This window comes from Equus caballus, chromosome 13 (genome assembly GCF_041296265.1).
Source record: "Equus caballus isolate H_3958 breed thoroughbred chromosome 13, TB-T2T, whole genome shotgun sequence".
NCBI classification, from domain to species: domain Eukaryota; kingdom Metazoa; phylum Chordata; class Mammalia; order Perissodactyla; family Equidae; genus Equus; species Equus caballus.
The window spans coordinates 10,420,852-10,487,628 of NC_091696.1; the positions used below are offsets into that span (position 1 = coordinate 10,420,852).

At 52.6% G+C, this 66,777-nt stretch overlaps 5 protein-coding genes and 4 long non-coding RNA genes across 11 annotated transcripts; 3 read left to right on the forward strand and 6 right to left on the reverse strand.

Annotated features, from left to right (window-relative positions):
- Positions 1 to 2,951: 2,951 nt before the first annotated feature.
- On the reverse strand, positions 2,952 to 8,048 carry MOGAT3 (monoacylglycerol O-acyltransferase 3). Its single transcript, XM_070232574.1, is given in 15 exon segments — positions 2,952 to 3,115; positions 3,118 to 3,153; positions 3,156 to 3,221; positions 3,298 to 3,393; positions 3,396 to 3,517; positions 4,094 to 4,271; positions 4,573 to 4,780; positions 5,054 to 5,121; positions 5,211 to 5,309; positions 5,537 to 5,892; positions 6,220 to 6,370; positions 6,622 to 6,769; positions 7,072 to 7,130; positions 7,258 to 7,434; positions 7,967 to 8,048. Coding segments are annotated over 15 exon segments (2,010 nt in total).
- A 1,823-nt stretch (positions 8,049 to 9,871) lies between these two features.
- Positions 9,872 to 17,694, reverse strand: PLOD3 (procollagen-lysine,2-oxoglutarate 5-dioxygenase 3). Of its 3 annotated transcripts, none has more exons than XM_005598666.4 (19): positions 17,219 to 17,694; positions 16,726 to 16,817; positions 16,413 to 16,549; positions 16,147 to 16,310; positions 15,891 to 16,003; positions 15,689 to 15,752; positions 14,823 to 14,920; positions 14,493 to 14,594; positions 14,186 to 14,311; positions 13,885 to 14,006; positions 13,428 to 13,532; positions 13,201 to 13,326; positions 12,743 to 12,884; positions 12,533 to 12,646; positions 12,255 to 12,323; positions 11,680 to 11,784; positions 11,016 to 11,162; positions 10,641 to 10,766; positions 9,872 to 10,307 (listed from the first exon to the last, which is right to left on the reverse strand). In XM_005598666.4, the coding sequence occupies exons 1-19, from the start codon at positions 17,340 to 17,342 to the stop codon at positions 10,152 to 10,154; spliced, it is 2,232 nt and encodes a 743-aa protein (XP_005598723.1). In that variant the 5' UTR covers positions 17,343 to 17,694; the 3' UTR covers positions 9,872 to 10,151. The 3 variants fall into 3 exon arrangements, with proteins under 3 accessions (XP_005598723.1, XP_023511148.1, XP_005598722.1); XM_023655380.2 differs by having other exon boundaries at positions 13,428 to 13,562; XM_005598665.4 differs by having other exon boundaries at positions 12,533 to 12,884.
- On the forward strand, positions 17,679 to 22,882 carry ZNHIT1 (zinc finger HIT-type containing 1). The gene is made up of 5 exons (XM_001504461.6): positions 17,679 to 18,364; positions 21,526 to 21,696; positions 22,160 to 22,239; positions 22,368 to 22,537; positions 22,634 to 22,882. Exons 1-5 carry the CDS (start codon positions 18,343 to 18,345, stop codon positions 22,653 to 22,655), a joined length of 465 nt encoding a protein of 154 aa, XP_001504511.1. The 5' UTR covers positions 17,679 to 18,342; the 3' UTR covers positions 22,656 to 22,882.
- LOC138917098 (uncharacterized) lies at positions 18,823 to 21,395 on the forward strand. Its single transcript, XR_011424598.1, has 2 exons — positions 18,823 to 18,929; positions 21,231 to 21,395. It is a non-coding gene; the product is annotated as an uncharacterized lncRNA (long non-coding RNA).
- Positions 22,883 to 27,657: 4,775 nt separating the features above from the next.
- CLDN15 (claudin 15) lies at positions 27,658 to 33,125 on the reverse strand. The gene is made up of 5 exons (XM_001916030.5): positions 32,519 to 33,125; positions 29,562 to 29,726; positions 28,451 to 28,532; positions 28,243 to 28,359; positions 27,658 to 28,164 (listed from the first exon to the last, which is right to left on the reverse strand). The coding sequence occupies exons 1-5, from the start codon at positions 32,733 to 32,735 to the stop codon at positions 28,041 to 28,043; spliced, it is 705 nt and encodes a 234-aa protein (XP_001916065.2). The 5' UTR covers positions 32,736 to 33,125; the 3' UTR covers positions 27,658 to 28,040.
- Positions 27,700 to 29,175, forward strand: LOC111776197 (uncharacterized). The gene is made up of 3 exons (XR_002812167.2): positions 27,700 to 27,790; positions 28,075 to 28,431; positions 28,946 to 29,175. It is a non-coding gene; the product is annotated as an uncharacterized lncRNA (long non-coding RNA).
- A 1,684-nt stretch (positions 33,126 to 34,809) lies between the features above and the next one.
- Positions 34,810 to 38,533, reverse strand: FIS1 (fission, mitochondrial 1). Its single transcript, XM_001504462.6, has 5 exons — positions 38,277 to 38,533; positions 37,304 to 37,436; positions 35,949 to 36,025; positions 35,434 to 35,539; positions 34,810 to 35,104 (listed from the first exon to the last, which is right to left on the reverse strand). Exons 1-5 carry the CDS (start codon positions 38,319 to 38,321, stop codon positions 35,007 to 35,009), a joined length of 459 nt encoding a protein of 152 aa, XP_001504512.1. The 5' UTR covers positions 38,322 to 38,533; the 3' UTR covers positions 34,810 to 35,006.
- Positions 38,534 to 42,469: 3,936 nt separating this feature from the next.
- Positions 42,470 to 43,752, reverse strand: LOC138917097 (uncharacterized). Its single transcript, XR_011424597.1, has 2 exons — positions 43,255 to 43,752; positions 42,470 to 42,978 (listed from the first exon to the last, which is right to left on the reverse strand). It is a non-coding gene; the product is annotated as an uncharacterized lncRNA (long non-coding RNA).
- Positions 43,753 to 47,853: 4,101 nt separating this feature from the next.
- LOC138917099 (uncharacterized) lies at positions 47,854 to 54,049 on the reverse strand. Its single transcript, XR_011424599.1, has 2 exons — positions 53,511 to 54,049; positions 47,854 to 48,457 (listed from the first exon to the last, which is right to left on the reverse strand). It is a non-coding gene; the product is annotated as an uncharacterized lncRNA (long non-coding RNA).
- Between the last annotated feature and the right edge of the window lie 12,728 nt (positions 54,050 to 66,777).

Sequence of the window (66,777 nt, forward strand, 5' to 3'; positions counted from 1 at the left end):
TTACTATATGGGCTACTCAGAGAGATCACCAGAGACATTTAAACTGCAAACAAGGAAAATTTATCAGATTGCTACTGCCTGCCCACACTCCATCTGAAGATCCTTTGAGCTCAACATCTAGAAATCTTGACTGATTGCCTTCAGAACTCAGAAACGGGGATTATAATCTACTCCAATCATTAAACTTCATTTTTCTTTTGTTTCCATAGAAATGCCTCTTATTAAATAACCTGATGCCAATGTTTGCAGCATGTAGGCCTAACTTGGGGAACCCACCTGCATCACCACCTACTGAAAGGAGACAAAACCCTTTAACTGAACAGACTTATTGTCAGAACTAAAAATTGGTTCTATGAGATATAAAGCAATCTACCAACTCAGGACAAGTTCAAACCTACTTATATCAGATGGTCCAAGACGTTGAACTTTTTCACAATATCACCCAAATCCTTAAACAGATTCCCAGGGCCAGGCCCAAGACCTGTTTTCATGGTTGGGCCCTTTCAAGTTTGGGACAATGGCCATAGACTGGATTTCAAACTACTGCCTGTATAATTATTATAGGATATGCTACTATAATCCTATTTAGATGTGTACTTTCTCAATCACAACGTGCCCTATCTCTGACTTACAGCACATCAGCTATCTTCGCCATTGTCTCTGATGCCTCAGCATCACAGGGTGGATTGCAGGGTAAACTCTGGCAGCTTTTTTGTTTTCTTTTTGTAATGCAAGTGCCTAACTTAAGCTTTGAATGCCAAGCATCCATTTCAAAGATGGCAATCTCAAATAAACACATTGCCAGCCACACCGACTAGATACAAAGCCAGGCCATCTCCCCCTACTAAGGCTCCTTTGTTTTTAGAGATCTTGGCTGATTTCTATAACTGACCATTTGGGCCATTGGTTCTTTCTCTTCTTGTGCTTTGAATTTCCACTCCTACGTTTTAAATTCCCCAATAAAGAGTGAGCCCATGAAACCCTAAGCCCCCACCCTCAACCTGAATAAAGCAGAACCTCAGACCCATGTGCTCTCTCTCTCTCCCTGCCTGTGACCTCACTATGTGACTCTAGGTGTGCTGTGTAATTTTCAGTTCCTATAAGTAATAAACCTTTAGTTTTTTCAAAGTTTCCTAATGATTATGGCTGAAGGGCATCCTGCAGTCATGATAAGAACCACAAGGGCCCATCCAACCACAACATTGGGTATTGATAGGCTGAGACGAGCACAAAACAAGGGCTTTGGGGAGGACTTTTAGCATACTGCAAGCCCTGCTCCGGAAGGACAAGGCTTCCCTTGACAAGATCAGTGACAAAGTTCTTCAAGACTCAAAGAGATGGTGTGTGCCCAGCATTTGGGGGATGTGCCCTTGGAAGAAATCTAGCAGCCAGATTTTGGCTGCATTTGTAGCAAAGTAGCTACATTGAGGCCAGCCTGTACTCCAAGGGTATCTTGGCTGAGGGTGCTCAAACCTGGAGCTGTTTTTTTCCATCCCTCTTGTCAACAGCCCCCACTCCAGCCTCAAAGAGTGATGGGACTTCTATAGAGAAAACCTACGTCGAGCGCATGAGCAGAAAACCAGGGACAGGTGAAGAGGCAGAGACAGCACAGACTCTGCCAAAGGACCTTAAGGGAAAAAATTCAAAGAGCCCATGAGGGCATCCATGAGGAAGGGGCCTCAGCCTCAAAGGTCTGGCGGCCCAGAGAACACAAGGCTATCTTATGACAGTGCAGTGAAGCACTTTTTGGCCCCTTTCCCCTCCTCTGCCCCACTCCCCAACCCCAAGGGGGTTCAGCAACAGCAGCTAGGAGAGGAGGTGGGGAAGAGGGCCACCCCACCCCTTTCGACTCCACCTTCCCCAACTGCCACTTCTTTGCCAAGCAGGCAGGCCGCTTGCAATTAGCCCTTGCTGGAAAGGGGAAAACTCCCGTTCTTGGGTGAAGATCGAAGCGTTGATTACTGCACAAACTAAACATTTCTGTGTACCAACCTAAAATGAATGTAGAAGTTATTACCTGGGGACGACCCAGAGAAATCATGGGATTGCCCCGATCTTCAACCAGGGACAAGGGAAAATTCTTCCACTGAATACATTTTATAGGACAGTGGGAGACAAATATGGTTGCATTGCAATTACATGGTAACAAGTTATTCTTGTTGAAGTCCTGGATACAGACACAAAGACTGTCAGCAAATAGGACCGCCAAAGTCAGAGGATGCTATGACTACCTAAGGACCCCTGGATGTTTAGTCTCACTGCTTCATTTTACCCATGCCATGCCTGTCATGAGGATGACGCCAGCAAACTCTCATTGGCTCATATTTTGCCAATCTCCGTTCTAATCTTAATCCTTTAATTTTCACAACAACAATTTTCACAAATTTCCTCTGCTTGTTGAGCAAGTGCGTTAATGTTGAGTCTAACGCTGGGCTTGCAGTAGCAATTAATGCTGGTAAAATAAATCCTCACTTCATCCAAGCCCCAAGGAAACACAAAGGATGGAGAGGCGGTGCACAATTAAGCTGTGTACCTAACTCCATCATTTCTCCCCCTGGGGATCATTCCACTCTCCACGCGGTCAGGTACCCTTGACCAAGCTCAGCTTTGGCTCACGGTATTCCACCATCCACCCTATCTTCTCCACCCACTTAATTCTGCTCTCCCTGTAAAGCCTAGCCCTCTGTGCAGCCGCTCTCCCCAACTCGGTCCTGACACCTGACAGCTCTCAGCTAAGCAGATGCTCTTATCGACAGAAGGAGAAGGGGCCCAACAAAGGGAAGAGGCTTACACAGGGTCACGCAGCAGAATTAAGTCTGTCTTGGAGGAGAATTCAGGGTGCTGATACCCCATCTATGGCAGCAACTCTGCAGCACATCAGGATGGGAGCAAATTTCTCCTGGGGATGCTCACTCCCAGAGTGAGAGAATGAGCCTTGCGAGCATCCGATTCTAGGAAGTAGTACAAAGCAGTGGTGGGAGAGAACTGGCTTTTATTGGAGGAGCAGAGTGTGGCAGTAGGTGGAGGTCAAAGTGCACGGGATCAGGGGCTCCGGGGCTCCGTGGGGGAGGTGGCATAAGGCCAGGCTGGATGAAGGTGAGGTGAGTAGAGGTGCCACACCACAGCTTGCCCTGTGCTCCTCAAACAGCTGCACAGAGCCTTCATGTAGAGTGCGTGATAGTGGTCAACTTCCTCCTCACTGGGGTGGAGGCGCTGGGGAGGCCCACTGCAGGACAGGATGACACAGGTGAGGCGAGAGGCCTCTGCTGCCCACACAGGGGGCGGTAGCCTTCTTCCCTGGAGAGGGGCGCTCACCCACAGTGGTGATGGGCACGGCAAAGGGTAGCAGGCCCCAGGAGGTGGCCGAGAAGAGACCACGGCCCCAGAAGACGAGGGAGCAAAGCCCAGGAGCTTCTTGAAGGTGATCTGGCACAGATGCTGCCAGGAGCCTGTGGCAAAAGTCTTAAGACTGAAGATACCATTCTCCCCAAAGGAGTATACAGACACCAGGGCGGCCCTGGGAAGGGGAGGCAGAAGAGAAGAGGGTGGTCAGGCCAGCGGTCCCCGGAGTGCCCCAAGACAGGAGCCTCAGACGGCGGCCACTTCCTCCCCACACCCTGTGATGCCTTGCCCCAAGGCCTTTGGAAGCAAATGAAGATGGCAACAAAGAAAGATCTGGAAGGAGGGACTCACATTTCCGAGAAACACTTGTGAACTGGGCCTTCATCTATATATTTGTGCCTATGTCACAGGCAAACAAACAAGTCCAGGCTCTTGCCTTTGAGAGAGCAGCAGAAAGGGATTCGACCCCAGACCCCAGGGCTTCTGAGCCCAGGGGTCCTACTGTTTGAATTCCAGCCCTGCCTCTCTCTGGGGGAGGAAGCTGGTGAGATGGGCACACTGGGCACAGGTAAGCACTCAAGCGCTGACGTGAGTGCTGTCCAGGTGCAGGGCACAGTGCACGGGCTCCGGGGACACACAGTCCCACCTACAGGGACCTGATGTCTAGGGACTGAGAGGGTGGCCCCCAGACACACCGTGATGTTCTGACCATGAGGAGCGGCCCCAGGACAGGCACCCACACCCCACTCACCCGTGCCTCAGTGCCAGGTGCAAGAAGCCTTTCTGCTCCTGGAGAGTGAGGTGGTGCTCCCCAGGGACCATGGACAGGCACTCATGGGCACCCCCGACAATGATAACCACAGCCTGCCCCAGCTGGGGCTGGGACAGAATGAAGTCCAGGCCCTGGTGGTTCCCAGGACACATTCCTGCTGGCTCAAGGAGGTGGGGAGCAGTCACCACCTCCTCCGTGGCTCCCTGGCCCCTCACCCAACCCTTTAGCACAGGAAGAGTGAGCCCCACATCCCATTCCTTCCAACCCCCCTCGCCCTGTGCCCATGTCAGTGTGCCCTGCAGTGCTTCTCCCATTGAGGACACAGGGCACTTGCTCCAAGTTACTCGCTGATGCCCAGTGTGAGCCTGGCCAATGTTCAAGCCAGGTGCCTGCCCTGGGGGGTGAGTGGGTGGCACTCTGGCCAGGGATCCCCTCCTCGCACTCAGCTCAAGGCTCACCAAGGGACATGATGTAGCCATGATAGACTGGGAGGCGGAAGAGGCTGTCCAGGGTGGCTGTCCAGGGCCGATGCCCAGGAAGCCGCTGGGAGAAGCCATTGCTCTCGGTGAGGAAATTACAGAAGATCCCGGTGCACATGATCCCATGTGGGTGAGCGCCCAGCACGTAGTTCCGGTTAGGGGGCAGCTCCACTGTTTTCACCAGCTTCGGAGTGTTGGGTAGGATAAAGGGGAGGAGGCATAGAAGCTAAGACATCAGCCGAAAAGAACTGACCTCCCCCCCAACAGATTTCAGAGTTCAAGGTCCTAGGAGGAGGTCAAGGGCACAGGGGACCCCCTCTTGAACACCACTCTGCCCCTGCCCCATGGCCTGAGCTTAGGCAGCAGGGGCTCAGGCTCCATCACAGGGAGAGGCAAATAGGTGGGGGAAGTGGGGGACAGGGAGGAAGCAGAGTCCCTCTGGAGGGTGACCTGTCTCCTTGATAGGAGAATAGTCACTTAGGTGTTTCCAAAAGGTCTGCTTTCTCATCCACTCGGAAGGCCTTCCACCTTGGGGCAGAGAGACAAGCATGGAGGAACCCCCAGAGGCGCCAGATTGCCATCTCCCACTTCCGGCAGGGCCTCCTTCCATGGCTCACCTTGGCTGGGTGTGTCCCAGCCCAGGAAGAGCCCTACCAAATAGAGAACAGAGAGCCACCAGAGAGACGTGAAGAGGACAAGAAGGGAAAAGAGAGGGACTGGGCGAAAGAAGAGAAAGAAAAATGAATTCCCTTTGGAAACTCAGTCATTCTAGCCAACAGCTCTTGTCCTCCAGCCTCACTGGTGGGATCATCCCACCGCCTCCCAGCCTGACCTCTGGCCCTCTCCACCTCCCTTTGCCCTCAGACATCCAGGCAAGTAGGGTTCCAGCCCCCACTTCTTCCCTTGCGGCCCCCAGGCACCCATGCCTCTCCCCTCCTCTCACCCACAAAGAGCAAAACGAATACGTGTTGGTAGGTGCGCACTGCTTCCAGCCACTGCTTCTGCAGGGTATTCATGGTGGAGGAGGGCGGAGGGCGTGGAGATCCCGCTCCAGAGCTCCCCTCGTCAGGAAGGGCTCCAGGACTCGGAGGACGAACAATGGTGGTTTGGGGCCAAGCCCTTGGGGCATCCTGGGATTGGGTGTGTGCTGGGGTGTGGATGGCAAGATGCTTGGATCTGGAGCCCCAGACGCTTCCAGGCTTCCTCTCAGACTGATCTGTGAACTTCGTGCTCGGTGGGTCTGGACCCGCCCCTGGGCGGGGAAGGGGTGTGCAAGGGAGGTGTGGTAACCGAATTGACCTGGGGGAAGGGACTCAGAAGAATCGGGAGAGCGCACCAACTGGGTCCCAGCTGCTGGCGGGGGCCAGAAGCCCAACGGAGGCCGTCTAATCTCCAGTGCGGCCGCGTAGGCCCCTGCCCGCACGCTCCGCGTCTGTTGGCAGGTCTCCGGGAGTGTCAAGACCTTCCCGAGCCCCCGCCAGGCCCTGCAGCGCGCCCAGCCGTCCCCCGCCGCGCACAAACACGCAAACACACAAACACCGCGGGGCTGTTCCCACCTTTAATTTCACCCTTCCTCCCGAGGGCCTCGCGGGGCTCGGGGACGGCCAGGGCGGCGGGGGCGCCTACGTGAGGACCAGGTGCCCGTGGGCGGGAACGCCGTGGCGCGCCTTGCGCTCTGCGAACAACCATCGGAGCTGCTCCACGGAGAGCTCAGGCAGCGCGTCCGCCTGCGCCCGGTCAGGCTGTGGGCTTCGCGGCACCGGGATCGGGGTCCCCACTGTGGGCGGAACGGGAGGCGAGAGGGGGTCCTCGGGATCCCCCGCCGGACCCCTTCCCTCCCTCCGGCGGCGATCGTCCAGGCCAGAGCTCAGGGCTGGGGCAGCGGCCATAGGCCAGCCCGGGGGGCGAGGCTGGCGTCGCCGACGCGCGGCCGACAACCAGGATTTCAGACCGCAACCAGGGACCTCCACCGCCCGGCGCGCGGAGCCGGCGGGCCGGGGAGCAGATGGGGCAGAAGCCGGGGCTCACCGAAGGCGTGGATGGGCGCGCCGCAGGGGGAGGAGGCCCAGGGGCCGTGGAACAGCGGCAGGGCCACGCTCAGCAGCGGCTGCAGAGCTTTCTGCGCCCTCGGCACCCACGAGCCTAGCGGGCTCGCCAGCTGCTGGAAGAGCTCGTTCTCCCCGAAAGAGAAGACAGGTACCAGGGAGGCCCTGGGGAGCAGGGCTGCACCTGACTCTGGGCCCTGGGGCGCGCCGTGCTCCTGCCTCCACGGCTGCCCGGGAGTGCCCTGTCTGGCCACCGGCGCTTCTCATCGATGTTCCAGCGCTAATTGGACAAAACCCTTCAGATTCTGGATCCGCAAGCTCAGCGCTCCGGGTTTTGCCTCCAGGGGCCCTCTCATGGCCAGGACAACGGCCTGGCCTGGCCATCACTCCCCTCCCCATCCGCTGGCCGTGACAACAGATGGGAGGCTCTGGCCTTGTCCAGGGCACCAAACGTGGGGGGAGGGTAGAGGCTGGGAGGCCTGATGCCCAGATCTTGAAGAGAAGAGGGAGGAGGGCATGGGGAAAGTCGAGCTGGGACCAGGTGACCCCAGACTGGAGGAGGGCAGGTGGGAGGTGACAGCGGAGAGTGGGAGTCCTGAGCCGGGCCACCCCTCCTCACCACCACACATGGTATAGTCCTGGAAGGGAGGGAAGTGGAAGCAACAGGGCAGCATGAGCAGGTGCTGCCGGGGGCGGGAGAAGCCCGTGGGCCCAGTGCAGAAGTTGCCCAAGGCCCTGACATCCAGAAGCCAGTGAGGGTGGAAGCCGAAGAGGTTGCTGCTGGAGGGGTCCGACTCTGTGGTTTAACCAGCCGGGGGACAGAGGGTGCACCCCCCACACGGCGGGTGAGATTGGATTTTGGGGGATGACAGTCCCAAGAGTCTCTTCGGAAGCCCTGCTCCCACCCCACACACCGTTCCTGGATGCCCTGGGTGCCCTCACGGAGATGGGGAGGGAGTCACAGAAACGTCTCCAGATTGCCCAGTTGCGGACCCAGGCAGAGCAGCGGCCTCCTGGCCACGGCGCATCCCTGTCTCCATAGAGCCAGACCACATAGAGGACTGCTGGGACACAGGCCTGGCCTAGGAGTGCAAGGAGCAAAGTGGCCATGCACACCTGGGCCGAAGCAGGGTGGAACTCAGGACTCAGACATTTAAGTGCCAGGTTCTCACTTTGCCACTCCGGCTTCCATGGCTCCAGGCCCTTCTGACCCACCTACTTCCTGCTCACTCCTTCAAGGACCCCACCCGGAGATCCCAGCCCTGCCTCCCTCTCTCATGGGGAAGCTGAGCGCCAGGGGCAGGGGTCCGGCGGGCTCAGGGACTCACCGAGCCCCAAGAAGGAGAAGACCCATTGCAGGACACCAAACCCTTGGAGGCCCCGGTAGAGGAGGCTGGAGGAGGTTGGCATTCCATAGCAGGAGTCACACAGGAGCTGCTAGGATGCTTAAGGACACCTGTTTTGGCCCAGTCCACAGGCCCTGACCCCTGGCCCCACCCCCTTTTCTGCCCCCTTTGCTGACCTGCACCCTGGGCCCTCGAGCACCCCGGCCAGGAAGGATTAACCACTACCTGAGCTGCAGGGCTATGACCAGTAAAACCAAACGGGAGTGACCAGGGGTGTGGCCAACAAGCTGGGCTAGCAGAGGTCTGGGAAAGTGGGTGCTTGCCGGCGTGGTGTGTACCATTAACGGCAGGGCTCCCCCTGGGTCATCCAGGTTTGGCCCTTGAGGAGGAGACGACCTGCAGGATTTATTCCCTAAGGAGCAGCTTCGGCCTCTGTGGGGAGATGCTCCACCGGGGAGTCCTTTGCGGGAAAGGCTAAGGAGTGGGGAACCCCTTAAGAGAGAGCCCAGGGGGCTGTGGGCAGTCCTCACCACCCCCACGGCCCTCCCCAACACTGACCAGAGGCCTGTGGAGCTGGCACCTTTTCTGGGTCAGGGGACATCACTTCTTTTAGGGAAATCTGTAACACACTCATCAGGAGCCTCTGTCACATGCTCTCCCAGCTTAAAATACTTTCCCTCCGTCACAGTGATTCTCTGATTAAGGTCCCCCCCCCCCCCGTCCCAGCTGGAGGCAACAAGAAGAGTGGTACTGTGCTCATCGCTGCAACCCTTGTGATGGGAGATGCTCTGGAAATGAATGCTGGACCCACAGGAGACAGGATAAGCCAGCTTCCAAGGCCCAGCCCCTACTGCTCAGGCTGGCACACCCTTTCTGTCCCCGTCCCCTGCCTCACTCTCCTGCAGCTTCCCTATCTGGGGAGCTTGCCAAGAGGCGTTTTCTCCCGTCCCTGCTCAGCCCGCTTCCATCCACAGGCTGTGCAGATGAGGGTGGTGGAGGCTGGGGTGAGATCCTCAGAGAGATGCTCAGTCCACATGGAAAGGTGATGCAACCAGCCCCACCCCCCAGGAAGGAAGGCTTCACAGAGTTTGGGCAGGAGGATGGAAGAAGGGGATTCTAGCTGTGGATGGCAAGTGAGCTGTCAGAGGCAGGAAACGTCCCAGGACAGATGAATGGCTTCTACAAGGGAACAGTTGGGAGATAAATTCAGGAAGGAAGGCTGGTGCAAGGATGGGAGAGACCAAGCTAAAGGAGCATGGCCTGCTGTCCCCAGGGCGCCCTGAGGGATATGGGGAAGGGCTTGATGGTCCCCTGGAGGCTGGAGGCAAGACCAGCTCCCAGGAGGTCTCTTCTTTTTCAAGGCTGTTGCACATTCCCCTCTTCCAGGAAGCCTTCTTAGGATGACCCTCCAGGCCTTCCCCTTTCCTGATCCTGCCTAACTGAAAGCTCAGGTCTAAGAAGCTGCAGGAAGGCTCCAGCCTGGCTTCCCTCATTGGAGCACAAGCTCCAGGGGGCCGTCCTGGCCCAGCACTGTCCCTGGAGCCCGCTCAGGGCCACGCCCCTGCCCCCTTTCATGCCACCAAGTGATGGGAGAGTCAGGGAGAAGCGTGTGGCATGGGGCGGGGGTGGGCTTCCCTCCGAGCCCGACCGGGGAAGTCCTCCTTTTGGTCTGGCCCTTCTTAGGCACTTCCCCCAGCTCAGGCAATAAACGGGAGTGAGAAATGGGACCCCGGCGGCTTCCAGGTCCCCACCCTGCTCAAACAGTCTGCTGCTACCCTTCCGTCTTCTCCTTTTCTTTGGCGTAACCCCAGGTCTCCCCTCTACCCCGGGGGGCATGGGGGATACAGGGTCCGTAAGTGGATGAAACGCAATAAATGGACTCAAGAGTTACAAATCCTCCTTTATTGAGAGGGAGGCTGAGACACAATAATTTATCCCGTGGGGAACCCCCAGAAGCCCTCTCCCCATGGACCCTTGGGGGCTGAGGGGAGGGCCAAGGGGGCTCCAGGAGCTTCCTGAGAGGGCCGTGTGGTGGGGGGTGAGGAGACACATTCAGTCCCAGGCACAGCGAACAGACACTCAGGAAGCGAGGAGCCGGACTGACACCCTCCCGGGAGGGGGTGCAAGAAGGCACATTGGCAGGGGCGTTTGGCAGAGTGGTTGAGTGTCAGGGGTCAACAAAGGACACCATGATGTAGCGAGTGCCCCGAGTAGTGGGCAGCCCCTCATGGTAGTGGGTGAGCCGGCCAGGGTGCAGGAGCCCCCAGCCCTTCCGCGGTGACGAGACCACGCAGTCATAGCGCAGGAAGCGGCAGCCACCTCCCTGGGGAGTGGGGAAGGGAACAGGAGTGGAGTGTGAGCAGACATGGGGCAGGTCGGCCGGAGGGATAAGGGAGAGGTGGATTCAGGGTTGGGGGTGCTTAGGGGATCGGCAGATGGGGAGATGCATGGGGAAGGGGAGGCAGCCAGCCAGAAGGGTCCAGGAGACAATACCCACCAAGTAACAGGGACGGTGAAGAGGGCAGGCAAGGGGCAGAGGGCAACTGAGCGGGGTGAGTAGGGGGGTAGGGGGCAGGACACACGGTCACGGGTGAAGTGTGAGAGTGTGTGCGCATGTGTGTAGGGGCCCCCTGAAGTGGAGGGCGGGAGGGCTCACCTCATAATCCAGGCCCTTGTGGTTGAGGGCAACATTGAGGGTGAAGGTGGATGAGTCGTGATGCGGCCGCAGAGAGGGCTGCTCATCCGGCCGGTAGCGGACTACAAAGTTCATCACTGCCCGCGTCTGTGGGGACACAAGAGAAGAGGCTGGAGGGATGGCCGTGAGGTCCAGAGGGCCTTCTAAGGAGGTGACAGCCCCTGTCCAGGGACGGGGAGGGGCTGCAGGGGCCAAGCAGGCTCCCCCCAAGGCTGCTGTCCTGCAGCATCTCTTTCCGTGGGGCCCCAAATGCTACAGGGGCCAAAAAGTGCCGTGTGGAGCCTTCCAGCCGTGACCGGGGTGTGTGGAGGGGGAGGAGGCGGGGGGCAGGCTCACCTTCGTATGATAGCCTGGGAACAGGCTCTCGGTCATGGGCCCCACGTATGTCCTCAGCAGCTGCAGCCACTGGTCCTCAAAGCCCACCTGCTTCATGTGGATGTCCACGGTGGGCACGTTCTCGTAGCCTCCAGCCAGCCTTGAGTCCTGTGGGCAGTGGGCGCTGAGCCCCTGACACGGCAGTGCCAGCCTCCCCCCTCCCCTTGCTCCAGGCCTTAAAGCTGCGTTCCCTCAGTCTAGAAGTGTCGACCACTTCGTAGCTTGACCCACTCGTACTAGCTTAAGTCTCGCCTCTTCTGTGAAGCCCCTCGGTCCCTCTCGGCTGGGCCAAGGGCCCCTCCTGTGGCCCCTGCAGCACCTGGCTGCCCATCACAGGCCCTAGAAGCTGGGCTGCTGCTACTGACAGCAGCAGGTGAGCAGAGCTCAGCTGCACATGTCCTCAGTACGCCTGCACCCCCTAGGTCAGTGGGTGGCATCTGGGAACTGCCCAGTAAGTACTTCTTGAATGAATGAATGAATGAATGAATACAGTTGTGCCCCCTGTGGGCCCCTCCCCCTTGGGGATGCCTGTCTGCTTCCAGTCTCCTGACTGTATTTCCTTCCATCAGACCCAGCCCCACCCTCCTCTGGGGGCCCTCCCTCCTCCCCGCGCCCACCCTCTCACCTCATGCCGGCCTCCTGACCACTGGCCATAATGCTCCATCTCCTCCACCAGCTCATCGCACATCTGGTCTGACAGCAGAGGGAACCAGTACACGTCCGGGCACGGCTGAGGACAGGGCGGGGGAAGATCAATAGGGCTGGGTGGCGCTTGAGGAAGAGCGCAGCAGGGGGAAAGCAGGGAGCAGAAAGGGAAGCCAGGAGATGAGAGAAGCTGGGGGCATGGGGATCTGAGCGGGGACTGGGCCAGGGGAGGCGGGGCCACACAAGCTGGGAGTGGCGCTGAGGGCACAAATGACAGGAGGGTCCTGGAGCCCCAGGTTCTGGGACAGTGGTGCTCAAACTTCTTTACAAAAATGTCATTTTGCCTGTAACATGGATATACCCAACAGCTGAGAAAGGATCACTGATCAACGCCGGGGTGAGGCCGGAAGGCCTGGCTGCTCAGCCTTTGCCTCACCTCGCCTGAGCAGAAAACCCTAAGGCACCCAGGGGAAGTCGGTTTGAAATCCACTGATCTGGGCAGTGGACTCAAGGGCAATGGCCATCGGGTGGGCAGGGGTCCGGCGCGGGGCTCACCTGTTCCACGAGTCCCTTCCCTTCCAGGGCCCGGCTGTAGTTCTCGTGAATGTACTGCTCCTTCCAGTCCTGGGGAGGGTAAGGGGAGCGCAGGGTGATGACGCCCTCCTCGCTCCTTCTGGTCCCACCCAGGAAGCCCCATCCCCGGACATCCCCCTCCTCAGGCAGGAGCAGATCCGCACACGGGGAAGCGAGTGTGCGTGTGAGTGTGAGCGCATGTCCTCCTTTAGTGAAGGGCGGGGCACATGCATCCTCTGAGCGAGGGTGCCCCTACTCACCAGGGGGTTGTCAAAGATCTGCCAGAGGTCGGGGTGCAGGTGGTCTGTGTCGTACCGGGAAGTGGCCAGGAGGCGGCCAAATTCGTGCCGATTGCTGAGGTGGAGGAAGATGCCCTGGAGTGGGGGGAGGGTGTGAGACGGAGACACGAAGTGGCTGCCTCCCAGCATCAGGCCCCCAGGCCCCACACCCCGGACAACTGCCCCGCTCACCTGGTCCCGCAGGCTCTTACAGAAGGCCATGTCCGGGTCAGTGTCGCTGCTAGAGAACACCTCCTTCTGGGGCAGCTCTGTCCTCAGGGTCTCCCCACGGATCACATATGCCTGGGATATGTAGGGCACGTTCCACACGCCCCTGGAGGCACCCACACTAGGGTCAGCTAGGTGGGGAGCCCCCCCACAATTCTGCCCAGTTCATCCTGGGAGCCTCTTCCCTCAGGGCACCCCACTCTCTGACCCGGAAGGTCCTCTTCCCTTCTCTTGTCAAGCACCTCTGGCCACAACCCTCTCATGTCCTGCTCCACCGTCAGTCCCCACCCCATAGCTGTGGCAAGTCTGACTGGTGGCCACACTAGACCCCTGAGACTGGGGCCTGGGGATAGGGGGCAGGCATGTGCGTGGGCCCAGGTCAGAAGCGGGGGGAGGGGGGCTGCCGCCCCAGCAGGGCTTACACTCGCTTCCGCTGCACCAGCTCCACGTAGTCCTCGGAGCGCGCGTAGTACTCGTCGGGGCTCAGGGCTCCCCAGAAGTTGGACCACAGCTTCCCGTGGCGGGAGAGCATGGGCGCGATCACCTTCCTGTGGACAGGCGGAGGTGAGCGCCGGGCAGAGGCGAGCCCACGCCCAGGGAAGGAGGTGGGGACTCTTTGGGGGCCCTCCGGTCGAGCCAAGCAAGCAACCTGTTCTCCTCAATGAGGATGCGCAGGGTCTGAGGGTTGGTGATGACGGCGTCGGCGTCCAGGCTGAAGTAGAATTCACACTTGGGGTCTTGCCGACAACTGTCCCTGGAGGTGACAGACCAACGGACGGATGAGCTGAAATGGGAGCAGGTTGGGGGGAAGAGAGGACTGTAGGGTGGGGGAACTCCTCCACCCGCCGAGGAGAAAAGTGGGCAGATGCACCAGAAAGAGGAAAGGAGGGCAACTCGAAGGAGTGCAGGGTGGGGAGCTTCCGCCTTGGGACCCCTAGGTCCTCCCTGTGTGAGCGGGACAACGGAGGGCCAGCACGTGTGCTGGCTGGGAGGGCACTCGTGTGGAGGCCAAGGAAAGGCTGGACGCCGAGTGGAGAGGGAAGGCGGGCACAGTGGGAGGCGGGCACCCCCCTTCACTCCCACCTGTCCTCCCCATCCTCACTCACATGGCCATGTCCCTGGCCTCGCCTGGGGTCAGGGCCTCCTCTGGCCCCACCAACTTCACAGCTGAGAAGTGGTCCTGGAGCTGGGGCCAAGAGTCCGCAATGTGGGGCTCATGGTACACCTCCTGGAGATGGGGGGAGGTACAGGGGGACTGAGAGGGCAGAAGAGATGGCGCCTGAGGGGCAGGAGCAGGGCAGGTGGTGAGTGGAAAGGTAGGAAGGAGTCGGGTCGGGGGCGGGAGTTCTGACCAGGGCAGTGGCCCTGGGGAGGGCCCACAAGGGACGGGCTGCCAGGGTGTCTCACATTGTTATGCAGGAAAAGGGCGACCCTGTCCGGGGGGTAGTCCAGGAGCAGCAGCCGCTGCAGGAAGCGGGGCAGGAACGGGGTAGGTTGCTCTACAAACACAGCCAGAAGCACCCGGGGGGGAGGCTGGAAGAGAAGACACGACAGGGCTCAGAGGAAAGCCTGGGCGCCCCACCTGGTCTGCCCTCCACACTCTGCCAGGTTTGGGGCCCCCAGGAGCTTTGTCCCCTCACTGTTCCCCAGCTTGGTCTCCCCATCCCCGTTGCTTCAGTGCGCTCTCCTGCCCCACCCTGGAACCCCTCCTCACCTGCCCCCCCGGGAGTGTCCTCCGGTCCAGGTCGCAGTACCCACAACCTCCCTCGGGAGTCCAGCCTTTGGGAACGTAGTTTCCCAGGTAATTCAGCTGGAGCTGTTGGGAGAGATGGTGAGAAGCCGTGGGGGGCAGAGGAGGTGAGGAGGGCCGGGGGTGAGGGAGGTCAGGAAGACAGGCAAGGGACACTGAACCTCTCCCAGCACCTCCACTGCTGGGGCCGGGAGGATCAACTGCTTAGAAGGGCTGGAGGGGCTGGGCCAGGGGCCGTGGGGCTAGGACTGACTGGGGCAGAGGCTGGGGCCAAGGGTGTGGGCCATTGGGCACCTTAGTGGGACCGTTCCCATGGACCACAACAGGAAGCGTGTCGTAGGCCACATTCCGGATACGCACACGATTCCGATCAAACTTTAAAACCACCTCATCTGGGGAAGAAAAGCCAGGCTTTAGACTCCCTTTCTTTTGAAGCTGCCAAGCAACACGTGCTTCTAGATATCAGGGGAAGCCAGTTTCTCTAGAGGACGAGGGACCGTGGCTCTGTGGGGGGAAGGGATGGGCTACCCTCTCTCTGAGGGGACAGACCAGGCAGCTGTCCCCTGGGGGGAGCTCCACCCCACCACCTATATGACCCGGGCAAGTCACTAGCCCCTCAGAGAGGCAGTTTCCTCATTTGTAACAGGTGGAAAAACAGAGACCCTCCTTTTGTAGGGCTGTTGTGTTAAAAGAAATCACAGAAGCACAGCCCTGGTCCAGCTTCGACGCTGTATAGTCATGCGTTCCTTAACGAGGATGCGTTCTGAGAAGTGCACGGTTACGTGATTTCATCGTTGTGCAAACATCACAGCGTGTCCTTACACAAACCTAGATGGGATAGCCTACCACACACCTAGGCTACATGGTACTGATCTTATGGGACCTCCGTCGTATATGCAGTCCGTCGTAGACTAAAACATCGTTATGCGGCACGTGACTGTACGTGTTCAATAAATGTTAGATATGAAGACTGCTGAGTTTATTACTACTAGCACAGTGCAACTTACTCTATCAGCCATGCAGATGTGTAATGAATTCAACGCAAAGGTGAGTTAAAGCCCACCTCAGTTCCCCCAGGAGCCCCTCCTAAATTCAGGACCCCCAGCAGCAGAGGCCTCTCTCACCGCCCCGCCCCCGCACCCCCATTGCCCTCTCCTCACCTAAAGCCCCATTGAGGTTCTGAAAGATCCGGGATTTATGATCCAGATTAAGGCTGAGTTTCTCCTGGATGGGATGAGATGGAGCAGTTAATTAAAGAAGGGGTAGGACATCACCTCGCACTCTTCCATCGTCCCCAAAGCCCTTTATGCCTTCTCTCCCATGCAGCCTGAGGCCCGCCCTCCCTCCTCCGCCCCTCTCCACCCTCAGTCCTGGGTCCAGGTAGAGTCGAGTATAGAACAGCTGATCATCATCATCATCCTTGTACTTCCACTGGCGGACGATTTGGTGGATAGTGGGGGCGAAGCCAATGAATCCTGTGGGGGGAGGAGAGGTGCGCAGTCCAAGACTCCCAGGGTCCCACCCACCGGTTCCCACTTCCTCTCCAGCCCTCAGGCACCTGGAACGCTCCCTGCCCCACCACTCTTGGCCCCTCTGCCTTGGGCACTCTGCCACTCACCACCAGAGTTGAGGAAGCGCTTCCCTGTGCCCACCTCAGGGTACTGCTCTGCCAGCCCCCACTCGGGCCAGCAGAAGCTCTCCGCAGAGAAGAGCAGGCGGCTGCCACTCTGGACGAACTTCTTCAGCAGCTCCGACGGGCTGCCAGCCAGAATCACATCGTAGCTGGGCGAGGAAGGGGAGGATGAACAGGACAGCCATGAGGGACCTCAGTATCCTCACCCCCGCCTTCTGCACGCCCCTCCCCTCTCCCCCCAGCCCCTTTACCTGTCCACAAACATGATGACCATATCCTCCCGGTCTGCATATTTCTCCATTTCTTTCTTTAGCCACCTGACCTTCTGTCCTCCACCAACCGTTCGGGCCACATCACCCCCTCGCCAATCCTCTCCCAGGCCTAGGGTCTACGGGGGAGACCCGCCATGCCAGGGAGGGGCTTAGCCGGTCAGGCCCTCCTGACCAGGCTCACCGTGGGGCCCCAGGCATCCAGCCCTTAGCCCACTCTTCCTGCTGTAACCCCCGCCGCAGCCCCTCCCCCCCCACCCCCGCCCAGGGCCCAAGAGGACGTCCTGCTCCTCACCCGCACAGTGTAGTTGAAGAACTCTGCTGACCGCAGGAAACGCCGGTATCCCTCCGTCTCGGCTGTGGCCACAGTGATCACCAGCAGCTTCTCTGTCACCAGCAGAGAATTGGCATTCGGGACCCGCTCGCCCAGCTCTCTGCCCCACGCACTCAGCTCACTGCAGGCCCCTTCCCCTCCCTGACTCTGCTCCTGTCCCTTTCCTCTTTTTTCCCATTCCCTCCTAAACTCTTCTCACCCAGAGAAACTTCGACCCCGTTGAGAACCGGATGGGAGTGACACCCAGGAATTCGGTGTCAGCAAGCACGAGGAGGCTGGAAACTTCGTTCAGGGTGGGGAGTGGGCGAGGGGCCACGTGATTCGGCCCCTAGGAGCGCGCCGGCCGTGGGAGAGGAGGGCCGCCCCTTCGAGGCCCCGACCCCCTGCGGGCCGGACCGGCGGACACGTCAGCCCGGCGCCCACTCGGCCCTCCCGCGCCCTCCTGGGGTCTCACCTGGGTTGACGGGGTCGCTGCCCCGGGGACGGTCGGAGGCCGAGGCCGCAGGAGGCGGCGGCAGCAGCAGCAGCAGCAGCAGGAGCAGCAACAGGAGCCGGGGTCCCGCGCCCGAGGAGGCCATGGCGCGAGGCGGGCCAAGACGGCACCCGGCCGGCACTGCTCCGGCTGCGTGCCTGGATCCCAACTCCGGAGCGGGGCTCTGGGAAAGGGGGCCGGGGCTGCCGTGCGGCCGGCTGCGAGGAGGAGCAGGGCAGGGGCTCCGCCCTGGAAAAAAGGCGTAGCCAGAGGCTACAGAAAACTCTAGATGCCGGCGCCCCAGACAAGGCGAGGATTGTCCCGGGGCGCGGGCGCGCGGAGCGAGCGGAGGGGACGCCCGGCCGGACGCGGGGGCGGGGCGGGGCGGGGGCTCGGGCTGGCGATCAGGCGCCGAGGACTTTGGTCAGAGCCAGCCGGGCCCACTGGCCGCCTGACACATGAGGAAACTGCAACCCGGGGAGGGGAAGTGGCCCCTAGTGGGTCCGGCAGGACTCGGAGGCGGGTCTTTGCCGCAGCCCGGCCCAGAGCGGCTGGGCGGAAGACAGGAGAACGAGGCGGCGGCAGCGGAGCCGGGATGAGTGGAGGAGCGGGCGGCGGGAGGGGGAGGGCCGAGGGGTCTGCGGCCCCAGGGGCAGCCTGGGGTTGAGGTTTCGGCAGGGGCTCGCCGGGGACGCCTCGGATTGCCCGCTCAAGCCTGCCCACTTTCTTTGGTAGTCCGGCCCATCATTTCTGCTGCCCCGGGGAGAAGCTCCAGGGGCTGCCTTTGTGAAGATGGCTTTTTCAGAATGCCCAAAGGAAAATGACATTTCTCGAAAGACCACTGGCATCACCTCTTTAAAATAACCCATTTCGGGAGTCCTGCAAAGTACACCACCACACTGAGGCCGGAAGTAGTTTTGCCCCTATTAAATATGGCGGAAAGCTTTCTCGTCTCCAAGGGAACATCACAGAAGGAATCAAAGCCGTAGGACTATTCTGCGCACGCGCAAAAAGTACACGCTGCCGGAAGTGATGGTGCCCCTACCAAAGCGGGAGGTTTAGCACGCGTGCGCAAAAAGGCTCTTCCGTCAGCTGTATTGTGGATAATGGTGGAGAAGAAAACCTCGGGTACGTGAGCCCCTGACGCTTGGCCCCCTTCCTGCTCCCAAATCCGAACCTGGCCTAGGATTTCCTCACCCTGTTATTAGTCTCAAATCTCTTTCCCGGCCCTCGGGTTCTGGCGTCGAGGCAGCCCCCTGAGACCATGCATCCGTTCACCCTTTATTGGAGCCTGCTCCAAGCCGGGCGCTGGGGATAGAGAAAGGAAAAAGATCATTATTATCTAATAACTGGCTTTCTGGGAGGGGGACAGACACGCATACCCAGACATTGCATTTCAGAGTGATGCGTGCTGTGGCAGAGGGATGCAAAGCGCCAGGGCGCAGGAAGGAGTGGCGTCAGGGAAGCTTCTGGCTTTGGGGAACCCAGCTTCTGGGAAGGAAGGGCCCGGGAAGGCTTGGCGGGGAAGAAAACTCTTGGATTGAGTCTTGAAAGTTGAGTTATGGTTTCGCTCTGTGCAGGTGCGCGGGAACTCCTTCCCGGCAGCGGGAGCCGCACGTGCAAAGGCAGGAAAGCAAGAAAAAGCAAGTCGCTTAGGAAGCCAAGTTCACAGTTCGGGGTTTGCAGAGCAATAGTAAGAGAGGCTGGAGGGCTGGGGAACAGTACACTTGAAAGGCGTTGTATACACTGCCGGAGAGTTTGAACTTGATGGAGAGGGCAGTGGAGAGCCACCATGGGCTTTTAAGGCAGAGGAGTGACGGAAACAAATTTATCTTTTAGAAAGGCAGTTCTGGCTGTGCCGAGGATGGATTGGACGGACTAGAGCCGCGCTGTCCAATAGAACTTTCTGGGATAATAGGAATGTTCTTAATTAGCACTGTTCAGTATGGCACCCATTACCCACAAGTGGCTACTGAGCACTTGAAATGTAGCTAGTGTGACCCAGGAACAGAATTTAAAATTTTATTTAATCTGAACTGATTACATGTAAAGTTAAACTTAAATAACCACATGCGACTGGTGGCTGCTTTGTTGTGTAGCACAGGTCTAGAGGTTGGAAGGCCAGTTAGGAAGCTGTTGAACAGTCCACGTAAAAACAGATGCGGGTCGGAACACTCTGCCTGAGTGGTTTGTAATCCATCCAGTCTGTCACTCCTTAAAACCCCGCAGTGGGGCTCCCCCCTCACCGTGAAATCCCCCGATCCAAATTCCGTTAGATACTTAAAGGTAAGACTCCTAATGGTCTGCCTGACTTCATATCCCCCACCCCCACCCCACTCACACACACTCACACATGCCTTATCTCCCAGCCATAGAGGACTTCTTTCAACGTATTGGAGGCACCACAGTCTCCCATCCAGGCCATCTCTCAGGCTGGTCCCAAGGCCTGAGACACCCTCCCCTCTCCCCCACCAGGCTAACCTGTATTCCTCAGTCAGGCCCTAACCTAGACCAACTTTCCTCTGGGAAATCTTCCTGACTGCCCAGATTAGGTGTCTGTGTCATGTGCTCTGTAGCATTTTGCGCTTCCCTGTGCTTGCTGGCTTGATCAGGTGTGTTGCCCACCAGGCTGTCGGCTCTGGTTGTGTTCCCAGCACTGAGGGCACTGCCAGGCACCAGAAAGGGAGGCAGTGTGGTGCAGTGAGCACGAGCATGGATTTTGATGCTCAGCAGTTCTGGGTTTGAATTCTGACCCAGCTACTTACCAGCTATGTGAACTTTAGACACATTCTTACCCTCTGAACTTCAGTAGGCGGGATGATAATGATACTTATCTCGTGGGGTTGTTGTGGAGGTTAAAAGACTCTACTTATGCAAAGAGCTTGGTATAGTGCCTGGCTCAGAGTACACACCCAGTATTAGCTACTGGCGCTAATGCTATTATTATGGTTATAAGCACTCAATAAATATTTGTCTAATGAATAAAGAGATATCTTCTGTAGAATTATCAGAACCCCGTGAACAGCTGATATGGTAATGAAGAGAGGTTTGATATAACTCATAGGTTTCTGGTTTGGATGTCTGCATAGAAGGTTCCATTCACTTAAAGAGAGTCTACAGGAGGAGAAGCAGAATTGGACGGGAAGAGTTTTAATTTTGAGTTGATGGGGTCAGTAGGTGATTTCCTGCAGTTGAACAGCCAGTTCTGGAGCTCAGGAGAAGGCTCTGGATTGAGAGCATCACTTTCAGAGTCATTGGCTTGTGGGTCATAGTTAGAGCGTTTGTGTTTGGATTAGAAATCCTGGGAAGAGCGTATAGACTGGGAAAGACAACAGGGACAGCCATCTCCTTAGAGCAGAGAGAGTAGCCAAGATGGGAGGCTGAGAAGCGTAGCGAGAGAAGGAAAACTTGGAGTCATGTCAAGGAAGTAAGTGAATGTCCTCTTTCCATCCAAGGGAGATAGTCAACACAGGCTCAGGATGTAGAGAACTCAAGTCAAAGGAGGATTCTAGAAATGCACACTGGGTTTGGGCTTAGGAGGCATTGGTATCCTGAGCGTAAGTGGTTCCTATTGAATAGGAGTTGGTTCACTGGGGTTGAGGAGCAGACAGGAGGTGAGGAAATGAAACATCTCATGGACCACCCTCTCAAGGAGTAGCTGTAAAGTTGGGTAGACATGTGAGAGTTTAGCAGGTTTTTGCATTGAAGGGAAAGTACCAGTTGAGGAGAAGGGGTTGAAGATGCAAGAGGGAGGAGAAGACTCGAGCTAGAGGTGAAGGGTTGGGTTTAGCAGTGGGACTTGGTGGGGAGGTGGCTGCCCGTGCAATTATGTTTGCGGGTGGGCTGAAGGATGAGCATCTGCATGTGGGTGGCCTGTTTCCTTTGAGGCGAGAAATGAGATTGCTGAGCCTGAAGACCAAGTATATTACGGTCCCAGTGGAGCCTGGAAGCAGTGAGTGTACAGTGGTTGGTATGGTTGTGTGATTTCTGCCAGCAGTGGGAGGTCTCCAGGATGCATTTCATTGGCTGGGTCTGGGGTTGCGAGGAAAGGCTGGGGCCAAAGGACTTGAGAACAGGCGTGAATGACTGAAATGGCAGTCTTAACTGAGAAGGACGCAAACCAGAGGAGCTGATACAGATATAGGAGCCAAGGACTTGGTGAGTAGGATGGGATGAGAGAGCTGAGGCTCCCCACCCTCTGGACATCTTGCACACCCTGCCCGCAGTCCAGGCCGCCCCAGCTCCTCTCCTCTGTGCCCGCCATAACTTTGCTGGCCCCGCCCATCTAGTTCGCTCCCAGGACCCTGGACAGCGGCGGGTGCTGGACCGCGCGGCCCGGCAGCGCCGCATCAACAGGCAGCTTGAGGCCTTGGAGAATGACAACTTCCAGGACGACCCCCACGCAGGACTCCCCCAGCTCGGCAAGAGGCTGCCTCAGTTTGATGATGATGCAGACACCGGTGAGGCAGTGGAGGAGGAAAGAGGGGCCAGGGAGACAGGCTGAAGGAAGGGGGAAGGGTCTGCCCAGGTCAGGGTTGTAGAAGGACATCGAGCTGGGGGCAAATGACCCAGGAACTCCTCGGGCTCTGCCAGGGACTGGCTCCTGTGACTGCGAGCCAGCCGCTTGCCCCTTGCTATGCCTCAGTTTCCTCTCATGTATGTAGAATAAAGAAGATGGAGCAGATGAGCTCTAAGATCCTTTCCAGCTCTGACATCAAAGCTCTGGTTTAAGGAGTTTGGAGATATAGGAAGGCTGGGATTGGAGAAGGGGGGGAGGGGAAAGGATGGTAGAGAGAGGCCGACTCAGAAGCCAGATGAGTATGTGGGCAGGGAATGGACACGTGGGGATTGGGAAGGACAGGACAGAGAAAGATGGTGTCTTTCTTGGCACATGCCAAGTGACCGATTGCTGTTGACCTCTAGGAAAGAAAAAGAAGAAAACTCGAGGTGATCATTTTAAACTTCGTTTCCGAAAAAACTTTCAGGCCTTGCTGGAGGAGCAGGTGAGAGACGAGCTGGCTGGGGAGGACCCCAAAGGGAAGGGATGAGCCCGCAGAGGTCCTGTCTTCAGCGGGTGTCTGCTACCTGGGTGAGCGGAGGCATCATGGGGCCTGCCCTGTTGTCTCTGCAGAACCTGAGCGTGGCCGAGGGCCCCAACTACCTGACAGCCTGTGCAGGGCCCCCATCCCGTCCCCAGCGTCCCTTCTGTGCTGTCTGCGGCTTCCCCTCCCCTTACACCTGTGTCAGCTGTGGCGCCCGGTACTGCACTGTGCGCTGTCTGGGCACCCACCAGGAGACCAGGTGAGCTTGGAACCTCCCCTGGGTCCACACCCTCTCGCTCCTAGCCCCACAGCCTCCCAAACCCCTCTCCTCCTCCTGGGCTTCCTCTGCCTGCAGGTGCCTGAAGTGGACTGTGTGAGCCTGAGCATCCTCAGAGGAAGGCCCTGCGTGCGTGACCCCGGCTTTGGAGAGGGCCTCAGCAAAAGGAGAGGTGCTCCTCCTGGACCAAGAGAGGAGCCGTTCACTTGCCCAACCAAGCAAGTCTTATCCTTTAGGGAAGACTAGTCTCACTCCAGGGGACTGTGGCAGGGAAGTGGGCCGAGCCCTCACAGTGCTGTTGTAATAAAAGGTCTCATGCAAGGAGGAGCCACCTGTCTGGTCACAGGATGTTTTGGGGGCAATGGGCCGCTTGTCTCTCCTACTCACTGCTCTGTGTCTTGTCCTCCTACCTGTCAATCACCACTCCCACCGTCTGCCTCTCTTGGGCCCTGACCGTGACAGAGTTTGTCCCATTATCCTGCCATCCCCACGTCTCTTGGCTGCTGCTTTATGTCACCTTTTTGGTTATTGATTTAGTCATTAGTTTTTGCTTTTTGTTTCTCTAGTTCCTCTGAGCATCTTTAGGGTACAGCCAGGTCCCAGGACTGGTGACAGGGAAGTGGAGTGAGGGTTGGGGACAGGGATGCAGAATGATCCTTCGTCCTCTGGTACTTAACCAGACAGGAGAGCTCAGCCTTGTCCTTGGTGCCGCCTGGCTGAAGGATGACTTGTCCGTAGGAAGCTCTCGTTATCAGGGGCCGTGGTACCTGAGCAGCAGAGAAGCCCCGGAAATTTCTGGGCAGCATGGGGGAAGTGGTGGTATGGAGGCTCCTGATCTTGGTGGCCCTGGATGCTGCAGCTCTTGTGTGGTGCTGGAGCCCCTTCCATCCACGCCTTCTCTAAGGGGATTGCAAGCTGTAAGCTCGGAAGCTCCTTGGAGCTGCTGTCATTGGGCCAGTACCGTGTTGAGCAGATGACCTCAAGAAGATATTAATGAGATGCAGCCAAGTCAGGGTTAGGAACCTCTTCGGCTCTCTCCCCACCTTTGGGGACTTTCCTGGGGCTGGCCCAAATGTTTCCCCCGTCTTCCTAAGGAACTGCTTGCCCTTTCTCTGGAGACTTGCGGTTGGGCAAGTGGTGTTGGTGACAGCTTTGTGTTGAGTGGTGGTGAGGACAGGGTTAAGAGACAGTCCTAAGTGTGATGGTTTTAAAGATGGCTGTAAATTTTTTGACCATCCTTCCATCAAAAGTTCCCCTTCCCCTGGGATCTGGGCAGCCTTATGACTGCTTCGACCAGTAGGCAGTGGCAGAAGTGAGAGCATGTGACATTTAAGGCTAGGTCGTAAAAGGCAGCGCAGCTTCTGCCTGGTCCTGAGAACACTTGCTTTTGGTGCCCTCAGCCATCATGTGAGAAACCCACCATCCGGAAGCCGCTACACTGTGAGGCAGCCCCGGCTGCAGGGGGAGGCCACGTGCAGGTGCCCCTGTCCGCAGGCCCAGCTGAGCCAGGCCTTCAAGCCATCCCGGCCCAGGCTCCCATCATGGGAGTGGAGATGCTGCCTAACGATTCCAGCCCCAGGCATCAAGTCACCCTCAGCCATCTGCGGCTCCCTCGCTGTGTCCTCAACATGCCAGAGCAGACACAAGCCGTCTCTGCCGGGCCCTGCCTAGATTCCTGACCTGCAGGGCCGTGCGCTTAGTAAGATGCTCCTGCCCTGAGTCTTGGGATGCTTCATTACGCAGCAGTAGGCCCTGTGACATCAGGAAGCCAGTTTGCTGGCTGCTAAGCCAGGGCCTAGGTTTATGATGTCTCTGTCTCAGAAAGGAAACTTCCTTGGCCCCTGACCTTTCTACCTTCCTCTCCACCAAGAAGTACACTCAAGAAGGAAACTAGAAGACAAGACTACTTCTTGGCTGAGAAACACCGTTTGTGCTTCGCTGATCACCTGCATCGAATTCCTGTCAGATTTCCACTGAGTCAGCACAGCCTCTGTGGTTTGTTTCCTAAGTTCACTGACTTTGTTTCATATTTTGTTGTTATCAAAAGAATCACGTAGGGGCCGGCCCTGTGGCTAAGTTCACACGCTCCGCTTTGATGGCCCAGGGTTTCGCCGGTTCGGATCCTGGGCGCGAACAGGGCACCGCTCGTCAGGCCATGTTGAGGTGGCGTCCCAAATGCCACAACTATAGGACCCACAACTAAAATATACAACTATGTACCAGAGGGCTTTGGGGAGAAAAAGGAAAAATAAAATCTTAAAAAAAAAAAAAAGCATCACATAGGTTCTGCTCGGTGTAAGATTTGTCTCCTGGGTGACACGCTCGGCCTTCCCCAACTGACCTCGATAGGACAGAGCCAGACTCCAAGGGCCTCCCGTTGCCCCGAGACTGACAGGCTTCATAAGCCACCCGTTGACGTTTTCCAGGAAGGATCTCCAGACCCCCATTTAAAACCATAACTCCTCAAGGAAAGCCTTGACCGATTTCTGCCAGCTTCCTGTGTAATCATGGAGACTTGGTCCCCACCCCACTTGGACACCCAGGTCTCTGGGAAATCTACACTGTGCCCAAAGCTTCCAGAGGCTAGACCTGGTGTGATGGGGCAGCACAGCCCCGTCCTGGGTCCATAGCAGGCAGGAGAGGTTCATGCTAGGACCTGGAAGCCTGGCGGAGTGGGGCTCCCGCCTGAAGACCTCAATGGGCATTAAATTGAATAGCCGTGAATTAGTTTGGAGAGCCAGGAATTCTGGAACACAGGCCGGTGATGTCTTCAGTCTTGGACAAATCGTGGTCCCAGTCCTTACAAACTGTGCAGCTCACTTCCCCTCCCTGACTCTCTCAGGGCCCCCTCCCAGCATCGTGAGGACCACATGAAGCTGCGCCTGGCCCAGTGCCTGCGTCTGGTAAGTCCTCAGTGAGCGACAGCTGTTGACCTCATTGCCCAGGACCTAGAGCAGTTTGTTGTCGAGCTTTTTCACGCCAGTTCCCTCAGAGACCGGAGTCCTCCTCCCAGCACCTTGCCCCTGTGTGGTAACCAGCTGTTTGCATTCCTGTTTGCCCCCAGCTTGTGAGTGCCTCAAGGGCAGGCACCATGTCTTGGTGTTCTAGCTTCTAGCAAAGAAGAAAATAAAAAGGGTGAGTGTGTCAATAGCCCTTTATGGCCACGTGACCACACATGACAGACAAAGAAATGGGAACATAACCAAGTGACCATATGAAGGCACGTACTTCAATGCTCGAAGTGAATCCTGGCTCAGGTTAGTTTTCCAGAAAGGGGGAGAGGTGAGCAGAGGCAGGCTGGCAAGGAGGCAGCGCTGCAGGTGGGCAGAGGGACAAGTTGGGTTGGAGATGCCTGGAGGGGGGGCGTCAGGAGTTGTAGTTGACTTTTGTCCCTCACCGTGGGGGACACAGGCATCCCTGCAGAGCTTTCCCGCCTTTCAGAATTGTGCGACACTTTTTAAGGAGTGTGTCTCATTTTGGAGAGAGAAACCACCATCGGTGTGCTAACGAAGTGGGTTACACCAAGGGCCCGCCATGAAACACGCTTCCCGCACTCTCCTGCAGTCCCTTCCACGTGGGCTTTGGACTTGGCCATGGGACATCCATAAACCGTACGAAGGCAGAGTGTCAGGCAGGGTAGGATATACAGATTTTTGCAGACCTGGCCATGGACCCTTTATGTAGAGAACAGCTCAAAAAACACAGTGTTTCTTGGTGGAGCCCAGTAGGTGGGCCCTGATGGGAGGGTGTGTCCAGGGCCGGTGAGCAGTGCAGTGTGCTGGGAGAGGACCACTGTATGGCGGAGGGGTAAGAAATGGGGGTAGAAAGGTGGGGTGGGGCCAGGCAGTGTGTCAGAGTCTCAATTGTCTTGGGCTTTTTTTCTCCTCCAGTAGAGGAATGTGGAAGGGACTAGAAAGATGGAATGAGATGCCCAATTAGGGGAATCCTGTGACAAATCAGGGCAGGAAAGGATGAGGGCCTGACCCAGGACCAGGCAGTGGAGAAGGCAGAGAAGGAGGTGGATGTGAAAAACACTGTGGAGGGAAGAGTGGTCAGATTTGGCAGCTGAGGGGAAGTGGAAATGAAGGGTGGAGAAATGAAAGGAGAAGCCACAGATGATTGAGATTGTCAGCCTGCGACTGAGAGGTTGGCAATGCTGGTAACAGGAATGACAGGAACTGTGGCTTTGGGGGAAAGTGAGGAATTTGATGAATTTATCCAGCCTGGTGAGAAGACACCAGGGGGTACATGTACTTCTGAAGCTTGGGAGAGAGAGCTCAGTTAGAAAGCCGAGTTAGGGGTCTCTACATCCCAGGGGAGATGGCCTGATGGTGGGACGCTGGTGGACGGATGGCCTGAAAGAGAAAGGCGAGGGCACTGAGGTCAGAAGCCAGGCCGCCCCCAAGTGACAGGTCAGCATGGGCAACGCTGCAACAGACAGGAACCAGGATAGGGCCCGAGTCGCCTCCTTCCATTGGACATCTGGCTTCTTTGCTTGTGGCCTCATTTTCCTGTCTCATGTGGGTACCAGCTCTGCTCAGTGCCCACTGGGCATGTGTCAAGCCTGCCCATGATCCAGTGCCATGTCTGAGCTGGGCAACATCCAGTCACACACACCTCAGCGATATGCAAGCCTCTGTGAACAGAACTTCAGAGCCTTTTCTGGAAGCTACTGAACCTTCCCCAGAAAAAATCTACATGCATCAGACCCGGCTGATTTGACACAGTTTCAAAGGACTTGCCAATTTCTAATGCCGGCTCTCAGGTAAAGAAACCGCTCTAGACCAACTGTCTCCTTGTACAGCGGTGAGAAAGGTCAGGAATAAAGGAGTGACTTGTTATGATCTCAGGCTGGCCAGGGACTATCTGCTATTTTCAGTTTCCTAGAGCTGAGTCTTGCCGGATCTGCTCCTGGATGACTCTTACCAGTAACTAAAACAGAGCCATACTCTTGAAGTCACTCGCCTCCTCTCTTGCTGGATAAGACAGTTCAAAGGCAGCGGAGACATGTGACAGTCTGGGGTCCAAGACCTGAGATGGCCCTGGGCGCCGCCCCAGCCACCCTTGCTTGGCCAGCCCCTTTATGACGCCCTCAACCCCTGGACAGTTCACAATACAAATTTATTTATGTATGTATTTATATAGAATACAAACACTCGGGGACAGCTCGGCCCCCTTAACCACCCAGAGCCTAGACTCAGAAGAAAAAGAGGGGTCCGACCTTAGGAGTCCGAGGTGAGTTCTCAGGAGACGGGTTCTTGGCCAAACGCAGGACGCGTGTCCGGGGCTGAGCTCCCATAGGAGAGACGGGACCCGCGGTGCGGCCACAGCTGGGCGTGGCTTCCGAGCACGGGGCGGGGCCTGGGGCGCTGTCTGCCCCTGAGGTTGTTACAAGGAGCGTGGGCCGGTGCCTGCGGCCCGGGTTCCGGGGACCCCTCTCCGCTGGGGGCAGTGGGAAGGGAATGGGGTCCACAGGCCAGGCCTCCTACACGTAAGCGTTTTTTCCGTATTTGCCAAAGCTGCTGTCTTCTTCATCCGCGGCCGCGGGGGACAGGCGGGCAGCGAGGCTGGCGGAGCGCAGCGCGGAGGCCTTGTAGGGAGGCCGGGCCCTGGAGGGGAGGGGGCCTAGTCAGAGGGAGGGGCGGCCCTCGCGTGTCCCCCGCCCCCGCCGCTCCGCCCTCCCTTACCTGGCGGCGGGGTCCTCGTCGGGGGCGCAGCAGCAGTGAGCGCAGAGGCAGGAGCCGCCCAGGATGGAGAGCAGCGAGGCGCTCCAGCCCAGGTAGAGGGCGGGGCCCAGCTCGTACCTGGGGACACGGACGGCCATGGGGCAGCGCTAGCTCGGGGACCGGGCCGAGTCCCACCCACCGCCCCCAAGGGTGAGGCTCCCACACTCACTTGGTTCCTTGATACGAGGGGTTGAAGAAGTCCCGGGTGATGTTGAAGGCGTACCAGGAGATGGCCACCATGCCGCAGACACCTGGGGGAGGGAGAGGAGGCCCGAACCAGCGCCCTCGGCCCGGCGGAGGGAGGGGCAGCCCAGAAGCAGGACGCAGGGCAGCAAGTCCCAGGGCGAGTTTCCTTCGATCCCTTTCTTTGCCCCTCCCCGGTTCATGACCCTCTGTTTCCTAGGGTCCACTGTAAGCTTCTTGACCCAGCACCCAGGACCCAACCGCAGCCCACCCTTCTCGTCTAGTCTCCCACACTCTGCTCCTCAGTTCCCCTCCCCTATCTTTATCCCTGACCTGCCTTGTTCATTCCTACCTCTAGCGCCTTGATAACTTAAAATCCACCCCATGGGAGTCCCACCCATCTTCCAAAGCCCAAGCAGTCTTCCCGGCCCCCCACCCCCACCCTGCCTGCCCTGATGCCTCTTCCTTTGGCCGCCCAAAGCCCTCAGAGCCTGCGACAGGCCTTTGCCACTCAGTGCATGAAGGCCTGAAGCCAGCCAGACCCCTGGACTGCAGGACCAGCCTCGCTACTCGCTGGGGACTTGTCCTCCAGTAAGCCACCTGACCTTTCTGAGCCCGTTTCCACATCTGAAGAATGGGACAAGACCCACCCCACCTCGATATGAGGTGACGTGTGCAGAAACGTTTTAGCAAATTGAAAAGGGATGGCAAGCCACGTGGTACTGTTATTGCGCGCAGTGTGCATGTGTGTGTGTGCATCCTGACTCCTGTCTTCCCAGCCAGGCTGTGAGCTCTGGAGACACTCACGCTCACCTTTGGAGTCCCTCCCACACCTCGCTTACGCCTGGCTCCTAGTGGGCGCTCAAGAAACATTGCTGATGGGCTGATTTGTAGCCAAAGGATTTGGTGAATGTGGGTGAGGCTGATGTAAGCAGGGAGAGAGGGAGAGCTGAGCCTGGGAGGCAAGTGTCAATGCAAAGGGGAAAGTGAGACAAGTGCCAGGAGTGGGGAGCTGGAGATGACAGAGAACCCCGGGGTCTGTTGCCCCCCAACCCCCCACCACAACACAGGGCCCACCATCACCTTCCCCCAATTACCAGCCAGTATGTGTAGGGCCCCTGCGGTGGCCGCCAGCTTGGCTTTCCTGGAGAGCTCGATGCTGCCAATGTTTGTGCAGCGCAGCCCCAGCATGCCCAGGAAGAGGCCCAGGAAGCCCAGGAGGATGCCGGTGATCATGAGCGCCCGGCAGGCCTGGATGTACCCTGAGGAGGTGGGGTGCAGCCATTGGTCCCTGATCCAGCCCCTCCCCCTCCATCTCCCCTCTCCCTCCACAGCAGAGTGAGCCCCTTCCAGCCCCTGCTCAGGCCTCAGCCCCTAAAAGCCCTCCAGTCCTCTCCTTCCGCTTGGGGCTCCATCCAGCCTACAGGCTGAGGGGTCACACCCCTCTCCTTCCCAGAAGCTAGTCAGTCCCAAGGAGGCTCAGCCCCTCCCGCCCCACCCCTGTGAGCCCAGCGCACTTCACCTCTACCTCCACCTGTTACAGGGCTTCTCCGTGGCACTACTGACCCGCCGGCTGGATGACGCTTTGTTCTGGGGGCCGTCCCGTGCATTGTAGGATGTTTAGCAGCATCCTTGGCCTCTACCCACTAGAAGTCAGTAGCGATCCCCCCAGGCGGGACAATCTAAATGTCTAGACATCGTCAACCCCCTGGGGGCAAAATCGCCCGTGTGAGAACCACTGCTCTGTTAGATGATGACCACACTCTGCCGTGTATCACAGAGACGGCCCCTGAGCTCCTCCTGCCCCTTCCCCACACCCTGCCTCCTCTCCAGGTGCCACTGAGTGCCTAGCAGAGTGCCAAGCATCCTGAATTAAGCTTCCTCCTTGGAATGACCAATAGGGGGCAGCAGTGGCCTATGGGTCACTGGGTTGAGGGCAGTTTCTGATCCAGGAGGTGGGATACCTGGGCCCAGGACCAATCCAAGTCAGTCTAGCTCATGTGCTTTCAGTGCCTCAGTTTCCCCTTTCTCAAAGCTGGAGGCTGGCTCCCTTCCCCCTCCTCTTTGATAGTTGCCAAGTGCTCCCAAGGACCTTGCACCCCTTTCCCGGGTGGGGCAGTGCCGTTGGTGCTGAAGGGGAAAGGCTGGGTCCCTGCCAGGAGGATGTGAAGTGGCCCGGAGTTGGGGGGTAGATAGGAGGGGGGACAAAGTTCTCTGGGAGCCCTTTTTCACTGCCAGCCACTCCCTCCAGATTTCCCGCCTCTCCCCCCTGCTGCATATCCTTCCCCACCCATCCATCCGCCCACCTGCACCTGGGCAGACCCCCTCCGAAACCCCAGGTGGTTCCGGCAGACAAAGGGCAATTATTAACAGCAGGGGCTGAGCGGTGGGGGTGATTCAGTGCCTGTCAGGACCCCTGTCAGGCCCACATCAGCCTTGGGAGAATCCCTGGCCCTGGACTCAGACACACGAGTCCGGACTCCAGCCCCTCCACCAGCTGTGCGGCTCTGGGCAGGTCAAGCTGACCCTGCAGTTTTGCAGCTTCGCTAAGATGAGGTTGCTAACACCCCTGACAGCAGGGCCCTTGTAAACAACATGGAAACGGGGTGTGGGGAGTGCCTGGCATAATGCCGGGACCCCGGATGACTCTCAGCGCTGGGTGGCTGCCCTCTCTGCCCTTCCCCCTCAAGCACGTTCCTGCACCCCCATCTTCCATGCACACCCATGTCCTCTCTCAGGCTAAGGGCAGCAGTTCCAAAAGGGGCCTTCTCAAGTGGGCAGGCTCACAGCAAAGGCCCGTCCTCATCCCACGGTGTGGCTGAGGAATAAGTGAAGTGGAGATGGCCAGGGCTGCTGAGCTGGCTGCCTCCAATGTCCCTGCTGGCCACCCAGACTTCCGGGCTTCTGGCCCAGATCGTACTCAGCTTCTGTAGGGCTTTTGGGGGAGCTGCCTTGCTAACAGTCGTCCTGGAGAGACGGATGAAAGCATGAAGCCCCGGCACTGGGAATAGTGGGAATAGATCCTGGGAATAGTGGAGGCACGGGACCCGCCCGGAACCCCTAACTGCTCAGAGCATCTTTGACATTCATGGGGGCAGTTTTCTGGAGTGTTGGCCTCCGGTCCTTCCCGCACCAGCTGGCACCTGCAGGCGGGACCTGGCAGAGCATGATGGCTCCGGGAGCACCCAGTGAGGGCGTGGGAGCTGCACCTCATGGGGTTCCTGGTCATCCCCTCTTGGCCCAGCCTGGGGCAGACTGAAGGCACACTGACCTGGGGGATGAGGGGGTGACACTCACAGGGTGAGCAGGAAGCAGGAAGATGCGACAGCCACCAGGCAGAGCCTTCCTAGTAGGCTCCAGCCTGCTAGGAACCTCAAAACAATGCACAGCCCCGAGAACCCTGAGCACGGCCCGTACCTGAGTACGGAGACCTGCAGGAAGACGTCCTTTAAAACAGGCCTTCAGAACTCGCCGTGACAGCGAGACCGGTGCCGCAGTGGCAGCCTGGGGAGGCTACCGAGAGTTCTGTCTCAACCCGCAAGAATCCCAGATGGGGGCTCCTCTTCAGCCCACTCCCACCCCAAACTAAAATGCCAACACTGATTGAGTGCATCTAGATGCTAACATCATGCTAACAGTTTGCAGGTTTTCTCTCGTCTCCTCTTCACAACCACCCCGTGAACCAGGGCTGTTGTGACCGTATTTTACAAATGGGCCAAAAGAAGCTCTTTTATCACCCGCCCAAGGCAGAGAGCTAGTAAATGGCAGGCGCTGAATCCGGCAGTCTGACCCCCACGGCGCCTGCGCTTGGAACCACGAACACGGACTGTCACGTTAAGGCAGGGGGCCATGTGTGACGATGCCTCCACTGCAGTTCCAGGCATGGGGGTTATCCCCAGCACTCCTGGCTGGAGGAGCCCGAGTCCCTGAGCTTGAGCAGGCCTCCCTTATCCACATGGCGCCCCAGGCCGGGCCCCAGGCGGCACCCGCCCCACTCAGGGCTCTCTCCAACCTCCACCTCCCTCTGCCCCATGCACCTCTCCCCAGCCCCTACCAGAGAGGGCCAGCATGGACGGGAACTCCCAGCAGTTGTAGACTCCGAGGGAGTCGGTAGCACAGCTATACCAGAGGTTCTCGAAGATGGTGTTGGTGGTGATGACGTTCCCGTGCACGGTGGACACTCGCCAGTAGCTGTTTGGCAGGGTCACCCCCAGCATCAGCAGCCCCAGGGCTGCCATGAAGAAGCCGAAGGTCTCCACAGCCACCGACATGGTGGGACGCAGGCCCCGAGGGGCGCCTGGGGCCCCAGAGAGGGGAAGGGGCTGAGCCCCGGAGGAAGGTGAAGCGGCTTTGGCTAAGGAGGGCTGTTAAGGCAGGCGGGAGAGAGAGGGAGGGGGAGGGCAGAAGGCCACCTGCAGCCTGGGCTTCGGCCTCGCTCTGGTCTGTTTCCTGGTTTCTGTCTCCTTCCCTCTCTGGCTCTCTCTGCTTCCCCGCAGGTCTGTCTCCCGGTTTCTGTCTCCTCTCTCTGGGTCTCTCTGCTTCCCCGCAGGTTGGTCGGAGGAATGAGCTAAGAGCGTGCGGCAGCTGTTGACGAGGCGATGGAGGGAATAAACGGAATGGGCCAAAAGTCCACCCCCTCCCCCCGGCCTCCGGGCTGCCCTGGGCTCCCGCCCCACGAGGGTGGGGGGAGTGACTAACGGATGCAGCCAAGGAGGGGCCCCCATGGGAGGCACTGGGAGTCAAGGGGAAGCGTCTGTCTCTGACTCGGCTTTCATTGGGAGCCAGAGAATGGAATAAGAGGGACAAGGAGAGAGAAGGCGACTGAGAGACAAGCGACAGGGACAGACAGAGAATGACCACAGACAGGCCCACTGTAGCTTTCAGTAGCGGACGGATCCAGGGAGCAGAGCCACCTCCTCTGGATGTCGGTGAGGACAAGTCTAGAGACTCACAGCCCTAGGGGTTGGCCATTGGAGTCTCCAAGGAGAACCGAAGTTGAGTAAGGGAACGGGGTCTCCGGGAGGAACCCAGGGCTCTGGGGTCGTCCGCCTGGATTCAGACCAGACCCCGTCATTTAGCAGAGTGCCACGGGCATGTGGGTGGTGCTCATTTCTGCTTCCGTGGATTTCCTCACCTCCTAGGTTGTAATAACTGTGGCCACAGATCAAAGCACCTGCACATATGAACTGCTCGTCCTCAGTGAGTGACCTGGGTCTGGGTGCTCCAGGCCCGGGGTGAAGCCACCAGCAGCTGCTTACCTCTAAGCTTCAATTTCCTGAACTTGAATGTCCCCCCTTGGTGGGTTGATCTTTGACTCTTTGATCAAGCAATTGATCTTTGATCAGCAATGAGCTTGAACCTGCTGCCAAGGGGCCCTCAGGGGCTGTCACCAGCCCAGAACGTGATCCTGGGGCTAATTCAAGCTTAGAATTATCAGAACTGTCACCAGCTTTATTAATTACGACAGATTAGAAACCTCTGGGTTCCTACCCCAAGCCAAGGCTGAGCACCTGTCCTGATGGGGACAGTCTCATTTCCTGCCCCAAGGCCCCAGCCAGGATTGCTCCGGTTCTCTTCTGGCAACGTGGCCTCTGAGGGGCTGATCCTACCCCCGGGCAGTCACACAGGACATCACTGAGCTGGTGAACTGTAACCCCCACGCCCCCCTTCCCCGTGTGAGACTCCTCCCCGCCCCCTGGCTGGGCTGGCTTGGCTGTGGAACGAGAGGTATGCAGTGAAGCAAGACAGGCCCACGCTGAGCCTGGCACAGGCGGGTGTGGGGTAAAGCAGTCTGGGTGCCGACTGGGCCCTGACCTTCCACCTACAGCCGAGGTGTCCTGGCTTCCTCACCTCTCCCAAGACCCCTGCTACTCCATGCCAAATGCCCGTTTCCTTCCCTTTACCAGCCGCCGCTGCCCCTAAGGAGAAAGATGGGGGGGGCGGGGAGGGGAGGATGCAGGAAGAGAGGGAAGGGCGGGGGTTTTGGAGGAAACTGAGTGGGGGCCCCCCTGGTATGGAAAACTCCACGTGCAGAGAGGCAGCTGAGTGGGTCAGAGGAGACCGGAGCCATAACTCCCAGCCTTCCCCTCAGCTGTGTCCTACCCGCCTCCAGCCGCTGCTTCCTCCCAGGATTCTGGGGTCACGTCCCCATGCTGTCCGCCACTGCTCAAGGACGTGGCTTTGGGGGAGGGGGAGGAAGGAAGGGTGTGGGGTCTGGGCAGCTCGGTGGACAAAGGAGAGCCCCACACCAGCCTAGAGGGCAGGGGCAGGAGAGCAGGAAAGGACCACATGTGACCCCCACCTCTGGGCCCAACAGAATCCACCCCTTCCTCAACGCGGACACAGTTCCCAAGACAAAGCCCAATTTTATTTACACTCATCCCAAAGCACAGGATTTGGGGCTAAAGGACAGGTCTCAGGGGAGAGGAGGCTGAGGACAGTGACGGACGGAGGAGAAGACAGGGAAAATGGACAGGCCCCTCTTCGAGTGTCCTCCACGGGCTCCCACATGTCCCCGGGCAGAGGCGGAGATGCAGTCTCGTTCAGGATTTGGACTTGGACACAGCAAATCCGATGAGTCCGGCCAGTCCCGCTACGCCCAGGGCCATGCCTCCAACGATGGCCATGCCCACTAGTCCGTCTGGGGAAAGGAAAAGGGAGACTGTCAGGAGCCCAGCCACACCCCCATAAGGACCCCAGCCCCCCATATCCTCCCTGCCCGCTGCTCATCAAGAGAAAGGGTGCTCTCTGCCTAGAGGCGTGCAGCGAGGGACTTTAAATGTGGACAGAGAGGGCCTCTGGGGCTTGAGGAGGAAATGCTTGGAGGGGGGTCATTTAAAGAGAGACCGGAGGGACCAGGCATGGGGGAAGGAAGAGGACTCAACAGAGTTGAGGGGACCTGGGGACAACGGGGGCCGGGAAGACAGGAGGGCGGGGAGTGGCGGGAGATAGGCGGGACGAGGCGCTCACCCTTCTTCATGGCCTTGTCAATGAGCCGCTCCAGTTCCTTGGCCTGGTTGTTCTGGGGCTCAGTCTGCAGCAGCCCTCGCACGTACTTCAGGGCCTTTTCATATTCCTGCACTCAGGGAAGACACAATCCCCCTCAGCATCCCATCCCCTGCCCAGGGAGGGGCCTCCCTCCCCCTCCCCCTCCCTCATCCAGCCCCACCCAACGGACTAGAGTCCACAAACAACGCCAACTGTGTGGGGGTGATAAGCTGGGGCAGATAACAACCCGAGGCTTGGGGCTGCACCCCAATCTTGACGTCACCTCGCTCCCCACACCCTCGGCGCCCTGATCCGAGGTCACTCACCTTCCCTCAGCGTCCTGACCTGCTCTCACCCCTCACCTCTGTACCCAGCACCGCCCCCTGCTCCTGCCCCCTTCAGCCTTCCTGGTGGCCAGGGCTCCACCCTGCGGGGAGGAGAGGGTCCTGTGGCCCAGCCAAGCAGGGGGAGAGGGAAGGAGGGAGCTCCCTGCCTACCTTGAGCCGGTAGTTGCCCACAGCCAGATAGAAGACATAGTCACGCTGCTCCTCTTTGCTCCCTTTGGGCAGCAGCTCTGGGGAGGGGAGGGCAGAGGGTGAAACGCTTCCCTACTCTCTAGTACTTGTGTCCCAGAGACCCCTGAATCCCTATGGGATCCTGGGAGAAAGTCCCTGGTTCAGCTCTGGGGCAGTGGGAACCCAGGGTGATGAACACCCCGGTATCAACACCACAGTCAACTCCGGTTCATGGCAGCGAACTGGAAGGAAATCAAGGGCTGGAGAAGCCAAAGGCATCTCTCCTCACTTGGGGCATCTGCCGCGTGTTTTCACTGCAGTTGCTTGCTGCCCAGAGAAGTGCTGAAAATGAGTTTGCTCTCCCTCCCTGTGCAAAAATCAGCTCAAAACTCACTTTCAGTTAGACTTCCCTGAATGGCCCCCTGACTCTTTCTTAACTCAGTGACTTCCCAGAGGCTTATGGGCTCAGTTGTAGCTTGTGCACTAAAAATTGATGCGAAGTGGTGTGGCAGGTGTTTACAAGTCTTCCTAAGTGTCCGTACGTCTCCTCAACTAGACTGGCCGCTTCGAGACCACTTCTACAGCTGTGCCGTGCTGCACAGGAAACTGGAAAAATCCAAATTGGCAAGATCGACTAATAGGGTGAGATTACTTGCATCAAGAAAGACTGTAATTCTTGGAGATTCACAATAGCCATCCTTTGCTAGGACACATTGTTGGCTCACACACGATTACCTGACCAAGAGAATGGAAGCACAGAGAATTTAAAGGTCAAGTATTGTGGCCTCTGACAAACGGTGACCCATCCAAAACCAAGTGGAAACAGGATTTCAGTCAAAAAGGCAGCAGCAGCTCACAGTTTTGGGGACTGTCTTCTGCGCATCTTCCATGACGCCCCCACAAAAAGTTCTCAAAAACAGCTGCTGAATAAGCAACGTGGTGGGGGGCAAAGACCACGGGACCAAGACACCCAAGACAGGAGCTTCCAGTCCCAATCCACCCATTAATTAGCTAACTGTGTGGCCTGAGAAGTCACTTTCCTTATGGTTAGGCCTACCAGATCACCAAAGTCCTGGGGGACTGACATGTGTGACTCTGGCAAAACAATGATGAGCTGGAAATGAGTGAAAAGCACCCCGGGAGAAGTCAGGCTGAGGACAGCCCCTCAGTGCAGCGAGTTTACTGGAAAATAACCGTGAGGTGACCGTACTATAGCGGCCCATGTTGACAAAGGGTCCCAGCACTGGAGTTGGAGGGAGTGAACGAGGCCCAATGGCAGTAGAAGACAGACCCCGATGGCAGTTGGGAAGGGGAGTGGGGGCAGCCTGGCACCTCACCCTCCAGCAGTGCAATGCCTTTACGGATGTCATCGTTGTACTTGCTTCGCACCAGGCACCAGGCATACTCAAACTGCGTGCTCTTGGACACCGGGCCTGCTGCCTTCTCGGACTGAAATTTCTTTTCAAACTTCTGCCATAGGAGAGGAGAGGAGTCATTTAGCAACGAAGGGGATGAACCTTTCGCTATCAGGACCCGGGTGTCCATTTCCCGGTTACACTCCATCTTCCCCAGCCTCCGCCACACTCCCCTCGCGGGTTTTGGTACCTGGCATCCCAGGTTCTGCTCTCTCCATCCCTCGGACCCAGCACTCTGCTTCTTATTGGCGGGCTGTCTCATAGGACGGTCCCCCCTCCACTCCCCTCCCCCCCGGTGGTACCGAGCGGAGATGCCATCTGGTGGCGGTTCCAGGCACCGCTCCTGGAGCAGCTGGCCCCGAGCGGCCGAGTAAACACGCTGTCAGAACTGCTCAACAACAGCCTACGCGGTCCCTCGACGGAGCCTGCTTCCCCTATCCCGCCCCACCCTACCGGGTCTGGACCTTTTCTTATCTGCAAAATAATAGTACCTACCTCCTAAAGCTGCAAAGATTGAGATACCGCCTGCAATGCACTTAGCACCGTGCCGGAATCAGTGAATAACATATGAAATTTTACCATGATCCCACTCAAAAATGGGTGTCCGCACCCTGACCTCCTAACTCCTGCCCGCAACCCGAACCCGCCAGTTTTCCACGCCAGACTCCAGGCCCTGAGTCCAAGACGGGGTGGTGGAGGAAACTACAACTCCCATTAGCCTCTGGGGCAAAGCGGCACCCCTGGGCAGGAGCCGGACGCTGCAGAGGCTGCCGGGAGCCGTAGTTCGGCTTCCCTAGGCAAAGCAGATGCTTGAAGAGGGTTTGGTCCCTACTCGACTCTCCTCAGGACCCGCCCTCTGAGTCGTCCCTTCCCCTCCCCCGGGGCTAGGCCTCACCAGCAGGTCGTCCACAGACACCACCTCGTTCAGCACGGCCTCCATGGCCGCCGCCCCGCAATCTTCACACCTCAGGTGCTACTGTGCCACCGCCTCCATGGCCCACTGGCAGGGCGGAGAGCTACTTCCGGCCTCTACAGGAAGCGAGCCCCCTCCCCTACGCAGAGCCAATCGTCTCTCGCAGCAGACGCCGAGCCCGCCCCCCCGCCGGGCCAGTGGCGCCCCGCCCTCCCTCCCCGGGAAGTCGGCGCGCACTTGGGGCACCAGTGCGCACGCTCAGACCGGTCGCCCTCTCACCCTCAGGGTGCCCTGCGTGTGCCTCCTTGCACGGAGGCTGCTCCAGGAAAGTCTGAGTCTGTGTCTTGGCGGCTGGGCCCCCAGAGTGCAAACAGTGGAAACAGGAGTGAGGAGAACCGAGCATGGATCACACAATTTTAGGGACTAGTCGAAACTTACCCCCACCCCCAGCTCTCCCATCCCTGAAATATAGAACTCTGGAGGCTACATGACTTTCCAGCGCCTGCAAGAAAATCCTAACCCGTGCCAGAGTCTCCAGGGCCCCTGCTGACTCTTCCAATGCAAGAGGCTAGAAAGCTGGATCTGTTACCCATACGCCCAGAGACCAGAGTACATCATAACGGGATACTGTTAATGAGAATTTAAAGAAAAGCTGTTGCCGTTACCTGCAGAGAGGGTCCAATCTTTTAAATAGTATTTAGATAAAGCATCCTCTGGGTGTACCCGAGGGAGAAGCCTGCGCTGCGGGGTCACGGGTAAAGAGGAACTTGGCAGCAATGTTGCCGGTTCCTCAGGCAGCTGCGTTCTGTGAGGTCGTGGGACTGTGTAGGTAGTGACTTCTTCCCTTGACCCACAGTGCTCCAGTACACGTTAGGATATAAGTTCCATGAGGGCACAGACTGTATCTTGTTGTCCTTGCATCTCCAGCTCCTAACGCAAGGTGAATGTTTAATATGTATTTGTTGAACAAACACAAAGCCAACAACAGTAAGGAAGGCAGTGCAGATGCAGACGATTATCATCCGAACACCTTTCACGGCTGCAAAGCCCTGTGAATTATTTTTTATTCTCCTAATAGCCCTGTGAGTCAGGGAGCCAAGTTATTCTTCTCTATTTGGCTTGGGCAGTTGAAATGATCTTGATATGAATTCAGTAAACTTGAGAGAAACTTCAGTTTGGGGCACTGGCTCCCTTATGACCACTAGCATTAAGAGTTGAGAAAAATTCACATTCATTCAAAGATCTACGGAGCAACTAATTTTGGCTGGGCCTTGGGATGAGAAGAGAGGATAAAAAGATGTACATAATAGGAAGTAGAAGAGTGAACACAGGACGGAAGACAGAAGGCAAGTGCAAGTAGGATGGGGATATAGGATTTGGACAGGAAGGCCGAAGGGCGCTATTTCTCTTAGGATGTTAATTCTCCCCAGTGGCCTGCTGCACCTTCTGCATCTTTGTATTTGCTGTAGCTCTTGGCACAGGCCTGGCCCATGGCAAAAGCTCCATGAGAGTCCGCTAAAGGTATATACGTGGGAAAAAAAGGGATGCCTTACTCAACTGGCTCAATTCTGTGCCAAAGAAGAGATCCTAAGTCTGTGTCTGTGCCTTTTCAGGTCGAGTTAGCAGAGCCATCCACCTTGGATCACAGGGGTAAGAAGTAGTGTCTGTTAATTTTACGTCCAAATTATGTTTCTCTGTCTTCTTCAACCAGTCTCCAAATGCAAAACATTGTCATCTCTGCCTGGATGACTTTGACAGCCACCTCACTGGTACCCCGCATCCATTCTTGTCCCATTACCATCAACTGATCACCCAGTAGTCAGAGGGATGCTATAAAAACACAATTCTCAATTTACCTGAAACCCTTTAATGGCTTCTCACTGCCTTTAGAACAAAGGCCAAAATCTTGTAACATAAGCTACAAGGTCCTCTGTAGGCTGGGCCATGCTTAACTCTCTGCCTCACCTCTCCATCACTACCTCTTCCGGTCTGTACCCCAGCCCAACAGGCCTTCTTTCAGTTCTGACACCCCTAGTGGCCACAGGTCCTTGGCACATGCAGTCCATTCTATCTGGAACATCAGTGCCCTCACCCTTTGCTTTTCTGGCTCATTCATTCATTCATTCATTCATGATTTAATTCATTCGACAAGTATTTGAGCCCCTCCCATGTGCCAGGCACTGTTTAAGTGCTAGGGATCAGCACTGAATAAAACAAAATTCCTGTTCTCACGGAGCTTGCATTTTAGTGGGGAAAACAAAAAAATAACTGGTCAAAAAGTAACTGAATAGGTAAATACTAAAAACACAACAGTGTCAGGAGTTGAAAGTGCTATGAAAACAAACACAGCAGGGAAAAAGAATTGTGAAAGCCGATGCTCTCAGAGGAGTGTCCCAAAAAGCCCGCTCTGGAGCAGGGACGCCTGTGCAGAGCACTGAAGCATGTGAATGACCCAGGCAGGTAAATGGGGGAAGAACGCTGCAGGCCGACAAAGCAGGAAGCACAGACACCTCGAGGAGGGGATGTGCAAGGGTTGTCTGAGGCCCAGCCAGGAGCCAGTGTGACTGGAGTGGAGCGGGCAAAGGAAAGAGTGACAGAAAGTAAGGGTGGAGAGGCAGCCAGGGGCAGGTCACGCAGGGTCGTGCAGACTGTGGTAAGGAATCCGGATTTACTTTTACGCGGATGGGAAAGCATGAGGGGGTTTTGAGGAAAAGAGTGATTTGATCCATTGGAGAAGGACCCCCTGGCTGCCATGTGGAGAAAAGGCTGTAGGGGCAAGAGGAAAGCAGGAGGCCAGGGAGGAGGCTGCTGTGGTGGCCCAGGCAGGACACAGTGGTGGCCCAGCCCAAAGTGGTAGTGGTGGAAGGGACGGGATTCAGGATATATGGTCAGAAGTGACAGCTGGCAGGACGTGCTGACGGACTGCATGCCTGAGAGAGAGTGTAGGATGCCAGAGAAGTGCAGGCCCAGATGGCCGAGGGAACGACTCTGCATCTGAAGTTCTCAGCTCTAAGGTTCTTCCTCAGGGAGGCCTTCTCTCGTGCCCAGATTAGACGAGGGCTCCTGTACAGGGGGAGAGCGTTACCCATCCTACGTTTGCAGAAGAGGAAAGTGTAACCCGCACATTCCTTTCTTCGTTAGCTCTGTGTTTTGGGGAGCCCCACGAGGATTGGTTTGGGCATGGTATTACATTCTGCCAGGAGCCAGAGACTCGATTCTGCTCTCATCTATTTTTCCCCACATAAACAAAGGCTCAGACATGACATGTGGCCGAAAAATCACACCAGGAAGGTGCTGTCATTAGCTCCATCTGGCCCATGAGGAAACTGGGTCTCAAAAACGTTCAGAAATCTGTCCAGGGCCACAGAGCTAAGTGGAGGAGCTGGGATTCAAAGCTGAGGCCTGCCCTGCACGGGGTCACTGCTGCCTCCTCAGCTAAGAGGAGAGAGACAGGCCCAGCGCTCAGAGGAGAGGGGGAGCGCGTTGAAGAGCAAACCCAAGGAAAGGATAGGACAAGTTCATAAGTAGACTCCAGCTACACATCTTTTAAAAACCGAGGCCTAAATTTGTAAAGTTTTTGTTGATTTACAACAGAGCACTGCCCTTAAGCAGCAGGTGAACCAGGAAGGTACAATTCAGGTCAATTTGAAACCAAAACAAGCAAAGCAATCCTGAGAAACCATTTCTCAGGGAGCACACTAGTAAAATTTAAAATGAACCCCCCATACTACCACCAGTGCTGCTGAAATTGTAAAACTGGCTTCAGCCTCTTGGCTAGTGGCTGGTATTTTTCATTCACACTATTTGTCAGTCTGTCATTCTCCACTTGTATGATGACGTGATTCATGCCACCCTCCCGGACTAGACTGGAAGCTACAAAAAGGCAGGCTCTGTGTCTATTTCACTCATATTATGCCCCCAGCACTAACTCAGTGCCTGGCACCAGTAGATAATCAATTTGTAACTGTTGCATAACTGGATATTGCTGTTGGCATTATTAACTTTTTGGAAAGCAATGAGGCAACGTGTGGTAAGAGCTACAAGATGTAATGTTATTTGACTAGTAATCTACACCTATGGAAAGAGTCAACAAAAGCAAAAAAAAAAAAAAAAATGAAAAGGAAGAAATGAAGATACTCATTCCAGGATATCTGTGAAGGTAAAAACAACAAAAATGCCTGGGAATGGTTTTATTAAATGATGATACATCAATATAATGAAATAAAAACCAGCCTTAAAGTCGCAGTCATATGGATTCTACTCACGTGGACGGGAATGTTCAACACAAAGGAAAAAAGCGTGTACTTCTCAAATGTGGTCATGTGAGTAGGCAGAAAGGAAACTGACATTTTTTGTTGGTGGGACTGAAACGGACAACTGGTCCTTGTTATTGGATTCTGGGCCCAGAGCCCTTCCCTTAACTACACCAGAAGTTGGAGCCTGTCCTGGACTGGTGCCCTACAGCATCTTGTCGTGGTCAGCCCAGGAGAGGTGCTCAGCAAACACCCACTGAACAGGTGTCCACTATCTGTGTTCTTCCAATCTTCGGCGATCGCTCTCTTCTATTTCCCACTTCATCTACTGTCCAGTCAGTTAGGAAGTGCTATCGAGGCAAACCGATTCATTCATTCATCCACGAAAGGTCTGATAAGGGCCTACCGTGTGCCAGTCACTCTTCCAAGCGCTGAGTTAGAGAAATGAACGAAGCAGACACAGATAGTCTTTCTCTCATGGGAGTTACATCTTAGTGGAAGACACAAGACTGCTAACGAAAAATCTACCATGTCAGGCCACCCCGGCCTCCATTTTTCCCCTCCTCCAACTCTGCCCGGCTGCCAGTTGTATTTTAAAGTGCAAATCAGAGTTCATACATCCGGATTACAACACCGTCTAAGCTACTCAGGACATTGGTTAAATTTCTTATCATGCACACAAGCCCCTCAGGGTCGCCCCTGCTTACCTTTCCAGCGTCACCGGCAGGCACCCACGCACCCTGCAGGCGGAGACGTGTTCATGACTGCCACCCTTCTACGAGGAGTGCTCTCCAACCGGAGATCTCCGCCCACCAGCCACTCGAGCGCACCCCTCTGGGACAGCTTGCTTCTCTCCGGCCCCGCGCCTCCAGCTCCTGGGACGCACAGCACTCACCACCCAGTCTTACAATCCTTTACGTGGACAGGGAACTGTTCATCTCTGCCAAACGGCAGGCACGGAAGAATCGTCTGTGGGGGTGAATGAAAAAGAAACGGCAGACATTCCAACAAACACGCTAAGAACCCGGGAGACGTATGCACTTCCGGGTGGCGGCTCGGTGGGCACCGCAGGACGCGAGACGTAGGTGCCTCTTCCTGGGCTCCTCTAGGAGCAGGGCTCGGTGGTCCGGAGGACCCGGGTAGACGCGAGGGGAGAGCGCACCGTCGGCGTCTGCGCAGTAGCCGCCCTCCGCGTGGAGGCGGGGTCGAGCAGAGCCTGGGGCGGGGCGCGAGGGCTCCGCTGGCCAATTAGCGAGCGCGGCTCCACCGGGGGGCGGGGCGAGGCGCGACTGGGCGGTGGAGGGGGCGGTGCCGAGACTTGGGAGTCCCTAGCCTCACGCTCTGCCGCGCTGGTCGGCGACCAGCTCTTGTGGCGCCGGGGTGACCGAAGTTTTCCTTGCTGATCCTTGTCCTAGAGACGGTCTCTCTAAATTAAGATCTACCTGTTCCCTTCTCTGGAGTCTGGCTCGGTCCAAAAGTGTGTGAGGAGCGCACGAAAACTTTAACGTGCACACGAATCACCTGGTATCTTGATAAAAATGCACATTCGGTAGGGCTGGGGGAGACCCCAAATGCTGCATTTCCAACAAGCTCCCAGGGGATGCGGATGCTGTAGACTCTGTGACACACTTTGAGGAGCAAAAGTGTGAAACGTGGTTCTCAAAGTGCAGTCCTGGGACCGGCAGCGTGAGCATCACCGGGGGATTGTTAGAAATGCGGGTTATTGGACCCCGTTCCTCACCTGATGAATGAGAAAGTCCTGGAGTGGGGCCCAGCGGTCAGTGTTTGACGAGCCTTGTAGGTGGTTCTGATGCCTGCTGGAGGCTGACAACCACTGGACAGTGGAAAAGTCGAAATGAGCCTCATCCTTGAACAGACGTCTGGCTGCGGTCAGTTCGCCTTATCTGACTAAGCTTCAGTTTCTTCAGCTGAAAAATCAGGATAAAAATACTAATGCCTTCCTAGTGAATCTATGGTGAAGAGTTAGTGTGAGATAATGGATGTATAGCTCTTGGCACACATCACAAGCATGCTATAAAAGTTAGCAGTCATTACTATCGGGCCGCCCCGTGGCCAGGTGGTTAAGTTTGTGCGCTCCACTTTGGAGGCCCAGGGTTTTGCTGGTTCGGATCCTAGGCGCAGACATGGCACGCTCATCAGGCCATGCTGAGGCGGCATCCCACATACCACAACTAGAAGGACCCACAACTAAAAAAAATACACAACTATATACCGGGGGGCTTTGGGGAGAAAAAGCAATCATTACTATCTATATGGACTGCCAAAGGGCAGTGCAGGAGCGGGTAAGGCAGCTGCCTGAGGTGCCGGGAAAGTCTTCAGGGAAGAAACCTGCGAGTTGACATCTGAACCAGCGTCTTGAAGGATAGGGAAGGCGGGGAAGTTGAGAAAAGGCATTCTACGAACAGGGAGCACACAACAGGCATTCTCAGGAAAGGGCCGGGAGTGGGGGGCAATGTATTCTGGAAGGAAGACAGGAGAGGGGTCTGCAGAATAAGTCATAGAGACCTTGTGTGCCATGCAATGAAGTTTTCAATCCATTCTTTAAGCAGAGAAAAGGGCTTTGGGGGAATAGAGATCTGCCTTGTTTACTAGGATGGCAAATCTTGCTACTGTGGTGGGGAGGCTATTTGAGAGGCAGAGAGACCAGTGTGAAGGCTATGGTGATAGGTCAGACCAGAATCAATGAAGACCTAGGCTAAGGCGCTGGCATTGAAACTAACAGGAAAATACTAGAAGGAGGAAGTGTTTCTTTGTTAAAACGGACAGAACTTGGTGGCCAATTGGATGTGGAGGACGAGGGAGTGGGAGGAATCCATGATTGCTTCTAGGTTTCTAGCTTGGCATAGGGGTGAACAAGTGTGTCATTCCCTAAATATGTAGGAGAAAGAACATGTAAATAGAGACAGTGCAAATAGAGATCAAAGGCGGGACCGCAGGGACCAGAAAACCTTTAAGAAGTAGGTAGAGGAAGAGAAGAGAGAAAAAGAGTCCAAGAAGGAGTGGACTTAGGAGTGGCCAGGAGGAAGCCCAGGGAAGCTGGTGTCCTGATCGCCTAGAGAGAACGTCAGTAGGTGCTGGTGGACAGTTATTCTGAAGGTTGGGAAGACATTAGGTAGGATGAGGACCAAAAACAGGCCACTAGATTTGATACTAGTTGGCCATTGGTGGTGAGCCTCGAAAGAGTAATTTCACTAGTGTGATAGGGACAGAAAGAGATTTTAAAAGGGATGAGGTGTGGAGGTAAACATATGGAGAAATAACATCAAACTACTCTTTCAGTCCACCAAAGGAGAAAAGACAGGGCTGTAATGGTGGTGACCTCAACAATATTACCTCTCAATGATGGTGACTTTCCACAAATACCTTCATCTGGAGGAATGAATAATATAATTTCACTTATTTGGAGTGCCTCTTCCAAATGAGTGAATTTCAGAAAGCAATGACATAGACAAAGAGGGATTTTTCTTCAAACAACAGATGTACCTTAAATTAAACTATTTCGATGTGATTATCCTGCTTGTCCACTCTGGAAATGATACCACCTCTGCCATTTACCACTATTGATGCAGATAATCAATAATGGATCTATTGGTAAGAGAGAGAAGGTGAGTTTTATTTGAGCCAAGCTGAGGACTTATAACCTGAAAGTGCGGTCTCCACCAAGGAAGAGAGCAATCTGGAGAAGCTTAGTTTGGAGCATGATTATATACCATTTCAGAACAAAAAACAGACACCGAGCGTGCAGGGATACACTTTTTTTTCAGAGTCAAAAGGAGATATTTTGCTGCAGTTAAGCACATACACAGTGAGTCAACCTGACCCCGGCTCCTGGGAAGAAAAACTTATCTTCAAAAGAGCATTGGTATTGATGTCAGAGGACAGAAGGCATTCATCCTTATCTTCAAAGAGTGCATTATTTGCTTTGGGATAATGTTTAATGTTTAAAGCAGATGTACAGTGCATGTTTGACAGACCATAAGTCAGGCTGCTGTTGGGAAAAACAAGTTAGGCAGAATCAGGTTTAAACCTGATGACTTCCCCATATGCCTCCATGGGGGACTGGAATTGGCCACCCCAAATGCATCTCTTTGACCTGAGGATTACTTTGGGCTGGTTGCTTTTTAAAACTGTAGACATGAGAGAAACTCTAAAAAGTAGAATTTACTTACACTTTGTAAGAAACATTTACATTGTAAGGGAAATCTCCATCTGTAAGGTGTCTCCCTCTATACCGGGAAGAGGGGGGAAGACCTTATCTCTAGAAACTCTTATCGACACCGAAGGCAAGGACTTAAATTTGCATAATAACCTTACTCTTGTTTACTGTGCTTTTCTGGTAATCTCCCATAACTGACTTCCTCCACCGGCATCCTCCTCCTTTGTCTTTAGCTGAAGATGGTATTTAAGATGAGAACCTCCACCATTTTGGTGAGTTGCTCAGTTTTCCTGAGTCTCTCCTGTGTATACATGCTTTAAAGCTTTGTTTCATTTTCTCCTGTTACTCTGTCTCATGTCAATTTAATTCATAGCCTGGGCAGAGGAACCTAGAGTGGGTAGAGGAAATTTCTTCCTCCCCTACACCTCTGATATGTGAAAATTTCTTATTATTTTCAACGCCACTTTGGTCTTAGGATTTGAGAAACGGAAGAAGAAGGAAAACCCAGGAAGGGGCGAGAGAATTTTCTGGATCACTGAGTTGTCGTTTGGCAATGAATTCAAGCTGCCAGAAGAAGAATCAGAATACCTCATACACTGCCCCTGCCATCCCACCCTGACCTACTGGATTACTGACTTTAGGAATTTTTTCAGGACTCTTGGACCTTGCAGGATGTGGCTGTGTACGTCACCAAAGGCGAATGGAGTTGCTGTACCAGGGTCAGAGGGCTGTCTTTAGAGAATGTCATGCTGGAGAATTACAGGAACACGGTTTTACTGGCTAAGGATTCTGCCATCTAGAGAGGAGGCCTTTTGAGTTTCTGTTGTAATGAACATTTATTGCTTTAAGAACCACAACTCTTAATTTAGCCATATTTTGAGTGTAAGTTCCATTTTGTTGATGTTAGTGGGGAGGGGATGGGGTATACACTGGGCTGCAAAGAAAAAGGAGAGGCTGTGAGTAATGGTCCAGGTCTTTTAACCAGAGTTGCCCCAATAAGGGACACGTTCTAACTGGGTAACTTTGGATGCGAGCAGGTCAGTTTGTCTTAAGCTTGGCTAACTAGTAATCAACCCAAACAGAGAAATATTGACGTTCTAATTTTAGTTCAATGTAAAATATTTATTTCATGATAGGTTTTTTACATGGGTTTTTTTTTTTTTCCATCTTTTTGGCTTTGCTGTGTTTATAGATGTCTTTTTATTATGGTAGCTGCTGCTTCCTTTTTTGCTCTGTTAAACATTTCAAGCATAAAATTGGAAAAAAAAAAAAAGATCCTTGGATATTTGAAAGTAGGTAAAACTGAAAACGGTTCCTAAAAGGATAGTTAACGCTCAAAAAGGGATAAGCTCTGTATGTCTGTTACTGAAACAAAGTGGGTTCCCTCCTGGTGGGTTAAATCAGCCTCTCCACCAGAAGGAGTTGTCTCACAAAGTAAAGTATATTTGCAGCAAATAGGAGGCCAAGTGGAATCATTTCCAAAGTCATGGTGTCCTTGAACAAAGGGAAGAGGGACACTTATTTCGGATAGGAATGAATATTCAAAAGGGAGAGGAGGATATTCACTTGCTCAGGCTCAGCTGGAAAACACACTTCCACATACACTGCAGGTTGCAGTAATAAGGCCTAAGGTCCTCGGGAAAGATCTTAGCATTAAAAGTAAGGCAAAGGTCATGGGCGCAGCTCTGGTGGTGAGGCCTGGTCCGGTCCAGGGTGGTTGGTGATTGCATCTCCTTAACATAACAAAAGGAAAAAGAACAATTTGGAAAAACGGTTCAATGCTTCCAGACTCCCCCCTTGAGTTCCTCAGGGCAATTAGTTGCTGACGTGTCCCGTATGAAATGCATTTAGTCTAATAGGTGCTTTTTTTTAAACGTAAGCTTAAGGTGGAAATACACTTAGTGAATTGGCTAAAAATTCCATGAAATACTCAAAACTAGGCGAAAGAGAAAAAATGCATGTAAAAATACAAATATTTTCAAATGGGGAGGAAATCATTTTATTTAAGAAATGTTGGGAAAAAACTCCCTGCCATTCGTCTTGGCAATGACTTTTTGGACATGACACAAAAAGCACAGGCAACAAAAGCGAAAATAAACAAGTGGGACCACATCAAACTAAAATGCTTCTCCAGAGCAAAGGAAACCATCAACAAAATGAAAAGGTGACCTACAGAATGGGAGAGGATATTTGCTAATCACATATCTGATAAAGGGTTAATATCCAAAATATATAAGGAACTCATACAACTCAAGTGCAAAAAGACAAATAATCCAATTAAAAAATGGGCAAAGGACCTGAATAGACATCTTTCTGACAGACATATAAACGGCCAACAGGTATACAAAAAGGTGCTCAGTATCAGTAATCATCAGGGAAATGCAAATCAAAACCACAATGAGATATCACTTCACACCTGTCGGAATGGCTATCAAAAAGATAAAAGATAATAACTGTTACTGAGGATGTGGAGAAAAAGGGAGCCTTGTGCACTGTTAGTGGGAATGTAAATTGGTGCAGCCACTATGGAAAACAGTATGGAGGTTTCCCCCTAGAATAAAAATAGAACTACTATATGATCCAGCAATTCTGTTTTTGGGTATATAGCCAAAGGAAATGAAATCACTGCCTTGAAGAGATATCTGTACCCACATGTTCATTGCAGCACGATAGCCAAGATATGGAAGCAACCGAAGTGTCCATTGATGGAAGAATGGATAAAGAAAATGTGGTATACATATAAATATACAATGGAATAATATCCCAGCCATAAAAAAGAAGGAAATCCTGCCATTTTTGACAACACAGATGGACCTTGAGGGCATTATGCTAAGTGAAATAAGTTAGACGGAGAAAGACAAATGCTGTCTGATCTCACTTACATGTGGAATCTTAGAAAGCTGAACTCATAGAAAGTTAGAGTAGAATGATGCTTGCCAGGGTGTGGGGGGTGGGAAAATGGGGAGATGTTGGTCAAAGGATACAAAGTTCCAGTTACAAAATGAGTAAATTCTGGCAATCTAATGTCCAGCAGGGTGACTATAGTTGTCAGTACTGTATTCTATACTTGAAAGTTGCTAAGAGAGTGGGTCTTAAATGGTCTCACCACACCAAAAAAAAATACATGTATCAAACCATCATGTTATGCACATTAAACTTACACAATATTATATGCCAATTAAATCTTAACAAAGCTGGAAAAAAGAGAGATGTTGGAAATGTGACAGATAAGACTTTAAGTGATTCACTATAAGTAAGTGTATGAATAGATAATTAAACCATTAGCTATTAGTGGCTCTAAGTGAATTAGCTTTAGACAGCGGATTTCAAGCAAGCTGACCTAGAATTACTTTGAATGTGCTGCATTTCCTATTTAATTACTTAAATAGTTGTTAGATTCAGAGAGATTCAATCATTGACCATTTAATTATGTAAATTGATAAGAAGCCACAAACACCAATGATTTAGAATCCATTGGTAATAAGATTGTAAATCCATAGGGTCGGGGTTACTGAGGAGTGAGGAAGCTCGTGGGGTACTGGAGAGTGCACATGCAGCCTGGAACTCAAGTTTTAGGGTAACACCGAGGTAGCCCAACAAAACAGATCTGAGGGGCGGGCCCCATGGCTGAGTGATTAAGTTTGTGCACTCTGCTGTGGTGGCCCAGGATTTAGCTGGTTCGGATCCTGGGCGCAGACATGGCAGCACTCGTCAGGCCATGTTGAGGCGGTGTCCCACATGCCACAACTAGAAGGACCTGCAACTAAGATATACAACTATGTACTGGGGGGATTTGGGGAGATAAAGCAGAAAAAAAAAAAAAAACTGGCAACAGTTGTTAGCTCAGGTGCCAATCGTTAAAATAAAAAGACAGATCTGAGGCCAGACGGGCATGTTGGATTCCAGTATTTGACCTCTGCTGTTTGTGACTTGGCTTTATTCATGCTAATTATAACCAGTTTACCAGTGAGAGGAACCCTCTCCATCTTTGTGGATTTGTCCTTTATGATAGCAATTGAATTTTAAAGCTTTGAGTAATTATTCATTTTAAATGGGAAACCTATTTGGTGATGGCTGCATTAGACAGTGGCAGAGGGGCAGAAACAACCCTTAGTATAGAGACCAAACATTTTCTTTCCCGATTCTGAAATATAAGGAAAAGGACTGTTTTAAACATCCAGGTATGCGGTTTGTGCAATTCGTTACAGCTCTATCGCTTTTTTAGACCATCTGTGCAGTTCACCATTATATCTTTCCTTTGGGAAATGCCACCATACACCTGGATGGGCCCAGAGTTTTTGGGTCAAGATGAGTCAAGCAGATTCCCTCTCGGGACTTAGCCATAGTTAGCCCAGCCTCTGCCTGTGGCTGACCTGAGGGCTGTGTAAACTCAGCAGCTGTGGGGGGTCCTCATTGTGCTCTGTGCATGAGAGTCAGACCAAGCCCGTCTATATATAGAGAGAAGAATGCAGGGCATATACAAAGGAAATCGGAGACAAGAGAACCTGTGGACTGAACAAAAGATCCTGAGGGCAGGGCTGCCTCGGTCGGCTGGTGTCCTTTCAGGTCCCGGTGGGTCCCTCCTGTGGGTGTCTACAGTCCTAAGGTTAGATCCTGGGGAAAGACTGTCCTCTTTTCCTTTTTAAGCTAACTCAAGTTGGTTTCTATTATTTGCTACAAATATATAATGCAGGGGATTAGCGGGGTTTCTTTCTGATCTCCACAGTTGAAAATTTCAAAATATAGCATAGCCCCGAGCCTGCCGGGAGACCTGGAATGCGCCCAACTGACCCTGGATGTGGAACTAACTCGTGGTGATCGTAGGTGTTCACATTTTCAGGCAATTATATGATTTCCCAGGGCAGCCAAATAAGTTATATCATGGGTTATAACCATGTCATTTCGTTAAGCAGTTTCAAAACCTCTTTATTTTGAAGTATAACACACATGCAAAAAAGTACACCAGAGTAGAGCTCAGTGATTTTTACCAAATGAACCACCACGTAGCCACCACTCAGTCAAGACGTAGAACATTCCTAGTGTGGAGGATCAGAGTGGCCACCTCACACTATGTCGCTTTGCCTTCATCATTTTCAAGAACAAAAGACTCTGAAAGAAACTTTGACCCTCCCCTGAATGGCCTGAAAGAAATTTAAGATAGAAGGCCTGTCCCCAGGACAGGCCATTGCCATAGATAACTCTGAATATTGGTAGACTGGGAGGGTCCTTGCTAAGCCCACTCTTATCAGATTTCTATTTATCAAAATTTGCTTTTCCATTTCCATGTGAATTGCCTGCCTCCCCTTTGAAGGCTCAGACCGCTGCCTCCAACACCTTCCTTTGTCTTTAGCTGAAGATGATATTTAAGCTGGCAGCTTGGCCATTTTGGTGAGTTACCCAGTTTTCCTGAGTCTCTCCCATGTATACATGCTATAAAGCTTTGGTTAATTTTCTCCTGTTTTTCTGTCTCAGGTGAATTTAATTCATAGCCCAGCCAGAAGGACCCATTGGTTAGAGGATTTGTCTTCCTTCCCTACGCCCGTCTTCCAGAAGCTTCCCCTCCCACAATTTGGACCCACTACCAATATTACACCCTCCTACCTCTCCAATAGTAACCAATATCCTGATTTTTACAGTCACAATTTCTTTTTATGCTTTTCTTTATAGTTTTACCACCAAAAATGCATCCCTAAATACTATAGTTTGGTTTTTTTGTGTGTGTTTAAACTTACTTGTACTGTTTAGTGTCTGGTTTTTCTCACTGAATTTGTTGTTTGTGAGATTCATCCATATTATTGTATGTAACTCCAATTTGTTCATTTTTCATTGCTGCATAGTATTCCATTGTATGGATGTACCAAAATTGTACTTTGCATGATTATGTTTAAACAGAGTGCAAAACCAGACAAAAATCATCTGTATATTTGAAGTTGTGTTAGCAGTCATTCTTTGTGGGGGCAGGCAGAGATTGGAAAAGACTGTGAGGGGTTTTCTGGGATGCTGTCCTATTTTTTTGTCTGGGTGTCTATATTCACATTGTAAAAATTAATTGAGCTGTAAACTTATGATTTGTGCACCTTTAAGTATGTATAATTTACTTTGATAAAATGTTACCAAAAAAAAAAAAGAAAAAAAGAAAGCTAACTGGCCTCCCAGCCAGCAGCCCTGGAGTTGGTGTATGTCCCCAGGAGAAAGGCAGCCCTCAAGGCCAGGCTCACATTGCAGAGCCTCCTTCCTTTCCTGGATTCTGGGCTGGTAATTCTTCACTCTTTTGTTAACTCTCTGATGCCTTCAAGCAGATGTGTTTTGTCTTCTGACTGGGTTTTGAGTCTCATCACTATGAGACCTGAGCTGAATTACCCTGCCTACTATTATCAGAAGCAAAAGTCATCACATCGTTTTTTCAGGGCTCCAAATTAAATTGAAATCATGGCTAAAGGGAGAGTCACATCTGTTAAAAAATTTTAACTTCATTTTATTGGTCATTGTTGCCCAACGTTCTTTCTAAGAAGAAAATGTATCTTATGATCACTCAAACATTTATGTTGTTAAAGTCAGATTTTGTTTACAAATTTACTTAGTTAATCACACTAAATAATCAGAAGAGATCTATTTTTCTATTGAAATACAACATCTCTCCAAATTTTCCTTTGCTGGTCAACTATTTTTCTTCACATAGTGAGACTTATTCTATAAATGTGAACTGACTATCAACATACACCAATAATAAAATACACCAATCTGGGCTTTGGCAGTAATAGGAAGGTTTCTTAAGCTGTACGTTACCTTTTAAGCTTTAAAAATCCCTGTGGAAGATGCTTTTCCTTTCTCCCGGCATTTTAATTTGGATATGCTCACTCGAGAAAGAGCCAATGAGTTAGTTGTCCTTTTTGTTCAGCTTGTTTTATCCTCCTTCTTAAAGGAACTCAGCCCCGAGAAGCTTCATCCCGAAGGCCTCTTCAGCCAATTCAGATTCATCCTTCTGGTCATTTCTTTCTTCTGCTCCAAAGATTTCAAGAGCTAAGACGGACCTTGGATGGCTTCAGCTTCATTTTGCCATCACAGAACATGTCTCCCCACTTCCTTTGCCATCATTAGGACTTCCAGTTAACACATCCACTCTGATCTTCTGGCCAGATGGAGAGCGAGAGGACAGAGGGGACTTGAGAGGGTCTGTCACAGGTGAGTGAGGGAAACAGGACAAGGCAGATGGGAGAGAAATAAGAAATAATCAAAAATCCTAAGGACCTGGTTGTTGTGCTTGCATGTGAGGGATGGAAAGGTCTTCTCAGTGATGCTCCCCTTCCTACTCTGTCTAATAAAATGAAGCATTGTATTGGTGGCCGTATAATTTATTATCCAAACAGGGACACTTTTGAGAGTGAAACAGTAGTGATATTGTTACCGAGTTAAGAGCCTGCTGCCCAACGCCCACAGAAGCCGATACTATGAGAAAAGAAAGAGCTTTATTGCATGGCTGACCAGCAAAGAGACAGGAGGCAAAACTCAAACTGGTCTCCCTGAGCTGAAGCCGGGACAGGCTTGCAAGTAGTTGGGAGTGGGAGAGGTTTTGCAAAATGCTACGTTGGCGGAATCTGATTGGATGGCGGGAGTGTAAGGGTCTTATGAGTTGTGTGTGCTACAAATCAAGGGACCACTTGCTTCTTGTTAGGTTTTCTGCACCACTTTCTCATCACATCAAGTTCCGTAGTTAGGGAGCTTTTGGCTCCTAGGTGGCTCGAGGTCATCTGAGGACAAGGTTTCTGTCTTTTGCACATGCTCCTGCTACACGACTTGCACTTTTTGCTCATTGCTCCTGCAAGATAACTTTGATATTTTGTTATTGATACAATAGGGCCCATACAAATTGGTCCATGATGGTTACAATGTCAGTAGTTACACAAGGACAACAGGAGTAAACTGGGACTCTCCTGGCAAACCAGACATCTGGTCAGCATAGTCATGTGGGACTTTTGTCATTCCCCCTTTCCTAAACCCTACATCACACTTTCACCCAGATGCTACTATCAGCTTCACTATTTGGACTTGGTTTTAGCTATCACCGAACCTCGGGTTTTTACTTGAGCTCTGGAACAGTCGGTTTCAACTGTTAGATGCACCAGAATTCCCTGGAGAGCATATTAAAACAGAGGTAGCTGGACTACATCCCCAGAGTTTCTGACTCAGTAGGGTAGCGCCCAAGAATCTGTCTTTCTAAACAATTCCGAGGGAGGCTGATGCATCTGGGGACCACTCTTTGGTTCTTAAAATTCTAGGGCATCTTCCACGGAACTCAGGGTTGCTCCATGTTCTGACTGAACCCTAACTGACGTATGCTAATCTAATTTGAAGGAGATTGTTACTTCAGTAAATGTAGTGTTTAGTGTTTATCATAACTAGACACTGGTCTTAACCAGCTCAAGTTTTTGATGCAATAGAGTGATGGGTTAATTTTATATTTCAAAGCATATCAACTAAAAGAAGCATCCATTTTGTAAGCACCTCTATACTAACCGTGTAGGACGTGGAGCCGACTTTTAGGATATTTGATTATTTTCTTTCATGCTCTATTATTTAAAGCTGCGATTTAGATGATGTTCTGTCTCTGGTCTGGAATGCAACTTTATTCATTGGGAACATAGGATCTGCTTTGCAACCTGATTCTCAGGAAGGCATTGCAGCAAAAAAGAGATATTTGAATTCATATGTTAAATTTATTTGCAATCTGTAAGTTATAACAAGCTAGAGATTATAAGCAGTGCTGTTCTTTGATATCACAGATAGTATTATTTTATTTTCTTCCAATTAAATAAGATTTTCTGTAAGTTTTATTCTTTTCCCCTTTTGCCTAGCTTTTGGCCAGGTGGGCTGTTCACTATAATCTGTTCCCTGAGATGTTGTTCTGGGTAACCTTGACTCTGCCCCTGAATTTCTGGTTTCTCTGTTTCTTCCCTTCCTCTTGGTCATCCCCCCTGCTCTCTACACTTGGCTCCCATTATTTCCTGTCTGATTTGCCTTTGTGACTGACAGCCAGAAGAATGATGTCACGACAAAATCGTAGAAGCTCATTGTAGACGAGTCTTGTGGTCAAGTGCTAATGAGGGGTGTTTTCTGGGCCAGGGTAAGTGAAATAGGTGTGGCCTCCCTCACTGAGCCCACTGGCTGGAAATGAAATAGCAGTCGGCATGTTCCCTCGATTTTGTTCTTGGCTTCTTTTCCATACCGTTTAACAAATTCAGCAATGTTTTCACCAAGTAGAAGTGTTAAGTTAAGCGAGAGGGTCCAGATTCATTCATTCACTCACCTACTCATGTAGCAAATATTCCTCAAGGGTACAGATTATTGATAGGAAAATGAGCCTACAGCTGACCTAACTAAGCTGAGGGCGGCAGTCCTAGCGTCTCCCTTCCCCAGATCTAAAAGGTAACAACTATAATCACTGTATTCCATGGTGTCATCTGGTGTGCTTAATGGCTTTATGGACAATTTTTAATGTCTACAGCTACTAGGAATGTCGAACCAATTATCTTCTGCTTGACCTTGACAATAACAAAGAGAGAGGAATCCTTATGGAAAATTTTGCCCCTGGACCAGAATTTAATTTATCATTGCAATGGCGCAGAGAGTTGTGGCAGCACCAGGAGTGGGCGAGCAAGATGCAGCTCCCCAGTCTCCGTCAGCCCCCTCTTCCCAAAATCACATTAAGTAATTATGTCAGTCTTATTACGAAAATCTGAATTCTTACTATGCAGACGCAGCTTCAGGATAAATTCCTTATTCAGCCTCTCACCACTTTCCAATCAGATTACCACCCCCAAGACCCTCCTGTGTAGCTATTCTAGAACTTCTGCTGGACCTCTCCCACTTTTCCTTCATGGCGTCCCAGCTCCAAGCTCCCAAGTATCCAAGACAGCCAATATTGGTCAATTGTTTCAAGGTCATCCTGAGGGAAACTTTGACTAGATGCCATCAAGATAGAGTCTTTACTAAAATCAACTTATCATCACCACAAGAATAAACGTTATAAGCATACTTGCCAAAGAGCTCTAGACCAGAAATATCAAAACTAGTTTCACGGAAGAATGTCTTTATATCTGTTTATATTCAACACATGTCTTAGGGCTGGCCTGGTGGCACAGTGGTTAAGTTTGCACGTTCTGCTTTGGCGGCCCAGAGTCTGCAAGTTGGGATCCCGGGTGCAGACCTACACACCACTTGTCAAGCCATGCTGTGGCAGGTGTCCCACATATAAATTAGAGGAAGATGGGCACGGGGGTTAGCTCAGGGCCAGTCTTCCTCTGCAAAAAGAGGGGGATTGGTGGCAGATGTTAGCTCAGGGCTAATCTTCCTCAGGAAAAAAATACATGTCTTAGTCTTTTTGGGCTGCTATAACAAAATATCATAAAGTGAGTGGCTTATAAGCCACATTTATTTCTCACAGTTCTGGAGGCTGGGAAGTCTAAGATCAAGACGGTGGCAGGTTAGGCGTCTGGTGAGAGCCCACTTCCTAACACCATCATCTTGGGGTTAGGATTTTAACATAGGAATATTGGTGACACAACATTCAGACCATAGCAGGACACATAGCTTCTGTTGTCTGTGTGTGTGAGTAAAGTGCTAACTAACCCTGAGAGACGAGTAGATACTCAAAAGCACTCTTTCTTTTAAGCTTGCCTCTAAAACCCCATGGCTATCCAATAAGTAGTTTCTCTTTTCCATGAACAGGGAATTGGTGATATCTGCATTTTCTATTGCTTCTGCTTGTGAGACTGGGAGGGAGGACAAAACGTTGACTGAGAAGCAGGAACTTTTTGCAGAAGTGAAATTGCCACTCATCGCTGGGTTGAGAAGATGCCCACAGGCTGTTGCCCCCATGTCTGAGTCTGGGGGTGTAGAGATTATGGAAACAACCTGAAGCAGCATTGGGGAAACTCTGTGTGTGATCCGTGTGGGAGAAAGTGCAGTCTGAGCTCAACAGTTATTGAACATGACGCTGTTGCTATGGAAGAGAAATCCCATAAAGATGACCAAATGTTTAAGCAGTATTTGGAACACGGTCAACACCCCAGGCTTTGCTCTGGAGATAAAACCCTTGACTATAGTGAACATGAGAAAACTTTTATTCAAGATGCACATCTTACTGAATATCAGAGAATTCACACTGGGTAACGACCACATGAATGTAAGGGATGTGGGCAGCACTTGGAAAGCGCAGATCCTATTAGATGCAAGAAGATTCATATGGGAGGGAAACTCTATAAAGGTGGGAAAAACTTCACCCAGAGTTCAAACCGTAAACAAACTTACGTAAATCATACAAGAGAAAAATGCGGTCAGTGTGGAATAGCTTGCGGGGGAAAAGGAAAACTCATTCAGTGTATGACCATTCATGTTGGAGAGACAATCTTTGACTGTTGAGAATGTGGGAAATCTTTCATTTGGGCCTCACACCATATTCAGCAGCAGGGAGGTCAGCCCAGAGAGAAACGATATGACTGTAAAGGGCGTGGAAAAACCTTCAGGCGGGCCTCAGAGCTGCTCCGGCACTAGAGAAGTCACAGTGGCGTGGCCCTCTGCGTGTGAGGAAACTGGGAGGCCGTCAGAGGATGCTTAAACATGAGGCAACAATGGAGAGAAACACACACAGGAGAGAAACCACACAAGTGGAATTTCTGGAATGCCGCTCAGCACGTGCTCTTGTATTTTGACTCGTATAAGGTTTTCTCCCATACCCTTGGGTCTTTAACACATATTTACTAGGTCTAAGAAGTAATGAATACAGGAAAGCAAGCAGCTTTGTAAGACATGGGGGCAGGACTCCATAAGACGTTGAGGGAGCATGAGGGCCAAGTCGGGAGAATCTGTCTTGGATGAAATGGGAGGCCTCGTGGCAGACCTGTGGCTGCTGATGCTAACGTCTCTGCAGCACGTTCATGGTTGTTCTCTGTAAATCTGGTCCCTCCCCCGGGCTACACCTCTGCATTGCTAAGGAATATTTGAGATGAGTAATAGTGGGGTAACTATGCTTAAGGCCAGAATTTAATGGAATAATCTGTATTTTTAGGGTGAATTAGGAGGATGCCATCGTGATGAAAGCTGCATGTTTGTTTCATATTAAGCTTAGAATTTTATAGCCGGGGAGAAGTGGAGACCTTTAATTCAGCCGCTTGTGCTTCAAGGGAAGAAACAGGATTATAGAGATGAAGTAATTTTCTCAAAATTCCTAGGTGTCCTGGTTTTCAGGCCACGATTTTTCTCTGCACCGTTCTCTCTTTTGATATGCGGTAGATCAACTTTTTTAAAAAAGTAATGCTTTTTTTAGAAGCGTCTGTTTCTGGTAAAAAGTCAGGTAGCGCAGTCATTCATGGAGAAGAATGTCTGCGTGAGATAGATTACTCAAAATGTCCCCTTACAAAACCATCTCCTCCCACCACTTGGAAGCGTTCAGATGCTAGAAAGGATGTTCCAGAAGGCCAGCTGTGACTGAGAGCTGAATAGAGGCTGCTTCCTCTGAAAAATGAGATCACATCAAGCTGGGCAAATCTGAGAGCTGGCTCAGGCAAGGAGCCTTCCTAAATGTCAAAGTTGTTAAGGGATTTTTAAAACGCTGAGACTTCTATTGATTTAACAGCTGAGATAGGATGGAAGCAGGAGAAAAGCCTGAAGAAATTTGTAATTTAGATAACGTTGTATATGTTTGGAAGGTTTTTGTTCGCTGTTGAATTGCCTGAGCTTTACACGTGTTATAGGCTGACTTGCATCCCCCTCAAATGCTTGTGCTGAAGTCGTGACCTCCAGCGTGTCAGAATGACCGTATTTGCAGACAGGGTCTTTAAAGAGGTAACTAAGTTAAAATGAGACCATTAGGGTGGGCCAAAATCTGATATGACTAGTGTCTTTATAAGAAGAGGAGATGAGGACAAGGACACACACAAAGGGAAGGCCATGTGAAGACACAGGGAGAAGACAGTCACCTACAAGCCAAGGAGAGAGGCCTCAGGAGAAACCAACCCTGCCGACACCTTGATCTTGGCCTTCCGGCCTCCAGGACTGTGACATAATAAATTTCTGTTCTTTAAGCCCCCTAGTCTGGGTTACTTTGTTATGGCAGTCCTAGCAAACTAACACAACAGGAAAAGGTCATCTTGCATGAGAAAACTCATTTCTTTTTATAAAGATACAGACACCTTCTTAACAGAGTCTTGTTGGCTGCATAATACAATCCTCCCTTGGGTTCCATTTTGCTATTCCAGAGCTTTCCGGATCTGATTCCCAGGCAAGCTTTGTGCACGCCTGGCCTCTCCGATTGCTTCTGCCATTCACTCGGAGCTGGAACGCAGAGGAGGTTTTCAGATACTGGTGCCAGACCCCCCGCAGGCACTAAGACAAAGGTCTCTGCACAGCTCCTGGGATCACCGAGCTCCTCGGCAGGGGTCTGTTGGCCCCTTACCATTCTGGCAGCCCACCTCGGTGTCCTGGGGCAGGGGTTTGCAGGACCAGGAGGGGCCAGAGAGGGCGGCACAGAGTCGAGCTTCGGTGCCCTTTCAGAAGCGTGTGGGGTGGTGGTTCTCATGCTCATTGGGAGCCTAGACTCAGAGGCCTGTGACCCCCTAACACAGTTGCCTCCTCTGCTCTGGCCAGGCCTGGGCCGCCCTACTTCCTCTCAGCTCCCCAGCTGTCCCTGCCAGCCCTGCAGGAGATCTGGGTGCGGGGACGGGTCTCTATTCTGCCCATATACCCTGCAGCCTCACAGGGCTGGTGGGGCAGGACCCGGGTCCCAGTTGGCCCTGATGAGATGTCAGTGAAGATGTTTGGCCCCAAAGGCAGGATAGAGAGGCCCACCTTTGTGAAGGCATACATTACAGTCTAATAATAGACTTATTAAGTACTCACTGTTTGCTGGCCTGGAGAGAAATTCTCCCTTCATCCTTACAGCCACTCTCCATAGCTGCTATTATTATACCCATTTTACAGATAAGGACACTGACTCAGACGAGAACACTGAGGCCCCAGCCGCTGACAGAGCTCGCCCAAGTTTACACAATCTGGTATGCAGCAGAGCCAGGAATTCCACACAGTAAACCTTTACTCAGGACCCACTACCTGCCTGGTACTATGTTTAGGAAGAGAAATCCAAAGATAAAGAAAACCCCGGAGCCTTCCCAACACAAATTCATTGTCTAGCGAGAAAAAATGGTTAACGTAAAGGAATTCTTAGAATACAGCGGGCAGAATGTGCTTGCTCAGTTGTGCGGATCATGAGAACAAGGGGTCGTGAGTACAAGACGGAATTTAGGGGAGGGTTTTGAAGAGGTGATGGCAGATGAGTTCTCAAAGCTGAGTGGCCGCTGGCCAGCCACAGCGAGGTGTCAAGTGCTTTTTGGTGCAAAGGCTAAGAATACGGCGTTGGAGTCGTGCTCCTGGGTTGGATCCAGCTCCAGACACTAATAACTGAATGACCTTGAGCAAGTTTCTCAACCTCCCTCAGCCTCAGTTGTATCATCTGTAGAGCGGAAACAACAATCAGCATGTTGTTGAGGATCAAATGAAATAATGCACGTTGCCTGAAAAAAAGCAGGTGCTCAATAAATCATGGCTGTCACAGTGTTCAAGAAATCAGAAGGGATTTCCAAAGAAATGAAACAGAGGACTTGTGTTATAGGGGAACGGCAGGGGATGGCAGATGAGGAACGAGGCAGCAGCGTCCAGATGATACAGGGCCTGTGTGATAAGTTAAAGAAGCTGGGACTTCATCCTAGAGGCCATGGGGAGCCATTGAAGGTTTTAAGCAGGAGAATAGCATGGTCTAATTTACGTCTTAACAATGTCACTCTGGGAGCACGAGGCGGGATGGAATTGAGGGAGAGACAGGGAGATGTTGATTGAGGAGAGATTTAGGGAGGTCTGGGTGAGGGCAGGGGGATGGAGATGGATGCCAGTGATATTTGACGGTAGGATTGCCAAGCCTTGGTATCAGATTGGATGTAGAGCACGAGGGAGAAGGCTGTGCAGCCGAAGAAGAGCAGACGTCCACACGTCGGGAACAGCCGGACTTAAAAATCAGAGGATGCGCCACGCAGGGTGTGAGGATCTGAGAGGCGTCAGCATCGGGATGGGCGAGACAGCCGTTGTTCCCCGCACTGTAGAGGAAGCAGGAGGTGAGCTTAGGGAAATACTTGGAAAGCCATTCCTGTGAAGGCTGAAGAGCAGCCCGAGCGGTGGGGGAAGATGTACGCCTGAGCCCAGGAGAGCAGAAGGGTCATAGTGTCACACGCTACAGGAAAGTCAATGTCAAAGAGGAGTGCCTGGATTTAGCAAAAAGGGAAGGATGGCGCCTCGAGGAGAAGGGCGGCAGCGCAGTCAGGGGACGGAGGAAGTCGTTGGGACAAAGGAGACAGGTGGCAGCTAGAGGAGGATGAGTGGTTATGTATTTATCTATATATTTATCACAGTTAGTTGATTATTAGAATTAATAATTAACTGGGCAAGCGTAAGTGCCAACACGGCAAGTGCCAGCAGAGAAGGAGAGACTGACACACAGGATAGAGATAACGACTTCAACGGCCAGAGATAACGACTTCAATGGCGCTTCTGCTGATCCACTCACCCTTTGTCTCGGATCCTCGCCCCCCTGCTGCCGCAGGCCGTCTGCTCCCTGCTCCCAGATGAAACTTCTAAACTGCAAACCAGCTCCTGACACGTCTCAGCTTAAGACTTCTCGGTCCTGTGCCATCTCTCACAAGTGTGCTTCTTGCCTCAATTTCCTTCACACTTCTAGACCTTTGCACATATAGCTGCCTTTGCTGTCAACACGCCGAGTCTCTCCTCAGCTGGCTCACCTAGATAGATGTCTTTCAAGATTCAGCTCCAGCATCTTCTCCACGACCCTCTTGGTCTGAGCGAGGCGTCTCTCCTGGGCATTTCCTCAGCCTCTTCCGCTCCCAGCTCTCCCAGCTCACAGCACACTCGACCAGAAATATCGCGACAGAGTTCTCCTTTAAAAACTGTGACTTCTTTGAGGTCAGGGACTAAAGTTCATGTTTATATGTCCTAGACTTAGCCCAATGCCTGATGTATGTAGGCACTCAAGACATATTTGGTTCACGAGTGAAGAAGACACAGTCCATATTTCTCACTACTCATGCCCAGACACAGAAGGATAAAGCCTGTGACGGTGCGGTGTATACATTTGGTGCTTTGGGGTTTTTCTTAGAAAATACGGAAACGTTTTTGCAGAAGTGGCATTTGGCCTGGGACTTAGAGGATAAGCTAGGCGGGTGGAGAAGAGCATTTTAAGCAGAGCGAACAGGGTGTTTGTATGTTGTGGACATTTCTACTTCCTAGGTTATTACAACTAAAATGCTAGAGGAAGGGGCTGGCCCGGTGGCGCAGCGGTTAAGTTCGCACGTTCCGCGTCGGTGGCCTGAGGTTTGCCGGTTCAGATCCCAGGTGCGGACATGGCACCGCTTGGCAAGCCATGCTGCGGTAGGTGTCCCACATATAATGTAGAGGAAGATGGGCACAGATGTCAGCTCAGGGCCAGCCTTCCTCAGCAAAAAGAGGAGGATTGGGAGCAGATGTTAGCTCAGGGCTAATCTTCCTCAAAAAAAAAAAAAAAGAAAATTGCATAAACTGCTAGAGGAAGTCCAATAAAATATCTTGAAAGCACTAAAGACCTAACAAGATAGCAAAGAATTACCTGGTCACAATTTAGGAGATGTCAGAGGTGGTTAATAAACTCTTTTTTTTTTAAATCGAGATATAATTGATACAAAACATAATATTAGTTTCGGGTGTACAACATAATGATTCAATGTCTGTATATATTGTGAAATGATCATTACAATAAGTGTTAACATCCATCACCACACATGTTACAAGTTTTTTTCTTATGATAAGACTTTTAAGATCTACTCTCTTAGTAACTTTCGAATATACAACACAGCATTGCTAACTATAGTCCGCACGCTGCACACCACATCCCCAGAGCTTATTTATTTTATAACTAGAAGTTTGTACCTTTTGACCCACTTCACTCATTTTCCCCATCCCTCTGCTCCTGTGTCTGGCAACCACCAATCTGTTCTCTGTATCCACAAGTTCTGGGGGTTTTTGTTTTTTAGGTTCCACAAATAAGTGAGATCATACGATACTTGTCTTTCTCTGTCTCTCATTTCACTTAGCATGATGCCCTCAAGGTCCATCCATGTTGTTGCAAACAGCAGGATTTCCTTCTTTTTTATGGCTGAATAATATTCCTTTGTGTGTGTGTGTGTGTGTGTGTGTGTGTATACACTATTTTCTTTATCCATTCATCCATTGATGGACACTTAGGTTGTTTCTGTGTCTTGGCTATTGTAAATAACGCTGCAACGAACATGAGGGTGCAGATGTATTTTTGAATTAGTGTTGTCGAAGCAAATAACCAGTAATCAATCTCTAATAAGAAATAGAAGACAGTTTTATTTGAGCCAAACTGAGGACTAGCCCGGGAGCACAGCCTTCACCAAGGAAGAAAGCATTGCCAAGAAGCATGGCTTTTAGTACAGTTTACATAACATTTCAGAACAAAGAACACACATCAAGCATGACAGGGGTGCGTTTTTTTCTCAAAGTTTCAAGGAGATATTTTGTTACAGCTCAGCACGTACACAGCGGGTCAACATGACCCTGGTGCCCTGGGAAGGGAGACTTACCTGGCATCACAGGGAAGGAGGCATTGATCTTTACGTTCAAAGAGCATGTTCCTTGCCGTAGGGTAATGAGTGAATGCACCCGTTACTTTAATGGTTAAAGCAGATGGACGATGGACGTTTGTCAGGTACAAGTCAGGCTGAATCAGGTATAAACCAGAATGGCTTCCTCATATACCTCAATGCGTGAAAATTTCTTTTTGTTTTTGTTTCCTTTGGATAAATACCCAGAAGTGCAATTGCTGGATCATATGGTAGTTCCATTTATTTATTTATTTATTATTTTTTTGGTGAGGAATATTGGCACTGGGAATAGCACCCATTGCCCATCTTCCTCTTTTTGCTTGAGGAAGAGTGGCCCTGAGCTAACATCTGTGCCCATCTTCCTCTATTTTGTATTTTGTGGGTTGCCACCGCAGCACAGCCTGATGAGCAGTGTGTAGGTCTGCACCTGGGACCCGAACCCCATGAACCTGGGCCGCCAAAGCAAAGCGTGCGAACTTAACCACTACACCACCAGGCCGGCCCCCCATTTTTTAAATTTTTTGAGGAACCACCATACTGTTTTCCATAGTAGCTGCATCAATTTGCATTCCTACCAGCAGCCCACAAGGGTTCCCTTTTCTCCACATCCTCACCTACACTTGCTATTTCTTGTCTTTTTGATAATAGCCATTCTGACAGGTGTGAGGTATTGTCTCACTGTGGTTTTGATTTGCATTTCCCTGATCTTTTCGTGTACCTGTCGGCCATTTGTATGTCTTCTTTGGAAAAACGTCTATTCAGATCATCTGTCCATTTTTTTTTAATTTTATTTTTTTCCTTTTTCTCCCCAAAGCCCCCCGGTACATAGTTGTGTATTCTTCGTTGTGGGTTCTTCTAGTTGTGGCATGTGGGACGCTGCCTCAGCGTGGTCTGATGAGCAGTGCCATGTCCACGCCCAGGATTCGAACCAACGAAACGCTGGGCCGCCTGCAGCAGAACGCGCAAACTTAACCACTCGGCCACGGGGCCAGCTCCCTCTGTCCATTTTCAATTGGATTGTTTGTTTTTGCTATTGGTTGTATGAGTTCATTATGTATTTTGGATATTAACTCCTTATCAGATATATAATTTGCAAATATTTTCTCCCTTTCCATAGGTTGCCTTTTCATTTTGCTGATTGTCTCCTTCACTGTGCACAAGCTTTTTAGGTTTACGTAGTCCCGCTTGTTCACTTTTGCTTTTGTTGCCTTTGCTTCTGGTGCGTAAATGAATTCTTTAAAACTGCTTTTGCCCTGAAGGCATATTTACCAACTCAGCAGGGAACTGTTGTGAAACTGAGCTGAGGTTTTGCTCACTCAAAGTGAAAGTCCAAGGGACGCCTGAGGTGAGAAGTCAGAAAAAGCCAACACTCCCGCTCAGGGGAAAGTCAGACCAGGTGTAAACCTATGTTCTTTTGGCACAAGGAGAAAGATCCCTGTGCAACAGCAAGCCAAACCCAGGCTTCCTGAGGAATAGCAGACCTAATTGGCATCTCAGAGGCAGTGCAAGAAAACTCAAGCAGGACATTTAGCTGAAAGTCGTTCTGGTTTTCTCAGTGCCCCAGACGTCGGGCAAAGGCCAATGACCCATTGGACACGCATGAGAGATCCAGGTCCTCTGCATTCTTGTCACTGCTGCTAATATGAGTATTTTTCATTTTAGTTCTAATGCATGTTTAATGCTACCTCTTTTTTTTTTTTTTGAGGAAGATTAGCCCTGAGCTAACATCTACCACCAATCCTCCTCTTTTTGCTGAGGAAGACGGGCCCTGAGCTAGCATCTGTACCCATCTTCTCCTATTTTATGTGGAACGCCTGCCACAGCATGGCTTGACAAGCAGTGTGTAGGTCTGAACCCAGGATCTGAACTCGTAAACCCCAGGCTGCCGAAGTGGAACGTGTGAACTTAACCACTGCGCCACTGGGCCGGCCCCTAATGCTATCTCTTTAATTTGCATTTCCCTAATGTCTAATGATGCCTGACATTTTATTCCCTCTTTGGTGAAATGTCTGTTCATATGGATCATTTGGAGGGTTTTGGGGGGGGGGGGGTTGTGTTTTATTTTTTTACTACTGGCTCAAAAGTTTTAATCGTGATAAAGTTAAATTTATCAGTTTTTTTCTTTTATGGATCATGCTTTTGGTGTCATGTCTATGAACTTTCTCCTACACTGGAGTTTCTCACCCTTGGCACCACTGACATTTTGGACTGGATAATTCTTTGTTCTGGGGGGGTCTATCCTGTGTACAGTAGGATGGTTATCAGCATCTCTGGCTTGTATCCACTTGATGCCAGCAGCACTGTCACCTCCAGTCATGAAAATCAAAAATGTCTCC

What these genes read in the sequence shown, in the direction of transcription:
- FIS1 (XM_001504462.6), bottom strand. Translation starts at nt 38,321, where the DNA reads ATGGAGGCCGTGCTGAACGAGGTGGTGTCTGTGGACGACCTGCTG. An exon ending in TGTCTGTGGACGACCTGCTG is followed by an intron (nt 37,437 to 38,276) that starts GTGAGGCCTAGC and finishes CTCCTATGGCAG; the next exon opens with AAGTTTGAAAAGAAATTTCA. An exon ending in TGACAAGGCCATGAAGAAGG is followed by an intron (nt 35,105 to 35,433) that starts GTGAGCGCCTCG and finishes TCCTTTCCCCAG; the next exon opens with ACGGACTAGTGGGCATGGCC.
- PLOD3 (XM_005598665.4), bottom strand. Translation starts at nt 17,342, where the DNA reads ATGGCCTCCTCGGGCGCGGGACCCCGGCTCCTGTTGCTGCTCCTGCTG. An exon ending in CAGCGACCCCGTCAACCCAG is followed by an intron (nt 16,818 to 17,218) that starts GTGAGACCCCAG and finishes TGCTGGTGACAG; the next exon opens with AGAAGCTGCTGGTGATCACT. An exon ending in GGACACTCCCGGGGGGGCAG is followed by an intron (nt 14,312 to 14,492) that starts GTGAGGAGGGGT and finishes CTTCTCTTCCAG; the next exon opens with CCTCCCCCCCGGGTGCTTCT.
- ZNHIT1 (XM_001504461.6), top strand. Translation starts at nt 18,343, where the DNA reads ATGGTGGAGAAGAAAACCTCGG. An exon ending in TGATGATGATGCAGACACCG is followed by an intron (nt 21,697 to 22,159) that starts GTGAGGCAGTGG and finishes GTTGACCTCTAG; the next exon opens with GAAAGAAAAAGAAGAAAACT. An exon ending in AGGCCTTGCTGGAGGAGCAG is followed by an intron (nt 22,240 to 22,367) that starts GTGAGAGACGAG and finishes TTGTCTCTGCAG; the next exon opens with AACCTGAGCGTGGCCGAGGG.
- CLDN15 (XM_001916030.5), bottom strand. Translation starts at nt 32,735, where the DNA reads ATGTCGGTGGCTGTGGAGACCTTCGGCTTCTTCATGGCAGCCCTGGGG. An exon ending in GTCCATGCTGGCCCTCTCTG is followed by an intron (nt 29,727 to 32,518) that starts GTAGGGGCTGGG and finishes CCACCTCCTCAG; the next exon opens with GGTACATCCAGGCCTGCCGG. An exon ending in CCCTCGTATCAAGGAACCAA is followed by an intron (nt 28,360 to 28,450) that starts GTGAGTGTGGGA and finishes CCGTGTCCCCAG; the next exon opens with GTACGAGCTGGGCCCCGCCC.